Source organism: Gallinula chloropus (genome assembly GCF_964237585.1).
Source record: "Gallinula chloropus genome assembly, chromosome: 4".
Lineage (NCBI taxonomy): Eukaryota > Metazoa > Chordata > Aves > Gruiformes > Rallidae > Gallinula > Gallinula chloropus.
Genome location: NC_140088.1, coordinates 91,753,637 through 91,809,894, shown reverse-complemented (window position 1 = coordinate 91,809,894; position 56,258 = coordinate 91,753,637). Strand labels below are relative to the sequence as shown.

General features: G+C 53.1%; 2 protein-coding genes across 2 annotated transcripts; one reads left to right on the top strand and one right to left on the bottom strand.

Annotated features, from left to right (window-relative positions):
• Window positions 1–6,314: 6,314 nt before the first annotated feature.
• Window positions 6,315–7,031, top strand: NEUROG2 (neurogenin 2; the record flags this gene model as incomplete). The annotated part of the gene is made up of 1 exon (XM_084262802.1): window positions 6,315–7,031. The coding sequence occupies one exon, from the start codon at window positions 6,315–6,317 to the stop codon at window positions 7,029–7,031; it is 717 nt and encodes a 238-aa protein (XP_084118928.1).
• An 11,693-nt stretch (window positions 7,032–18,724) lies between these two features.
• On the bottom strand, window positions 18,725–47,896 carry ALPK1 (alpha kinase 1). Its single transcript, XM_084263074.1, has 13 exons — window positions 47,550–47,896; window positions 42,726–42,880; window positions 33,215–33,413; window positions 30,991–31,050; window positions 29,627–29,713; window positions 28,859–28,935; window positions 27,139–27,234; window positions 26,539–26,643; window positions 24,158–26,165; window positions 23,219–23,372; window positions 22,165–22,327; window positions 20,462–20,648; window positions 18,725–19,856 (listed from the first exon to the last, which is right to left on the bottom strand). Exons 1-13 carry the CDS (start codon window positions 47,668–47,670, stop codon window positions 19,660–19,662), a joined length of 3,609 nt encoding a protein of 1,202 aa, XP_084119200.1. The 5' UTR covers window positions 47,671–47,896; the 3' UTR covers window positions 18,725–19,659.
• Window positions 47,897–56,258: the final 8,362 nt, after the last annotated feature.

Here is a 56,258-nt window from a genome sequence, read left to right as displayed (position 1 = left end):
CCTTCCTGGGGAGGGGGGAGGCCCTGGCACAGGGTGCCCAGAGGAGCTGGGGCTGCCCCGGGACCCCTGGCAGGGCTCAAGGCCGGGTTGGATGGAGCTTGGGGCACCCTGGGCTGGGGCTGGGGGGCTGGGGGTGTCCCTGCCCGCGGCGGGTAACACACACAGCGGGAGCCGGCGGCGGGGCTGCTGACAGGGGACTCCGACCCGCCCGGGCTGCACGGCCCCTGCGCCCGCCGCCGCCAGGTGGCGCCCCAGGCCCGGCGGAGCCCGCGGGGTCCCCGGCGCCGGGAGAGACCGGGAGCCGGGATGGGACCGGGAGCCGGGATGGGACCGGGAGCCGGGAGAGACCGGGAACCGGGATGGGACCGGGAGCCGGGATGGGACCGGAAACCGGCAGGGACCGGGAGCCGGGAGAGACCGGGAGCCGGGATGGGACCGGGAGCCGGCAGGGACCGGGAGCCGGCAGGGACCGGGAGCCGGGAGGGACCGGGAACCGGGATGGGACCGGGAGCCGGGATGGGACCGGGAGCCGGGAGAGACCGGGAGCCGGGATGGGACCGGGAACCGGGAGGGACCGGGAACCGGGAGGGACCGGGAGCCGGGAGGGACCGGGAGCCGGGATGGGACCGGGAACCGGGAGGGACCGGGAGCCGGGAGGGACCGGGAGCCGGGATGGGACCGGGAACCGGCAGGGACCGGGAACCGGGAGGGACCGGGAGCCGGGATGGGACCGGGAGCCGGGAGGGGCCGGGAGCCGGGAGGGACCGGGAGCCGGGAGACTGGAGGGACCGGGCACCGACATGGAACCCGGCACGGGGATGGACCCCGAGCACCGGGAAGGACCAGGCGCAGGGATGGGCAGGGCACCGGGATGGGAACCGGGCAGCGGAAAGGAACGGGCACCGGGAGGGACCGGTCGCCGGGCGGGACCAGCCCCGGGCGGCAGCATCCCGCACCGCCCCTCGCCCCGCAGCGCGACGGTCGCTCGGGCGCGGAAAGTGGCGAGAGGCAGAAGCGAAGCGGGGAAAAAGAAGGAGCAGCGGAGGGTTGAATAGCGCCTTTAAATTACTGCTGACACCTCTGTTACAGCTCCCTAAAATCTCAATCAACAACCCATTAGAACTCAACGGGAGTAAAACTAAATCCTCGTTTAAGTGTATTTATCCGCTCTCTTTTCTCTCTTTCAAATGCTAAATCCATTTCAGCATATGCCCCTTCTTTCTCTCCCCTTTCTCTAAAGACTGGCAGCCCCTACTACTCTTGTAAATATGAAAGATGCTAATCATATGACATATCACGTCTCAGTCGGAGCCTGGAATAAAGCCTTGAGATTTGGGATCATTGCCTCCAGACAACAGCTTCATCAGCCGGAAAGTTGGTTTTTTTCTCCTTTCCTTCAACTCTCAATCCCTTCTTTGTCTGGGGGAAAATGCGGCCAACTCGAGCCACCCCGGCCATATGGTTCACTCTGTGTTTTCTTAGTTGAATCCTGAATTGTTTGTGACTTGCGAAGGGGTTTTTTGGGGTTTTTTTCTTCTTTCTTTCTCTTTTTCTTCTTTTTTTTTTTTTTATTTTTTTTATTTCGAGCTGCTATAAAGACATAGCCGAGGCTGCCCGCAGAGGCTGCCCGCAGAGGCTGCCCGCAGAGGCTGCCCGCCGAGGCTGCCCGCAGGGGCTGCCCGCAGGGGCTGCCCGCCGAGGCTGCCCGCCGAGGCTGCCCGCAGAGGCTGCCCGCAGGGGCTGCCCGCAGAGGCTGCCCGCAGAGGCTGCCCGCAGGGGCTGCCCGCCGAGGCTGCCCGCACCGGCGGCGCTGCAGGGGCACTGCACGTTCTTCACTCCTCCCGCAGCCACTTCACCGCTACCCCCCTGCCCCACGGCCGAAAGTTCCCGCAGCCCCTTTAACGATGACGCGACCCACTGATTGCAGGGACCTCGGGCTGGGTTGCGGGGTGGGTTTTTCTTTCCGTTCGGTGGACAAAAGCATCTTCCCAAAGGCCAGTTTGTCTGTCCATCCACACCGCGGTTCGAATTTGCGGCACGCGTGGTAACTGTACCTGCAGATGCGCTATGGCATCTGCCCCAGGAGTACCTGCAGTACCCTACGAGTATCTACGCCGCTAGCAAAATCTCTTGGAGAAATGCCTTGGCCAACGAGAAGCCCCGAAGCACTTTAGGTAAAGGAAGGGTGGCTTTTAAGCCCTGTCTAAATTAGGAGCTGAATGAGTTCGGTGCGCCCGAGTTTGGATAGCCCCCTGTTCGATAGCAGCCTGCCAAATTTCCTTTCTCTTTCCTTACACAAACGCCCCTCCCGGTCCAACTCCCCCCACCCCCACCCCCCCACCCCCCCCAAAAAAAAGGCCTTTTCACCAAATCATTAAATTCTACAGAGGTGGTCAAGCTAGTCCCGCTTTTCAGGCGATGGAGAAAGAAAAGGGTCCTTGAAGTTTAGAAGATGCCCAAGGAAAACTCATTGAATGACATCAAAAGAATGAGTTTCCATAGCTGTTGAAGCACGAGAGCCGTGTAGCCGCACAAAGGCGGGTTGGGGCAGTGGGACTGTCCCACTGCTCTATCCCAGCACAATTGGGTCACTGAAATAGGGAATTAATTACCATTGGAGAGTGGGCAGCCCATTCACCGCTGGCTGAGTTTTATTAAACGCCAATATAAATAACAAAACAACTCTTGTGGCTGCGCTATTCCTACACGCCAAAGGAAGGATTATGCCGGGGATTAACATCTTAAAGTCTATGAGACTTTCTGACTCAAGGCTCGGAGCTGGTAATCGTATTTGTCTCCTGGTTCAGCGATTAGTGCTCTCCCTCGCGCACCTTCGCCGGGCCGGCCCAGTGTCCCTTTTGCAGGCACCGGGGCTGCCACACAATCGGCTGTTCTTTTCCCCACGCCTATAGAAAAGAATAAGAAGACTGAAGCGTGTTCACGCCATCCTCAAGCTTCTTCTCTTCTTCATGGGAAAGGAAGGCACCGGCGGCCTTTTTTTTTCTCACATGGGGAGGGGGGAGGCAAACCCTCTTGGGGGGGCGGATGGGGGGGGCAGGATGGTAAAATCGCTCCGCAGGCCTGCACCTGCCATGCAAATCTGATGGGAACAATCAGCTCCCAATGAGGGGCTCGTCCACCCGGGATGGGGTGGGGGGGTGGGGAGTGGTGCTGGAGCGGGGCTCGGAGGGGAGGACCCCTCCCTGCCTCGATTCCAAACAGACCCCAAACTTGTCAGTGTGGCTTGGGAGTCGGGGGCAGAGGGGGCTACTCCTCATCCCGCGCCTCCCTGGGGCAAGCATGGGGAAGGGGGCTCGGGCAGGACCTGGCTGGGGAAGGGGGGGTGACACACTGCAGCAGCCTCTGATTCTTCCCGCACGGAGCATCCTGCTACCCTGCTGGGTGGGGACACATTCTGAGCCCCCAGTTTAAAGGCAGAACCGTACCAGTCGTGGGATTTGTGGGTGCTACCACAAACCTGGGCACCCCAAAACCACCGCTGAAGCCTCACCGTATCAACACCCTGGTCCCCCAAACCCTCAGAAGACCCATGGTGGCGAGGCCTTGGGGGCCAGCCGGCATGATGGAGGCAGAGGAGGGAGGGGTCAGGCCATCCTACCCTGCAGCTTTGTCCCCCCTTGCCCCGGGGCGGTGGCGGGGGGCAGGGAGGAGGGACCCCCCTTTCACCTGGAGCAGGCAAGCCATTAATGCTGGCTCACAACTTGTGAGGTCGAAGTGTGGATGGGCTGTATCCAAAGGTCTCTCAGCAACACAGACCCTAAACTTTTAGGGCTATCGGGTCGCCTCAGAGTTCAATCTTCTTACAGCAAACAAAGCCTCTCTGAAGGCCCCCCCTCCCGCACACCAGCTCAGCGGCCTTTCTTCCTGGGCTGTGTGATAAGCTTAAATCATTGTGCTCCCCCCTTTCTTGATCGTCGCCTACTTCGGGCTTTTGTTCCCGCAAAGTAGGATTGAGCCTGGCAAAGGGGCTGAAGTTGAACAGTTTGACCCTGGGAGGACAGTTCAGGCGGTGGGCAGCGCTCCCTCGCCACCCCCCAGAGCCGCCTCTCCCTGCGGCTCTCGGCGGAGCGGCCCAGCCCCTCTCTTCACCCCGGACACTGGCCGCAGACCACACAAGCGCCTCTGGGACCCGCCGTGCCGGGCGGGTGCTGAGGCGTCGGTACCCGACTCGTCCTCGGTCCCCTTGCCCTGGGGGAAACCTCTGCGAGGGGAGGAGGGGGGACTGGTGGCAGGGTATGAGCTGAACCCCGAAAAGCCACCCTGTTGGGTTACACACCCTTCTGGAGAAGGCTGGGCTTGTGCCCTCCTGCTGCCTCTCCCCACTGTTACACCGCCTCACCCCTCCATCGCCCTCGATGAGAGGACAGGAACCTCCATGGGGGCAGGAGGGACAGTCTGGACCTGTCACAGGTGACCCTGCTCTGCATTTTGAGGTCCCTTCGCATCACTCTCCTGGGATGCCAAGGGGAACCTACGGGTTTCCCATTTTTCAAATGGGAGAAGCATCAAAACCTCTTGGTAGGAGTCAAGAGATTTCCTAACGGGATCAGTGGAGTCACCATGAATGGGCTGTCATGGATCTTGGAGGCCACAACTGGACACAACGGCTGTTGGGCTGGCAACAGCAGCACAGGAGGACACGGAACAGGACCACAAGCCAGCTCAAGTACCACAAATGCCACTGGAGGCAGCTGCCCGGCTGCGTCTGTGCTCCCAAGGAGCGGAGCAGGCAGCAAGGCGAAGGGGCCCAAACACCACTGGCACAGCCGCGGTGTGCCCCACGAGCTGTCCACTGGAGGTTTTCACCCTTTTGATCTATCCCAGGCTTTTTTCCCCCGTTGGTTGCAAATAAAACTGTTCCAAAGCCCATTTCCCTCCCTACCCCCAGCATGAATCGACTCAGTGACAATGTTTCCAGGCAGGGAGGACGTCCAACGCCAGGCCGACAACACGGCGCTACGGGGCCTGGCGCTGGACGTCCTCCCGCGCCCTCCCTTCCTCCCCGGCCAGGCAGAGCGAGCCTGCTGACCCCGGGGGCATGTCGCCAGGCCCAGCTATTCACTGGGGCTCTCTGCCCCAGAGGGTGGTCTGGAAGGGAAGTGGGGAGGGGGGACTGACAAGCTGGGGGAGACGTGCGTGTGTCAAGGCTTCTTTGAGGCTGTGCTGCCTCCAGGAGCTGCGTGTGACAGCACCGAGCCAGGCTGCAACCTGTCTGTGGGGCCAGCAGTGTTCCTCAGGGCCCAAACCTGTGTGTCAGAGGCACAGAGGGCTTCTCCCTATGTGGGGGGCTTCTCCCTGCACAGGGGGCTTCCTCCACTCTCCGCAAAACCTCCGGAAAACAGACAGAAAAAGGCAAAGGCCTTGGGGGGCAGAGGTGTCTGGGGATGGGGGTGGGAACACGGGTGGGGGGGAAGACACAAGGCTGCCTCCAGGCAAGCCGGGTATGGCAAAAGCTGCCATTCCCCTCCGGAGCTGGGTGTTAAGTGGGGGGTGAGGGTGGGTGTGTGTTCTCTGGTGCAGGTGCGGGGATTGCCCCCTGTCCCGGGGATCCCCTCAGCACCCTCCTCGGCCTCCCCCCACAAGCCTGTTCCCAGCTGAACGCTGGGAATCTGTGTGTGTCCCCCCCCCCCCGGGGATGGGGCAGCGCAGGGGATGCCCCCCCGGTCCCTGGATATGGACGGAGGCGGGGGGGTGGGGTGAGGTGTGTGGGGCGCGCGTAGTGTCTGGGGGTGTCTGTGAGGGGGTGCGTGGGTGGGGGGTGGCGATGTGCGGGGGGGGGGTGCGCGCGGGGCTGCGGCGGCCGCCGGCGGCCGTTGGCGAAGGGCTGAGCGGGCACGGGCTGCGGCGCGCGTGGCGCCCCGATTGGCCAGCTGCGCCCAGCGACCCCCCTCCCCCCACTCATTAATAAATTAGCGGCACGCTCCAGCCGAGCGCGAGGCGCCAATGGCGGCGGCCCCGGGGGGGCGGCCGAGCCCTGAAAAGAAAAGCGGGAGGCGCGGGAGGGGCGGCGGGGGCCCCGGGGGTAGGTTTGATTGTTCCCCGCGGGGTATATAAGGGGTGTTAAGGAGGGTCGTGTGCCAGACACGCAGCCGCCGGGCCCCGGGCAGCTCCGCCGCCGCCGCCCCGGGGCGCGTGCCAGCGCCGCGCCCCCGCCCCCCCCCCGCGCTCGCCCCCGTCCCTCCCCTCCTCCCTCCCCCCCCCCCTTTCCTTTTCTCCAAACCCCCCTTCGCCCGCCCCGTCGAACCGTCGGACCGTTAAGCCGCCCGCGGTCCCTCCCGGTGCCGCCCCGCAGGATGCTGGTGAAGGCGGAGGGCCTGGCGCCGCCGGCCGAGGACGAGCTGCTGCTGCTGGGCTTGGTCTCGCCCGCCCCTTCGCCCTCGCTGCCGTCCAGCGCCGAGGAGGAGGAGGAAGAGGAGGAGGAAGAGGAGGAGGAGGAGGAGCTGCGCGCCGCCTCGCCGCAACGACCCGTCGAGGCGCCGGGCGCCCGGGGCTTGAGGCGTCCGGAGGGGAAGCGGAGGCCGGGACGGAGCCGCGGAGCCCCGCGGGCGGCTCGGACGGCGGAGACGGCGCAGAGAATCAAGCGGAGCCGGCGGCTGAAGGCCAACAACCGGGAGCGCAACCGCATGCACAACCTGAACGCGGCGCTGGACGCCCTCCGCGACGTGCTGCCCACCTTCCCCGAGGACGCCAAGCTCACCAAGATCGAGACGCTCCGCTTCGCCCACAACTACATCTGGGCTCTCACCGAGACCCTGCGCCTGGCCGGGGCGGCGCGGCTCGGCCCCGAGGCGGCCGTGGGGGCGGCTGCCGGGGGGAGCGCGGCCGCCGAGGGCAGCCCCTCGCCCGCCTCCTCCTGGAGCGGCGGCTCCGCCAGCCCCGCGCCCTCCGCCTCCCCCTACGCCTGCACTTTATCCCCCGCCAGCCCCGCCGGCTCCGCCTCGGACGCCGAGCACTGGCCGGCCCCGCCGGGCCGGTTCGTCCCGCCGCCGTTACCCCGCCGCTGCCTCTAACCCGCGCCGGGGGGGGTCCCCGGGGCTCTGTGCGTGCGTGTCCGTGTGTCCGTCCCATCCTCCATCCCTCCCCGGCATCTGCCCGCTTCCCAGGGGCGGGCTGTGGGAACGTCACCTGCCAAACCAAACTTCATCCGTGCCCCCCTCGCTGTCCCTCCCTCTCCCCCCGATGTGCACTTTGTCCGGGTTCCCAGATCTGTCACCGGGGCTTTTGTGTGTGTGCGTGTGTGTCCCCGCTCCCCCTTTTGCCATCTGTCCCTTATGATTTATTGGGGGGAGGGAGGGGGGGGGGGGGGGGGGAAGAGAAAGGGAGAAAAAAAGAAAAAAAGGAAAGAAAACAACAAAAAAAAAGGAGTAAATGGTATTGTTAGGGGTGCAGGTTAGAAGTCATTGTATAATTTGTAGGCTTTGTGAGGGCTGAATGCAAGCGTGGAAATTTAGGCTGAACTCTCTATCAAAAGGGAAAAATGTAGAGGGAAAAGGGGGGGATTGGGGGGGAGTGGGGAGGGAGGACCTCCTCATGCATTATTTATTTCGACCTTTAGGGGACGAGGAACTCCCCCCTTCTTTCAGGAGATTAAAAATAAATCAACAGACTGAAAACCTAAACAGACACGGGACATTACAGCGATCAGCCACACACGTGTTCACGGTTATTTATTATAAAGAAAGATTTCATGGCAAAGATGTATTTTTTTTGTATAATTTACAGAGTTTATTCTAGTATCTATTTACAGCTGGAGAGCAAAGGGATTGTTCTTGTGAGAAAAATATAAATAAACTAAATCTCTAATTTTGGTAACTCCGGGGTCGCTGCTGCTTCTGGTTTCCACAGCATCATGCCCAGGGGAACAGGGCTGGGGGGAGTGGGACGGTGCCTGTCCTCGCCTCCGGTGAAAGACACAGGCTCTTGGGGTGAAAAGACGTTTGGGGAGAGGTGGATCCAAAAGGAGACAAATCTTCCTCCCAGCCAAGCAAAGCTCGGGGTGGTGGGAGACACGCAGGGCTCAACCTCTGCTGCCCATCGTGGTGTGTCCTTTCTGTTCCTGGGCTCCTCATGCGGCTGGGAACGTCGCGGAGGAAAGTGGTGGGTGGGTGAGTGGGTGGATGGATGGATGGATGGATGGACAGGTAGCTGGGTGGATGGATGGATGGATGGATGGATGGATGGATGGATGGATGGATGGATGGATGGAGATATGAATAGATAGATTATCAGATAGATGGATGGATAGATGAACAGATGGTTAGATAGATGGATAGCTAGTTAACTTGCTAGTTAGCTAGCTAGATAACAGATAGAAGATACTAGAAAGTTTGGTGGGAGTTTAATAACCCTTTACACTTTCCTCTCGGTACAGAGGATGTGTGGCAAACGTGCTGGATGCTGCTTCAGGCTGTCAGCTCGCCTGGATTGCACAGGGAGGGAAAGCCATGGGGAATAAATGTTACTGAGAAAGAAACACCGAGTGTGGGGTTAAAAACGAAGAGTTTCCTTCCTCTGTCTGAGGGATGGATGAAACCCAAGTCACAGGCAAGGCCAGGGGGGAGTCGGGTCAATGGCTCGGAGCGCCCCTCGGCTGTCCCAGGGGACCGACAGCACACAGCCAGGGATGTCACCAGGGAGGGGGGATGCTGGAGGCCACCACGGCCCTTCAATCATCATCATCCACCCCCCCTCCCAGGAGCACTTTGTGACTTCTGGGTACAAACACCTGGAAACCACTAAAAAGCAGCGGAGGCGCCTGGATGTGTTAATTAAATAAACGGGCGGCACATGAATCTCCCCTGCTGCCCTCTCCACCCCCCCCAAATCCTGGGAGCGTGAAACCCGGCCCTTGGAGCCATATCCCAGAAAGGGCAGGTGGGGGAGGGGGAAGGAGAGATGAGAAAAAACCCAAACCCCACCAAAATGTGTGAAAAGAGAATTAGTGAAATTAGGTTAGGCCAATAAACCGTGCGGGGTTCACACCCCCGGCCGCAGCCTGGGGCGAGCAGCGCGCTCCAGCCTGAGCTATTGTTCCCCCCCCCGGCAGGGGGGTTATTGTGTGATAAATAATTCCTTAAAAAAAATAGCGGGCGCATTTGCATAATCACTGCTTTGATGTGGCCAGCGAGATGAAGCTGTGTCGTGTCCCTGTTCCCCGCCGTCCTCCCCCCACCCCTCCCCAAATCTGCCACGGGCCAGAGGGGACAAAACAAGAGGGAGCCTTTCAGTCGGCTGGCAGCGTGTGGGGCAGCCCGTCGGGAGCGGGTTTTCCACTCTCGCTCTCCTCTAACGACCCCTCTTTAATGATGCAAACTCCAGGAATGCCAGAGAAGGCGGCTGGCCGCTGGCTCGGCCCCTGCGCCTTTTCGAGGGGCTCTCATCGTCCCTCCGGGTTCCTCTCCCGCTCTCTAAGGAGCCCTGGGTGCAGTAGGTGGCTTTTGGCTCTTCAGAAGGCCGGGTCGATGGGCTGTGCTACCCTCAGCCACACAGCAGCGGCAGGGACGCGTCTCCCCGTTCCCTCTGCGCAGGTGCTGGCAGCAGGAGCGTCCCCGTCCCGCGACCCGAAACCAGGGCGGGGAAAGGCACACGTAGCGTAGGGAAGGGGGGAGGTTGGGAGAGGGGGTTTTCTGCAGGGTTCTGGAGAGGGAGCCACGCAAACCTCAACCTTCTCTGGGCCCTGGGAAGGGCTGCTGGGCTCGGCTGCAGGTGCCCTTGAGGGAGCGGGGGAAGGCGTGGAGAGGGAGGCAGAGGATGGGCCAGAGGGGCTGGTTCCTTACCTCTCCCACTCGCTGCGTCCTGATTTTTCCTTCAAATGCACCTGAAAGAGTTTATCTCCCTCTTTCTTCCCTCACTGCTTGGAAGGGTTCAGTTTCCTCTTCCATTCTTTCCTTTCCCCTCTCTCAGAAGACTGGTTTCTGAGAAGTGATGGGAGGTCCCAGCCCCAACCAGAGCCGTGGGAAACCAGCCTGCAGCCCCAGAACCAGTTACAGCGAACCGGCAAACGCGGGTCTGGGGGTGTGGGGTGGAAATCTGGGTTGGGGGCTGCGGGGTGGAAATGCACCTCTTTGGATGAAGAGGAAACCCTGGGGTGGGGGTGGTTTCCATGGCAGCACCTTCCCATTAAAAAGTGTGTTTATGATCCTTCTGTGTATTGTATTTTGGCATAAAAGCTTCTCCACGCCGTCAGAGCTGGAGGGGCAAGCTCTACGGCCCCCGAGGGGTTTTACAGCCCTCCTTGGCATAAGAATAGCTACAAGAAGCCAAACCAGTGCGGGTGTGACAGCAGCAGCAGCACCCCGAGGGCTTGTGTGCACTTGCTTTCATGTCCCACATAAATCTTTCAACGTGGGGCCATAATTAAAAGGAGCGTTCCCCACCCAGCCTTCATCTGGGGGTGGGTTTTAAGCGCAGCTTTCCCCTCCTTCCTAGGTGAACAGCTCCGAGCCAAGGCCAAGAGCTGGAGGTCTGGACTCCAGCACCTTGCTGCTGAGCCCTTGGATGCTCACCGAGATTCACAACGAAGGTGGAAGACCTGGGAGGACGGAAGATGCGACTTGGGTGGGTTCCCAGGTAAAGCTGAAGATGTTTAGGCTCAGCACAAAGGGTTTGGCTAAAAAGAGAAGAGGAGCAAATTCTCTAAAGCCTTCTCCAGGTGCCCGAGGTTTGGCTGCTCCCCTGGCTTCATGAAGGAAACCAGTTCACTGCCCCAGCGATGCTTGGGATTCGTGGTGATGAAATGAGCAACGCTCTTACGCTGGGAAACAAGCAGGGGTGAGGGGTTGTCTGGGGCTGGGGGTCCTGTGGTGCAGCCCAGTGGCTCTGGCAGTGGGATGGGTACAGCGTTAAGTCATTAAGCACGTGCTGGCTGCTTCTGCTAACACCGGCTTTGTTAGTCATCCCATGGTGTCATTTTAATTGGAAGGACCGGTCACCTGGGGTATGAAAACAGAACCGCAGGGTTGGAACAGACCTGGAGTCCAACCGTCCCTGTCCTGTGCTAATCCATATCCCTGAGCACCTCATCTCCCCATCTCACCAACAGCCACATGATGTCTGACTTGCCCAAGGACGCAGGTGTGAGCTGGAAGAGACGCCGTGAGAACCCACCCCAGAGTGCTGGGAAACACCACGGGTGCGTGGAAAGGGCGTCACTGCATCCTGCTCTGCAGCTGGGAACCAAGATCCCACGCAAGCTCAGGCTGCTTGGGACAGACTGGTCCCCTCTGGGTCCCTGAACTCCCTCCCACATCTCACATTTCCATCACCGGCAGGGCAAGTTTTGTCTTTTACCATTCTGGGCCCAGGACGGTCCGTGGGGGGGACACATTCCTCAACCAAGGCTCAGCATGCCCCACCAGCTGGGTTCTGGGGTTGGTTGGGCTTTTTTTGTGGCGTTTCACAACTTTCTCCTCAGGGACCCTGCCTTCCCCTGATTGTATCTCCTTGCTTTTCACTTCAGGCTCACCCTCCTCCCATCAGAACATCATAGTCTCTTCTCACTGAATTAATGCCATTAAGAGACATCAGAGCTTTTCACAGAGCGTTAGGGGTTGGAAGGGACCTGGAGAGATCATCTAGTCCAACCCTCTGCCAAAGGAGGATCACCCAGAGTGAATCCCGCAGGAGCACATCCAGGCAGAGTCTGCAGGTTTTTAAGCTGCTCTCACCAGAAAAAAAAACCATAAAATAAAATCACCTTCTTGATGTTCATGATGCTCGAGAAGTGTTTCAGAGCAGCTCCTGGAGAAAAGACCGTTACCACCTCAGCCTCCATCACCACCGAGCTCCTCTGGTCCCCAAGGGTCCTCTCACTTGTCCTCTCTGGTTTGTTGCAGGTCCCAGGTCTGCAGCGACCTCACAGAGCCCCGGCTGCTGGAGAGGAAACAAAAAGGAGAAGGGGATTTATCTGGGTGCCTGGGGGCTCGGGGAGTTGGCAGTGGGGCTACATGTCAGGGAGGGGGAACCAATGGCCCGGGGACACGAGCCACAGACAGCAGCTGCGGGTCTGGCCGTGGGGTGAGGGGGAGTCCTGGGGGTCTGGGAACCCTCCAGGGAGGGGGATGCCTGCTGTCCTGCCCGGGGTGGGGGGGAGAAGGGAGGCTGCAGGTGTCTGGGGGATGTCTGGTTTTGTGCCCAGCTTAATCCTGCTGGGATGGTCTCACAGGATGTGGCATGGCACATGGGTGTCAGGAGACTCCATGTGAGTGGGCGGGTGGCACAGAGGGGCACGGCCATAGTTGGTGTACACAGGGGGCCAGGAAGGACCCTGAGGAGTGGGAGCGAGCCTGGCTAGGAATGCTGATGCTCCTGGCATTGCTGGCAGGAACACATCAGTCCCAGTCTCAGCCCTGAGGAACTTGGGGGCCATGGGAGCCTAGCAACCAGTTGGATTTAGGGCAAGGACCAGGACCAGACCCCAGGTCCCGGCTCTCCTGGACAATACAAGTCCTTAGACCCACCCCCAGGTCCCTGGACCCCCAGCTTTACAGGAGAAATTGGGGCACTGCTTTGCCTGGCAGCAGTAAAGCCCCTGTGACTTGCTGCCCACCCCCCTGGCATCCCGCCCCGGGGCTTGTCCCGCAAGCTGCTCCCTGCCCGGGGAGGACACGCGGAGCATTCACGGGGATGTCGACAGGCCGGCTGTTTCCCTCGGCCAAATAATCAGCTAAACTCAGCGTGAAGGAATAAAAAGTGAGCCAGGAGCCAGGTTTAAGGGTGACACGGAGCTAAGCTGGTGTTCTCCCAGGCAGGCTGGAGAGCTGAGTGGGAAAACCCGCCTCCAGCAAGCAGCTCCGGCAGCTGCGCCCAGCGGCACATCCCGGCTGGGCCAGGGGAAAGGGGCTCATCGCATCCACCTCGGCAGGGAAACCAAAAAACCCACGAGGTGCCCAAGCTGTGAGCACAGGGTTTGGTCCTGGAGCCAGTGTTTGGGATAAGGCAGGCATCCCAGGGAATTTCAACTGGTGGTTTGTGGGTTTTGGGAGCCCCTGGGGTGCACCAAGGGTGAAGAGCCACCATAGAGCCCCTCTGCGGGGCTTGCAGAGGAGTCGGGGGGGACCATACACACCAAAATTGGGCTTCCCAATGCTTTGCCTCGATAATGAGTGGATTTGGCCCAGGCAGCTGTAATATTTGGGCAAAAGAATTCCCAAGCCCCCATCCCTCCCGTAGCCGTCGCGGTGCTGCAGCCTGGGTGCGGGAAGAGAAACCCTGGTGGGATTTTACTGTCTTTCTCGTGGCAGGTGTGAGCTGCTGCCTTTACTACAGGGCCAAATCCTGCATCCTGTCCTTCCTGTGGAAGAGACAGCCCTCTTCCACTCTGACAAGCTCACCGGTACCGGCAGCCTCAGGGTGCCTCCTGCCTCCAGCCTCGGCCGCGGCGACATGGGTGCGGGGCCAGCGAACTGCTGTCAGGCTGCTCCTCCCTGCGGGTTTTAGTACCAAGGGAGACTGCTGGTTAAAGAGAGGCAGCGCTCCCACTGCGCTAAGATTTAAAGTAAAACCTCGGAGAGATAATAGAGCACCCCAAAACCCCAAGGCTGGCAGCCTGCTGCCTGTGACACAGGGTGCCCCAGCACTTCGCAGCAGCCAGCAGTATGCACAGAGGGAATAGGGATGGTGCTGGGGTAGCTGTGACACGCAGCAGCCCCCCTTTCCTTTGCCTCCCTTCCCCCCTCCTTTGATTAAAAAGAAGAGAGACTGGACCAAAGCTGATGGCATATTTACCTTCATGAGTTTTAAAAAAAGTTAATTACCGCTCGGAGCAAGTTGGTATGGCTGTCCTGAGCTGTCTTTTATTAGGAGTCGCCTTCATTAATTTCCCTCGCTGGATTTGCTGCTAATAGCTGCTCGGGCCTGGGCAGCACAAAGCAGCATCTGTGCCATTGAGCAGAGAAGCGGGAGTCAGGCAAGGGGAGGGGGGGGGGAACTGGGGAGGGGGGCGACGCCGTTTGCAAATCAAGCCCTATTAACGTGATGGCTCGCAGGGGACGGCAGCCCCAGAGCTGAGACGGCAGTTTGGGCTTCGCTTGGCCGTTAGGGAGGAAAGGGAGGGAAGGCACCCACCCGCTGCGTGCCGGGGTTCTCCTGCCCCTCCTCAGCCCGGCACCCCCGGCTGCCGGCTGTGCCGTCCTTGCACCCCTTGGACGAGGCAGGGGGGTGGGATGCCGGCTCTTGGTGCTGCTGCCGGTGCTGCGGCACCCGCTGCTTCGGGCGGAGGGGGGATCTAGTGGTAACCAAATCACCAGTAACTCAGCCTCTTCCCATGAAAGAGTGACTCTGGCTTAAAAATGGCTTGGCAGACATGCGTTCTGGATAAAAAAGGGATTGGATTCCCTTTAGAGGGTCACTGTGGGCAGGCTGGCGGGGGTTGAAGGCACCCCGGGCTCAGGCGAGCCGGGGCAGCGAGTGGCTGCGGAGGCTCCATCTGCTCCCGCTCTGCTGAGGACACAGGAGAGGATGTCACCCAGGTGGGGGGTGGAATAAAGGGGGTGGCGTGTGCCATTCCCCGGAGAGGGATGAGAGCTGCCCCAGGGCTGTCCCCAGGCTGCTGGGAAGGGAAGCCAGCGTGGGGACTTTCCTCCACAGCAGTAGGTGACAGCAGCAGTTCCAGGTCTGTGCTTTGTTGCAAACATCCCGCTTTCCTGCTCTTTCCAGGACAACAGGACCACCTGTAAGCAGCGTGTGTTCCTCAACACACGTGTGATTCCTGGAGGTAACAGCTGGCTCTGCTTGGCTTCCCTTCCCCTGGAGACTCCCCCCCAGCATCGGCAGGAGCCCCCCACAGCTCTGATGACCGTGGGGGGTGGAATAGGTTGGGAAAACTCCTATGCTGGGTGTCAGCCCTGTTCCTGGAAGAGCAATCCCTGCTCTCGAGCAACACAGTGGGAATGAGACGGCTGAGGAGGCTGGTGCTGCTGAGTTGTACCAGGACAGGCTGCCTCTCCGAGCTCGATGGTGGGAAGCTTTCCCCTCTGCATCCACAAACAGCGCTTCCTGGTAGGAAAAGGATGCCTGAATCCAGCAGCTGGGCTCTGGGGGCAGCTGACGCTGAGTTTACAGCAGCAGGGACACGGTGCCTCACGTGCAGGGGCTGCCTCACAGCTGGAGGGGTCACCCTGGCCCGCTCTTCGTTGCCCTTAATGACTCAGGATGCTGCCAGCTCGGAGGGAGAGGGCCAGAGGGGCTGCCTTTCCTGCTGCATTTTGTGTGAGGGAAGCTCTCCAGGGCACTGTGCAGCGACGTCAGGAAATCACTCTGCCTGGGGTTAACAGACTTGGGCTCTACCAGCCTGTTCCCTCGATGTCAAATTTGATATCCCCTCGATACCAAGTTTACTAACTCTCATGCACAAGTATGTGATATGCAGCAAACAAGACCCCTGCCTTTCACCTGGATTCCTGCAGAAAGGTCAGTGGGAAAGACTTCTTTGACCAAATTCCTGGAAAGCACATCATCACCTTCTCAAGACTGGAATAGTTTTGTGCCCAGCTTACTGCTGTGCTTAACAGCGGGCATAGGCTCCCGTCCGTGAGCTGGCTGCCTGAGCTGAGAGGGGGATATGTTTCTTCAGCCCTTTGTGTCCCCACAGTCAGCGATGCTATTTCACTGTACTGGCAACACACAGTTTCACTCGTTTTGTAGAGGCCACAGGGTGACTGGTTCTTCGTGGTCATACCCAGCTCTTACGTGGTAATTAATCGGGCCAAAGAAACAGCCTTTGGTAGCAAGTTAATGAACACAAACCACTGAAATTCTGTAAGAAAGAGAAACAAAGCATTCCCTAAGTCATGGTTGGCTCAAGTAACTTTCTCCTGGAACCAGAGGGAGCTGCAGAACTGCAATTTCTGTGGTCTCAAAGATGAAACTTCCAGCCAAAACACTGAAATGCGCCATCATCAGAGTCAATTACTTATTTTCCCCAGTAATCACCTATTTATACCATAACTAGGAACCAATAACCCGAGTTCTGTGTGTTTCGGGCCACCTGTGGGCCCACGTTCTTCAGGCAGCGAGGTTACAGAGCGCATTAATCCCGGCTTTCCAAGCCCTGGACGACGACAAGAGCGGCTGCGTTTGTCGAGGCCCAACAAAAGAAATCAGCTGCTAAATCCAAATATTGGGAAGAAATCCAAATATTACCATTTCCCACAGCTCGGTGTATTCAGGAGGGCATCTCAATGCCTCCTTTGGCGCCACGCTGGAGAAGGCGATGCTTTCCAGGGGTCCCAGCGCCGTTCCGGCAGGCGTGGCGGGGCGGCTGCTGGCAGCGCATTAGGACACTTTGTTCTGCAGAGATTGTCTGGGAGGTTTTGTTTTGCTGTTAATTGTCTCTGTGGAGAATGGCGAGGCGCCGCTGCAGCCAGGCTTTAACACAGCACCTCGGCTGCCTATTAATTCCCCAGCTCTTGGTAACTAGCTTTGTTTCCTGCGCAGAGCCCCGCGCTCCCTCGTGCCGGCGCGCAGAGCGGTGCGTGCGCAGCGCTCGCCACTTGGTTAAAGCCGGCGTTCCCCCACCGCTGCACACAAGGGCGGCCTTTATTGGCTGTGGAACAAGATAAGGGGCTTAATCTTCCCAGTAACACGTGAGTTTTCATGTATCACTTTAATCTGGGAAACACTGGGGCCGAGTGTACCGTCACACGCCGATTTCACTGTTCTATGAGCGAGTGACTCCCAGGCTCAATGATGGATTGTTTGCTGGCTTTTAACAACAGTCAAGATGGTGAATGCCCCGGGGGGGACAGACACTGTGCAATGGGGAACGGCAGCAAATCTGAGGGCCCGGTTCAAGTTCACCTGACAAAGCTGAAGCAGTCTGCAAGCAGCATTTCAGAAAGGATTATTCACACCAGCATTATAGTTTTTGAATGCATTTCTCTCCCTGTGCAGCTGCCCAGCTCCCCAGCACTGAAGGTTTATGCACCATAATAAAGAGATTTAATTTTTTTTCTCTTCTCGTGCTTCTCCCTTTTTGCACCCAGTTCTAATGGGCCAGTGCAGCGACAGGGCATCTTTCCAAACAACTCTGCACAAACATCACCTAGAAAACAATGGCATTGCTAAAGCCAGTGGGAACAAAAGCCTAAAGCCTCCGCTGGCTGCGGAAACAGAAGCGGATGGTGTTGTTAAAGCTGACACTCTGTTGGGGACCCATCTTTTCTGTGGGACTTTGACACCACATTCCCTCTCTCATCAGGAAAATCTCCCCCAAAGAAACAAGCCCAGCGGCAGTGGGACGTCAGGGCTTTGGAGGAGAGGAGGAGGATTTGAAATGAAGGCAGCTTCTCCCTGCTAATGGAGCTGGAGTGCTGCCCCCCCACTTTTCAAGAAACCCATAAGATACAGAAGCACATGTCTGAAGGAGTTGGTGTGACCCCAGATCTTGGTCTCATCCTAATTTCTTTCAGCTGGAGAGGCAGCAGGAAATATTAGCTCAGGTCCTGGTTGCTGTACCAGTCGTACAAGCACTGTTAAGGGGAATACATATACCTGTTGCTTGAACTTCCCCAGAAGCAGCTTTCAGGCTCTCAGCACCAGGAAAGACAGTGCTGGAAGGAAATAAAGTCACTTTCCTTCTCCTGTGGAACAGAAAAATCGGCTGTGGCCTGTAGATGCAAAGCTACAGCCTCTGCTCTAAAGGAAAAGCTGTGATGCCTCCCCCACCAGAGGCTGGAACCAGCATCCTCCTGCAAGCCCAAGCGGGTTAATCACCCCCTGGAAATGAAGGCTGAAGCTCACACACCCTGGCTGGGCAGCTCACTAAAAGCCTGTCTGCAGGGGATGCAAGAGAGATGGTTGATTTTTTTAGGATGAACCTCATCCGTTGGGATATCCGATTGGAAAACACTTCTGTCACTGCAGTCTGGGTAACAGTGCCAGGGTTTTGGTTTGGTTTTTATTCTAACCAGGTGGACTAATTCAGCATTGAAGGGGTGATGCAGTTTGGGGGAGGAGCTCCCATCCTTTCTTTTTTAACCCTGTTTTTTCTCTGTAGGGTATAGATACAGTATCTGATCGTACCTGCAGGTTTGAGTCCCTTTAGGTAACAGGACTACATAGGAAAGGGAGTAACTGTTCAGCTGGAATTGCCAGCGTTGGGAAGGTGCCGCTTTCGTCTCCGTGCTCGTGAAACTCCCTGGGACAGAGCAGCTCCAGGCGCTGGGTCGGTGAGCGGGATGTGAACCGGCGTCAGCGTGGAAGGAGGTCACAGGGATGCTTCCAAGCTTTAGTTTAGGGAAAACAACAACCCCCAAACCCACAGAAGATTGCTTTGTGGTAAGTAAAAGGCTGCAGCTGCCTCTAACCCAGGCAGGCGCTGCCCAAGCACGAGGCCAGCAAACTTGCCCCAGGCTGTTCAGGCCTGGCATTAAAAATCAGCAGCAGAGGAGGGGTACGGGGTGGGTCCCTGCAGCAGAGGAGGGGTACAGGGTGAGCCCCTGCAGCAGAGGAGGGGTACGGGGTGAGTCCCTGCAGCAGAGGAGGGGTACAGGGTGAGCCCCTGCAGCAGAGGAGGGGTACGGGGTGAGTCCCTGCAGCAGAGGAGGGGTACAGGGTGGGTCCCTGCAGCAGAGGAGGGGTATGGGGTGGGTCTCTGGCTGCAGGAGCGGGGTGGGAGGATCATGGTCTTGGGACTGGCTGCAGTAGGGGCAGGGTATATCACAGATATTATTTGACATCCATTTTACTTTCATAAATGCATCTTCTGGAATGTGCTGGAGAAGCAGCTGGCTGGAAGCCTTACAGGCTCCCTTATTCTGCACTTAGAGGTGCTGGACCCCACAGAACCACTCCTTTGTACAAGCAGCTACACTCACACCCAGAGCTGTTATTTGTGGGAGTTAGATAGAGAATCAGTCATCAATTGTGTGGTGCTCTCAGCTTTGTTACAGCCAGAAGAGAGGTGCTGTCCTCGAGTGAGGAGTGTTCTTCTCTTGGGAAAGTCTGCTGAGAGTTGGTTAATCATAGCAGTCCTACATTAGCCATTTAAAGGAACTTTTGGTTGAAGAGTATATTTTTTTCCTTGTAGAGCAGCGGAGTTTTCTTGGCTGTTACAGGTCAGACCCTCTTTCCAGCTGGTTCAGTGCTGCGTGGCCACACATGCACACATACACACACATCTCAAAGAAGCTTAGCTCTTTTTCAGTGACCAAACCAGTCCTATTTCATTCCCCAGAGCATTTCTACAATCCTTTTTTTTTTTTTTTAATTTTACAGATGGCTGAAACACAACTCTGCTTCTGCCTCACTCCATCTCCTATCCTGTTTCCACAGAGCAGATGGTGCCCGTGCCCCTCACTGGGTCTGAGCAGATTGAAGTTTTACAGAGTCCTGCAGCACACCTACCTCTAAGCTGAAGTTGGGAGGCTGTTTTCTTACTCTCCTTATGTTCTTCTGTTAGTTCTTACAGGTGGCTCTAACAACAGGAGCTTCTGATGGTACACATGATAGTCACATCATATCACCTGGATGCAGAGACCTGATCTCGCCAAACTCGTTGCGTTAACAACTGACCCGACTCACACAGGTACCGTCTCGGTGTCTCTGGTCTCCCAACAAGATGCTCCCTCCCTAAAGTCGTGTAGGATGGAACACTGTTCAGCTTACAGGCCGTTCCTGGTGTGACTGCCTGGTGTGAGTCTACACCAGCAGCTCTGCCGAGGGCCTCGTGAGAGACAGGCGGCGACAGATGTCATTGCACTCCATGTGCTGGTTGTTAAAGAAGTAATAAATCCCCTTCTTCCCAAAGTTGGAGCGTGAAACATCTCTGCTGTTGAGAGAATGAATCTGGGGGTCTGTGAGGTAGATGAGGCCTTTCCCGTTACCTGTCACCCAACCTGTGGAGAAAGGATGGACCATGGTACCAAACGTCCCTACCGTGCCCTGGCCTGTCTGCTAGCACAGCCCACACTGCTCGTGTCCCTTGGCCAATTCCCAGTCTGCACCTGTGTCAGCAAAACCTGAGCCCAAAGATCTACATAATGAGTATCTAATGAAATTAATATCCCAAAGATACCTGTGGGCTAAAGGTTGAATCTGACAGGTTTTATCCTGGCTCTTAACCCAAGAGCTCGAATCTCTGTAGCTCAGTAGGAGACCTCTTTCCAGGCTTGTCAATTTTAGGAAGACACATGAAAAAAAACCTGCTGCCTCTTTTAGTGGGTCACCTTTAGAAGGCTCCACACAAAACACATCCTTGCAGAGTGGCTTTAGTCACATCGGATGCTCATCATTCGCAGCATGAAGCTCTGGCAGACTTGGGAGCACGTGGCTTACGCGCCGTTGCCGTGACACAGCGGAGAACAAGAGCACTGCTCAAGGCACAAACACCCCTGCACACACCACCCTTGCTTTACGCCATTCAGAGAGAGCACACCCTCTGTATAGCGTATTCAGCAGCAGGGGAGGACAGGGAAGGGGTGAGGGTCATGGTACTACAAACCTTGCAGGTCAACGACGACGTCTGTGCCTCTGGAGAACTCGTAGGAGAAATGGCCGTAGGCCAGACCGTACTCTGTGGCTTTGTACTCATTCTTTACTACCTTCGTGTTGTTGGACAGCTTCACAAACTCCCCAAGGATGTAGGGCTCCACACTCACACACCCTTTTATAGTTCTGTCCTCCAGTATCTGGAAAAGAGTGTTAGTGAGAGTCAGGGAAGCAGAGACATGAAAACAAGGATGCTCAAGCTCCTCTAAGTGAAGTCTTGTTTTGATCTCCTAGAAATTCAGGATTGTCCTGCCCCTGGGTTGGCACAACCCCCGTTATCCATACAGGTCAGGAGATGATGTGCTGGGAAGCAGCCCTGAGGAGAAGGACTTGGGGGGACTCGTGGATGAGAAGCTGGACAGGAGCCACCAATGTACATCTGGAGCCCAAAAGGCCAACCCCATCCTGGGCTGCATCCCCAGGGGTGTGGGCACCAGGTCGAGAGAGGAGATTCTGCTGCTCTGCTGAGGCTTCACATGTAATACCGTGTCCATCTTTGGAGCCCTGAGAACAAGAAGGTCATGGACCTGTTGGGACACGTCCAGAGGCAGCCACAAAAATGATCCGAGGGCTGGAGCAGCTCTCCTGTGAAGCCAGGCTGGGAGAGCTGGGCTGGTTCAGCCTGGAGAGGAGAAGCTCCAGGGGAACCTTACAGCCCCTTCCAGTCCCTGAAAGGTGCCTGTAGGAAGCTGGGGAAGAACTGTTCCCCAGGGCATGGAGCGACAGGATGAGGGGTGATGGTTTAAGCTGGAACAGGGGAGATTTAGGTTGGGTGTCAGGAAAATGTTCTTCACTCTGAGGGTGGTGGGTCACTGGCCCCGGGTGCCCAGAGAGGTGGTGGAGGCCCCATCCCTGGAGACATCCAAGGTCAGGCTTGCTGGGGCTCTGAGCGCCCTGCTCTAGTGAAGATGTCCCTGCTCACTGCAGGGTGTTAACCCACTGCTGACTCACATGACAGGCTGTTAGATGAGGAGGTCTCATCTAGCGCAAACAAAGGGCAGTAAAAGACCCAACACAAAGTCAGCCTGACAGGGCAAACTCTGTGAGCAATGAAGTCTAGAAATTTCTAGTTTGGCTAGCTGGTCAGCAGAATATGGTAAAGAATAAGCTAGAAAGCTGAAAAGATTTGGGTAAACCTGCACCTGGTCCCTCTTCAGCATGAAAATAACCAGTGGGAGGTTTTTGGGGATGTTTTTAGTCATTTCTACATTCAGAGACTTGGAAGTACTGATGCCAGAATCTCATTAGACCTTATTAGTGAGTGGCAGAGTGCCAGAGCAGCTCACAACCTACAGCAATACACAGTGTGCCATCACACACCTCTGCACAAGAGGACAGCACTGTGTGCTGCGTGGGGCAGCTCTCTGCACTCCAAACACAAGCTAAAGGGGCAGTTAACACACAGAAGATCCAACACTTTCCTGCTGGTGACTGAATTGTGAGGTTTAACCTCTGTGCCAGGTCACCCAGATGCGGATCCGGCCTCTAACAGCTGGGCTGGGTGCTGGCACAACAGGGCTTTGCACGGTGTCCTCACCACCATCGTGTAGAAGGGCAGAAGCCTCTGATCTAGGGGTGGCTTAACTGCCCTCTTGTTTAAATCCAAGCTGACTTTGAGACACTCTTCCCACCAACTCCTTGGAAGACAGCCCTTACCAAGAGCACTGCAGAGGGGATGTAGAAGATCTGCGTAGGAACCTTTTGCTCATACAGCCTCTTGTTGAACTCCGTCACGTAGTACTGGGCAGTCATCTGCCGCTCCACGTCACTGAAGTGGTCAAGGAGCCCTTTTTCTTCTTTATATTCTTTCCCAACGTACCTAGACAAGGAGAGAAGTGTGTGGCAGAGGGGGATTCACCAGACTGCACTTGGAAAGCCCCACTCGTGATACAGAGACCTCAGGACAAGGCAGGGCTTGGCTGCTCGGAGGCAAAGCCAGCTCTTGGTGCTGCATTTAAAGTGACCAACTACCAGTGTCTGTTCCTTTTCCTTTACAGCTCTACAGGCATGAAACACTGCACCTATCCATCAGATCCTGGGGGGGTTTGTAACACTGGGATGTTTCCAGTCAACTCTTTGTGACTCTGTGGGGAGCCTCCACTCAGAGGTACCTAAAATACTGTTCTTGACCATAATAATCACAGAATCACCAGGTTGGAAAAGCCCTTTAAGCCAATGGAGTCCAACCATCCCTGTCCTGTGCTGACCCAGATCCCTGAGCACCTCATCTCCCCTCTGTTAAACACCCCCAGGGCTGGGGACTCAGCCCCTCCCTGGGCAGCCTGTGCCACAGCCCCACAACTCCGCCAGGGAAGAGCTTTTCCCTCCCAGCTGAGCTGACCCTGCCCTGGGGCAGCTTGAGCCCATTGCCCCTTGTCCCATCTCCTGTCCCCTGGCTGCAGAGACCATCGCCCACCTCTCTGCACCCTCCTGGCAGGGCAGGGGAGGTGGGGAGAAGGTCTCCCCTCAGCCTCCTCTTCTCCAGGCTCAACACCCCCAGCTCCCTCAGCTGCTCCTCAGAGGATTTGCCCTCCAGCCCCTTCCCCAGCCTGGCTGCCCTTCTCTGGACATGCTCGAAGCTACTTCCAGTCACGACCATTAAAGCTACTGCCTAGCAAGGCACCAGACCAGCTGAATCACAGGTGTGAGACTAATCTTACTGTAGAAGCATCAATAAAAATTTAATTTCAGAAATCAGTTTGCTCCATACCTTCCCAGGCTTTCTTCTTGGTGCAGGAAGTGTATCCAAAAGGCACTTCTCTGTTTGCCTTCCTTTGCCACGTTCAGGTAGTCCCCAATGAATACAGCTGTTTCCTGGGCTGTCCAGAGCCCCGATTTCTTTGAGTATTTTAAAAGAAGAGCAGCTACAAAAACAAAACACCACAAGTAAGACAAGGCAGTTCCATAGGATTGCTGAGTCCGTGCTGAGGGATGAAATAACCAGCACTCAGGAGACAAAATACCCAGGCTCCTCTGAAAGCACAGTACCAGGCTCTAAAATGCACCCCAAGATGTACCTAGGTGCAGAGTTGGGTATTTTGTTATATTAAGGACAAAAAAAAGTGATCAAGAGGCTTGAGACGTGCAAGATGAGATAAGCACTAATTGGGTTTTACTTAATGAGCTCAACGAGGCAACCTACAGCAGTGCTGCTTCTGGCTTCCCTATTCCTTAGTATATTGATCCTCTATCTCTTGGCACAGTGATCAGTGACTGCATATTAAGGTACAGTTGTCATTTACTATTAACTTAATAATCATTATCTTAAATACACAGTTCACAGGGATGAAATGTGGAATCTGAAGAGATGACAAAAACCAGAGCCTCAAGTAATGGGGTAGAAAGGGCTGGATGAACTGGCACAGGGAGTTCAAAAAGCCCAAGTTGCCTCCTGAGTGAATGGATTGAAGCAGGAGGGACTGAGCAGGCCTGGAGATGGAACCTGCTTCCACAAAGCTGTGACTGATGTGCAAAATGGTTAAGAAGGAACAGGAGAAAATGGTTCAAGGGAGTCTTCTTACATTGTTAAAATTGACAAAAGCTCATAAACAAAATGTCCTAGTAAATGATGACCAAAGCCAGAGCCAAGCCTGCTCCCTGCAGGAGTACCTGTAGCTGCCTCAAGATGCCTGTCGCTACACAAACTTACAGTATGCTTTATGAAGCTGTTTAGACTTAAAAACTCCAGTAGGCATCAGTCTCTGGACAAGCCAATTATGTTCCACTCCTGCTAGAAGCTGTGTGTAGTCGTCATCACTCAGAAGCCGAGCCTCTAGGATTTCCTCCCTTGTTCTTCCAGGCACAAAGACAAAGCCACCTTCCCTTGGGTTCAGCAAGGAAACTTCAGGGGAGCTCCTGGGCGTCTGTGCTGGTTTGTACCACGAACTCAGCGATGAACTGGATTGTTTCTTGCTGCTCACCCCATCCTGAGATTTCTCTTCATCTTCTTCTGTAGTGGCACAGCTGAAGTGCTCCGTTGCGGTTAACTTCCCGCCCGAGGGCGAAGCTGTCGGCACACCAGGAGTCCACTGATGCTTTGGAACAGAAGCTGCAGGATGATTCTTTACTGAGTCTCCAATACTGATGAGCTCAAATTCAGTGTCGTCTACTGTTTCAGCTTGGGCATCGACTGCCGGCCCTTGGAGAGGCCCGTTCCCCACCGTGGCACAACTCCTCAGCCAGGCACGCACGGAGGAGTCGCTTCTCAGCTCCGCGCTCAGTGGCAGCACAGGAGCAGCCTCATTTGTGGGGGGACGTGTCTCCAAGAAGGGATCCTCGGTGCTCTCTGCAGCTTCTCTTTCTGCCCGGACCCACACAGACCGGCTCCGGGGCCAGGACCCGCCGCTGCCCGACCCGCCGCTGTCCTTGGTCCTGCAGCCCAGCTCCTCCCAGGAGGAGGACTTCTCCTCCTCTTCTGGCCTTTTAGGAACAGAGGAAGGAGTTGAGAGGGAAGAAACTGTGTTGTTCACCTCCCCTGCTTTCTTTTCTGAAGGGCTATTTCCTTCCTGTGGCTCTTCTCCACAAAGAGACGTGTTGTCCCCCAGCCTCCGAGCTCGGTGTGTATCTCCCTCTAAGGAGGGCTGAGGAGATGCCCAGCGGTTAGGCTGAGGCTCTTGAGGAGATGAAGAGTGAGCTCTGGGAGGCAATGAGCACAAGAATGCAGCTGGACTGTTTTCATCAGACTCTGTCGTGCAGCACTGCATCTCTGCTGAGTCCCTGTCCTGCTGCTGCCCTTCCCTGGGAGAGTCTTGGCTGCTATTGGGGTTTAGTTCCTCCCAGCTGGAAGAGTAACTTGACTTTGACAGCTTGCACCACGAGCTCTCTGAAGTGGTGGTTTGACTCCTGTTCCCCCACCTGCTGAAAGCACTGCTTGCACCGCTTACTTCTAATGGCTCAATCTCTTCATCAAGGGAGCTTTTCATCGCATCAGACCTGCTGTATTTATTTCTCTGGCCACGGAGTCTCTCTGAGCTACCTCCTGCTGTTGGGGGATTCAGCATTTTCCCAACGCCTTTCTTCTGGCAGGCTGTTTCTTCAGTGGTACACACAGTGTCTACAGCCTTGGTTTCTGTTCTTAAGGTTGTGATACAAGCTCCCACTTGGGTTTCTCCTGAGGTGGTCTGGTGAACCCGGCAAGTGTTTTCAAACACTTCACACACAGACAGGTGGTGCTGAGAATGCATGGCAAGAATCTCCTCAAAGCTGGCCTCCCCTCTCAGGACAGGGTGTTCCACCATGCCTTTGTAACTGTCTGGAACATAAGACCTGGCATCAGAATTAGGGAAGCTGCCCACTCGCAGGCGCCCCTTCACGAGGGCGATCAGAGACATGATCTCTCTGGCGAGCGTTCCTTTCTCCTCCTCTTCTGCAGAGGGAGTGCTGTACAAATGCAGCTTCCCCATGGCTTCTCTACACAGCCCGTTCACCTCACTGAGCTCCTCACTCTCCCCGTAGAGCCATCGATGCACGGTTGCGAGGCAGAAGGCAGCTTTAATAAAGCTGTGGAGCTCCTGCTTGCTGGTGATGGGGCTACTGTCGTCCTTGGTGAGGAGGCCGATCTCGAAGGATTCTTTGGCTTCAGACAAGTAGAAGTTTCTCTTTTCTGGTGGGCAGTCCTTGGAGTGGCTGTAGGACAGTAAACACACCCCGCGGATGTTCTGTGAGGGAAGCAAAGGGGGATGAAGGAGTTAAAAATCCAGACCTCTGTCAGAGTTAAATAAGGGGAGCGAAAAACCTTTCTTCCCCTTACCCAATTTAAAGCACCCATCAGTTCTAACAACTTGCTGCTGCATTTCCTGGAGGAAATAACCTTGCTCTTTTTCCTCTGAAACGCAGCTGTAGTTGCAGGAGAAGCAGCGTTCCCAGGTGGGCTTTGAAAGACCCCCCTCAACTGCTTTCCATCCATCACACCACAGCGCGCCCGCAGCAGGGCCACAGCGCCCTGTTTGAAAGCAGGATTAGTCAGAGATGTGGTAACCCAGACTCCTCTTTCACACAAACACCTCAGTGAGAACGAAGGCCACTACTTACCACAGCTGTGAGGACGAACAGTGGTGTGTACTGGCTGTAGGCTGCCGCCAGTTTGCAGGCCTCAGCGGCTGACAACAAGCGATGGCTGAACTCTCGGAGAAGGCTCTAGGGAAAGGAAAACACACACAACAAACCCAAGAGGGAAAACCTCAATTCAAAGGCTTTCTTCTCCAAGAGATGGGTCTACCTGTAAGTAACCCTGTTAGACTGGAGCAAGGCAGCTTGGGGTTTGTTCCTTGGTGTCCCTGAGCTCTCTGAGAACTTCAAGTCCTGACAGAGTGGGACATTGCACCTTAACCAACAAGCCAGGCTCTTTGCTCAGGTCTCCCATCAATGTGTCACTTTGTGAACCCCTAAGACTCTATAAACTGCAGAGAGTGCCACGCTCTGTAAAGAGTCTCAGTGTTTTCTTTCTCCAGAAGCAAGGCACGCTCCCAGCCAGGGGCAGATGAACTTCTTCACCAGGAGCAATGGAAGTTTCTCCAGGTCTCTCAGCACAGGGGAGGACAGGAGGCAGAACAAAGTGTGGGTGAGTTGGTGACAATGCCACACAGTCCATCTGGATATACACACACACACAAGTACCAAGCCAGGCCTTACCAAGTCAATCTGAGCACTGGCTTTAAAGCGCTCATAGTCCTTATCGTCCATGGAAGCAAAGATGTCTGCCAGAATGCCCAAGGAAGTAGCGATTCCCTGAAAGATGGGAAATGATCAGTGGTTTTGCCCTTTGTGCTTTGGATTTTACTGCTCCCAATAAAGTAGGCTCTGCATTGAACATACCAGAAAAAAACAAACCAACCAAACAAGGTCCAAAGAGAAGCACTGCTAAATAACTCAGAGAGCTCTTGGTAGACCTGTATTCATTTCCACTTGCAGAGAGTGTAGCCTGGGGGATATGTATGAGTTTCTATGAGTAGCAGTGACCTTATTACCACTAGCTCTAGGTTCCAACTTAAATAGCATTGCATTTTCCCCAGGCTCTGCTTTTTTGTGACAACAAAAGCAAAGCTTCCTGGTATCAGCAGAAGCTGCATGATTGCCCTCAGATAATCATATCACCAAAAAAAGGCTCAAGCTGCTTTACCACTGCTTTTCAGAAACAACCACAGAAAGCCAAAAATTATATTTAATAACTGAGCAGTTAATCCCAGTCTTCCTAAAAACCAAGGGTGAAGGTGTCCAGAGAGCTGATAGAAGGAATAAGCATTGATCACACACAGCCTAACAAAACAAGTATCTTTTGTAACACTCTTCCCTAGCTTATTGCACTGTTTAAAAAATGGAGTTGGACAAAAGAGAGGAGGTCTCAGTGCTGGTATCATTGGTGTTTGTTGGGTTTTTTTTTTAATTTGTAATTGTTTCTGTAGAACCAATTAAAGAATCAGACATGAACACGGAGCATACAAATCTATGACATTGCTTATTCTCTCTCTCTGGAAGAGTTGATCTACTAGCTAAGGGTCTGCCTAGCTAAACAGTTAAGAACTCCAGGAATGCCTGTATGCTTACCACAAAACTCACTACCCATCTTTGCTCCCATAGACACATTCTGCTATTGACATCAGGTGTTAAGGTACGGCAGAGGCTGGATTAGGGGGGATTTGCGGGACATCCTATGCCGGGGTACAATTACAAAACTTCTTACAGCATCACCCTAGGACTTGCAGCTCTCAGGTTCACATTCCTGTTTAGCTACGGACCCATGGCATGACTCCTGCTTCATCTACCGGGGGAGATTAGCAAGGCTGAGCCACAGTAACTGTTAAAGGCAGCCACAGTAACTGTCGCCAGGCGTTCCGGCTATCGCGGCACTGGGGAATACCCACAGATATCCAAGAGACAGCGTGGCACAGCCTGTGGGTGCCCCAGAACATAGACCTGCTTGGTTACTAGGGAAAAAAACAGTAATTCAGCCTTAGTCCTAAATAAACAGGTAAATAACTAACACAAGTGGCTGTGCCCTGCCACTCTCAGAGCCACTTGTGACACCCTCGGTGACGCTCCCCTCAGCCGACCCCACTTAATGAAAACAATTAGTTTCTCAGCCTTGGGGGAAAAGGTGTCCCTAAGTCTGGGCAGGCATGTGGAAGGGATGCCCAGCACAGGCCTGGGCCCCACACGTGTCCCCGTCCGTGTCCCCTGTTCCCCCGTTCCCCTGTCCCGTCCCCATCGTGTGTGTCCCCCCTCCCCCGTTAACCTCGTCCGAGGGGCGGGATCGAAGCGTTACTGCTGCAAGGCTTTTTCTGCAGCAAACAAAAGCTGATCTGGAGTGATTGCTACCCTGAAAAGGATGTCCAGAGCAAAAAGGAAACACTACCTTTTTATCTGGTTGGGGAAGCTGGAAGTAGCCCACAACTGAAGCCCAAATCAACTCTGCTGCCTCATACCACATCCCTGAAATAAATCAGAAGGAGTCACTAAGCAGATTACAGATGGTTTCAGAAGTTGGTTTTACACCTCCTCAAGTCAGGAGCCCTCAAAACATTATAAAAGCATATCATGGCATTTTGGTGACACTGAACGTTCCCTGTAGCTCTTGGAAGCACACAAACACATGCTTTATGCTCACAGAAGACTTCAGCTCAGCAGCCATGGAAGATGAAAGGTGACATCAAACACATAAAATTAAGGCTGCTGGCCTCAACTACTCAGCCCTGAACACAGGAGCCCATCACGCTGGAAATGAGGGATGTTCTTCTCTTGAGAGGGGAAATGGCTGTGGTGTGCCTGTGAGATGTACCTGTGAGATGTACCTGCCTTCAGGAGCAGCGAACCTGGGAAAAACATTAGCAAACAGGGAGCAGCACAGAAGGGCAGAACACTTCAGAATGCTGGTGGCAAGATGAAAAATAAAATGCTGATTTCTAAAATGCATTGGCTCAGCCCATGGCTCTAGGTCCCTGCTGCAACAAGATGGGTACACAGCTCCTCCTCTGTGGTTGCACTATGGGCAGGCGGCAGGTGCTCTACGCCAGCTAAAACTCTGACATGCACCAAACGTATAATTTTTAAGCTTGACTGCAAAGAAAGCCAAAAAATAATAGGGGAAAACCTTGAGGAGAGGTTTATAGAAGAGAAGCCTTACCAAGCTTTTGCAGAATCTGTCCCCTGATTTGCAGGCAGACTGACTGAACGAGAATCCTATCGCTTTCCTGCGCATATCGCCAGGTACCTGCAGAAGGGAGAGCAGAGAATGAAAGCTCCTGCTGTCCTTTTAACCCTCTGAGGGTAAGCTAAATCCCAGTAAACTGCCAGAATGCTCCTCACAGAATTCAGATGGTTTGAGTCAGATAGATGGCGAAGTGACAGGGTGTTAAGGAGCAGGCACAGGCACTTATAGGGGCATATGCGGCTCGAGCAGCAGCAACACAGAGCATAAAAACCACATGAAAAGTGGAAGGTGACAAGTCACTGTATATAAACACTGTACAGATTTCCAAGAAAAATCACTCCAAAAGGTTAATATGGGATATCCTGGTCGCCATCTGTACCTACAGCAGCACAAAACACTTGTTACAACTGGCAAAACGTGTTTTCTTTTCAGATATTGGCGTCTCACAAAGATCAAACCAAAGGTGTTCATGTTAACACAGTACAACTGGTTACACCAGTCTTTTGTAATCAAATTATACTGGATTTCAGAACAGAATATGAAGTAAGATCGTTAAGCCTTCCTAAGCCTTATGAACATTCTGCTGTAACCTCAGCGCGAAGTATCCGCTCAGCCACACGTGTCAGTGTTAAACAAACAAGTATTATCATTGAATATTATGAAAACAACATTCATAATATGATTTGCCCTCCAGCCCCCTCCCCAGCCTACAAGCATCGTTGTGCATTAAGGAATGGTCCCATTTTTACTGTTTTGCACCTTTCTCCCCAGCAAGTGAGGACAGTGCTGTAAGATCTGGGATTCTCTTTCTTCTTAGCCCCAAAAGGAGCTTAAAGAATTGCACAGCAATCTGCTACAGGTCTAGAATAAAGTATCCTTTTAAACCCTAGGATCAGCATGAATTGGGAGGGTAAGCATTCCCCTAACAAGCTGGATTTTGGGAGGGTGGGGGACTTGTCTTTGTTTTCTACAACAGCCAATTTCTTGAAGCTGGTCCACATTTTAAAATTCTCTGCGTGGAGGAGTTAGGAGGAAGGTTCTGTCAGTCCAGAACATTTCACACCCAGGTGAAATTAGTAGGAAGGTTCTGTCAGTCCAGAACATTTCACACCCAGGTGAAGACACATGATGACGAACGATGCGAGTTCCAAACCAAACTTGCAGTTTACAGGTTTCAGCAAGGAATGGTGAGAAGAAGAGAGAGATGAGATGTCAGGAGTCATTGCTGGGGTCAAACCGGCTGTATTTGGAACTTGTGCAACTTAAAATCAGTATTGAAAGTCCCACCAACAGAACAACTATGGAACTGGAAAAGGAATATATAAGCACATACGTACCGGTTGCTCCGTTGTCATTAATAAGGCTGCTTAGGATATATTCAGCTTTTAGAAGTTTACCTGATTAAATAAAAACATTAAATAAATATAAAAGGGTATGATGTGGCAGAATGGAAACATTCATCAGTGAAAGCCCCAGCAAATCACGTTCTTCCCAGTGCTGTTGGTGTGCCCAGACTTAGAATAAACTCTCTGATTAAGCCTGCACCACGGGTGCTACCTCCTGCTCAGAAATCACTCTGACATGGGCTATTTCACACCTACAGCAAATACTGCAAAAAAAAGCTGATGAGGGAACTGCTTCTAGACAGCCACTCGCTTCAGAATACGGAGGAAACAGCTGCTACCTCTCCTGTGCAGGGGAGGCGAAGGCTGCGCTGGTTTCACAGCACACCCAAGCCCCATGGTGTAGGCTCCAGGCACTTGTTTCTCCCTCCGCTCCTTCCCATGCCTTGGGCTGCTGCAAGGTTCAGAGCAGGAGAGGTGGCAATAAAATTGGGGCAGGCACTGAGCTTCTGGCCACCCCACCGGTTGGGATTCCCCACTCTTATTGCTCGTCTAGAAGAAAGTAGTCTAAGCCTGATTCCTTCAGCAGCTCTCTGTCCAAAGGAAACACGGGGTTTGTAAACACATTTTGGTCCCACCAGGGAGCTCACCAGGAGGGAAAGCTCCACGGATGCACCTCAAAGCCAAGTGACTTGACATCCCACCACAGAAAACATAACTATAGACTACTGTACCCAGTTCTGGGCTCCCCAGGACAAAACAGACAGGGATCTCCTGGAGAGAGCCCAGCAGAGGGTACGGAGGGGATGAAGGGCCTGGAGCATCTTCCCTGGGAGGAAAGGCTGAGTGAGCTGGGGCTGTTCAGCCTGAAGAGAAGCAGCCTGAGAGGGGATCTGATCAGTGGGGATCAATAGCTGAAGGCTGGGACACAGGGGCCATGGGCAGCCTCTGCTCAGTGTCTGTGGGGACAGGACAAGGGGCGATGGGCTCAAGTTGGAGCACAGGGAGTTCCCCCCCAATGTGGGGAAGAACTTCTTCCCAGTGAGGGTGAGGGAGCCCTGGGACAGGCTGCCCAGGGGGTGTGGAGTCTCCTTCTCTGGAGAGATTCCAGCCCCGTCTGGACACCGACCTGTGTGCCCTGTCCTAGGGACCCTGCTTGAGCAGGGGGTTGGACCCCATGGGCTCTGGAGGTCCCTTCCAACCCCTGTGACTCCGTGACTCTATGCTGCCTCCCTATTAGTCTCTACCTAAACATCTGATACCTACCCCAAAACCACACAGGAATGGATGCAGCGCGCACCGCAAGGTGGGGATTCTGCCTGTCAGCCCCTATCACATGGCTCGGAAGTTTTGTCGCACGGCCAGGGTCACTCGTGCTGGGGTTGATGGGCTGCAGGAGATGCCTGAAGGTCTAATTTGATCAGCCTGATTTGTGATGAACCTTGATTTTTGCCTCTATCCTCCAGCTGCAGTCAAGAACACCGCTCCAGCCGGCGAAGCAGAGTAACCCTTGGCTCAACCAGCCCATCAAGCACCCAGACCCCAGAGCAACTGCAGCATGAGTCCCCAGCCACAAATGAAAACAGCCACGCAGGGAACTCAACCTTCTCTTTTCTGCAAATAACAGTTCCCTCAGTTGGGTTTTTCGGAGCAGTTTGGCTTTGTTTTCTCCTCCCCCGTGGGAAGATCCATTACAAACCCTTCAGGTGTTGCCCACATTACAGGGACGACGGAATGTTTTATACTCTTGGTTTTAAATCAATTTACCCTGGAGGGGCTGCAAGCTGCATTGTTTGCATAGTCAAGTGGTCCCACTGGAAAAAAATAAAATAAGAAAAAAAAAAAGCAGCTGGGATGGTGCAGAGAATATGCTGGTTTCTAATTTACTTCTTAAAGGCCCTTGGTCAGAAGTACAGCGATTCAGATATCCCTGTTTGAAACCAGCAGGGAAGATTTGTTAAGGAACAAAGGCTCCAATTAGTATTTTCCACACCCTTTCACAATTTTCTCTCCTGCTTTTGGCTCTGAAACCCTTTATACCAGCCCCTTTGTGCTAGTGAGAGGAGCTGGGAGGGCTCAAGGGGGCTGGGAGTGGGCTGCACGCTTGAAAAGATGGCACCCGGGTCCGTAAGCATGTCATCCCCAGCAAGGGACAAAGTATCTTCTTCAGAGTCAAGTAGCTCCTAACTGGGCTGGAGTTTAGGTAGCAGAGCGGTACCTGAGTTGACAGAGAGGCGAGCCTGGCGGATGAGCACCTGGGGGCCGATGGGAGTGGTGGGCTGCAGCCTGTGCAGACCCTTGGCAATCTGAAGGAGTTTGCTGGAGGCATCGATCCAGTAGAGGAACCGGTCGATCAGGAACACGATGGCAGCTGCGGTGACGCAGTCCTTCATCATGATGGAGGCTTTCAAATATGCCTGGAAAGAACACCAGTGCCACGGGGCAGCCTTGGAGAAACTCACCTCACAAGGGCTCAGTGGACAGAAAACAGAGCAACCCTCAGCCTATGCACCACGTCAGAGCAGTGGGATGTCCTCAGGCAGTCACTGTCAGGTGGCAGAGCAGCTTTACAGCGAGGGAGGTCCCCAAACAATACAAGAAGCAAACATCCACAAGAAACTAAAAGGCCAGCTCAAAATTTCTCCAAACCATATAACCCATGTTTCTAGGCGTTTACGTAAGTCTGTGTGGCCATCATCAGACCAGATTCATTGGAAGCTCTCGTTGTGACTGTTCCTCATCCTAGGATGTGGTTTTTAAGTCAGGAAGGTTCCAGCTGTTTATTTGTTTGAGCTGTAGGTATCACTCTTGATTTTTTGTCTGTGTGCCTTTCTACCTGTTACTGATACTATTTGGAACTGTGTGATGTAGTGGTCTATTAATGAATTTAAATCACACCCAGCAGATTACTAGCACTAGTAATAGTTTAAGAGGGTGACATGAGTCCAAAGACTGGAAATGGTCACTAGAGCCATTGTCCCAGACAGCTCGAGCCATCCACCACAAACAAATAGGCCAGGAGACTTTAACCTGCCAGTCATCTTTACATCTGTATGAACTCTCTTGGATTCCCACAGTGGCAGAGCCACTGCACCAACACCAGGAATCAGCCAGAGCTCCTGAGACAGCAGGGTGTTAAGAGGACAGAGGCCAGCAGAGACAGCCATGAGGAAGCACACAGCCTCTTCGCAGCTGCAGAAGCTCACGAGGACTGAAGGGCATCTACTGAAAACCGACCCCTGCCCAGTAGAGCAAGGAGGTGCTCTGCACACTGACATCAAGGTGGTTCCCTTGTTACAGGTTTGTTGGGCAGGATGGGGAGGATGGCACCTAGCTGTCGTTTCACTGGAACACCTGCCTGAAATCCAGCCATTGGCTATATGGAAGGACCCATCTCTGCAGCTACGGAGCTTCATGGGTGCCCTGGCCTGTCTCAGTCTTCAAGGCCACGAGCTGCTCCACAGCCCCTCACTGCCTGTGGAGGGCCCGGCTTCTTGGTACCCAGCCTGGCTTGAACATCTCAGAGCTGGCAATGGGCAAGCATGGTCAATCACAAGAGGAAAGAAAACACCTTGAACCATGTAAAGCCTCCTCAGAAAAAGGATGCCTTTCATCTCATCCATGTCAGCAAGCAGCAGCTCTACTTGTGACAAAGGAACACAGGAGAGGGAGGATCAGGCCCCACAGCACTATCAGATGACGAGACTGCCAAGACAGCTTTGTCCAAAGCCACACCACAGCATCAACTTTGACAACCAGCTCCCATTCTTCTCTTCACATTGATCTCCTGCCCTTGTGTGAACACACCGGTGGAGCGAGAGAGACAGGAATGTCCACAAACAGCTTTAAGACACCACTTGGGCTTCTCGGATTCCTCCCCAGACCCATTTCTCTCTGCTTTCAGCCCAGAGCCCGCAACCGGGCAGTGAGCCCCACTCTTAATTTCTGGGGAGTACACCCACCCCGTCACACACAGAGCACACAGCCCGCAGGCAGGCCTGCAGCACCCCGCCGCTGCGAGGACCTGCTGGCGTGTGTGCACTTGAGCAAGGCGGATTTGCACAGATTTCCTCCTTTCCACCCCCCTCTCTCAGCTTGAGTTGGATTTTCTAAGAGGATGGCACTTGAAAAGGATTCCTGGAGCCCTGCACGCACAACCCCGCTTGTGCCAGCCAACAATGGAGGAATCCCCCTCTCCAAGCACCTGTAAACTGACACTGCAAACCAGCCATTCGAAATGCTCATCAACAGGCCATATATTTAAGCACAGAGCATCGCCTAATCTATTTTTTTTCCTCCCCTTCTTCCTTTAATAGATCGGAGCACAAAAGCCTGAGAGAGGGTGACCTACCGAACAAAAGGGCCTTTGAGTTCCTAGGAAAAGTAGACTTGGAGGAGGATGGAAGGAATCCAAGTGGCCCTATTATTTCCACTTGCACTAATTAGACATTTTTCTGTCAGCTATTGAGCACTGCTGAGAGGCCAAACTCACTGAATTCATTTCTAAAGTGTTTACAGAAGTTTGCATCTGTTTGTGTCTCTTCAGGAGGAAAATAAGCACTTCAATAGCATTGTGGAAAACCTAAACGAAGCATCCTATTCTGAAGGGCTTGGCAGTCTTGCAGCTGCATAATTTAACTCCCTGCTCAATGCCCAAGCCTCTTGTGTCCCTCTCCAAACCCAAATGGACACGAAACGTAGAAAAGTCAAGCCAGGGAAAGAAACTCAGCTCTTTTTTTAGGGTTTGGGGTTTTTTTCTCAAGGCAGGGCCGCATGCTGTGTGGCACACAGAAACACGGCCCCGTGTCAGTCTTGGCAATGACGCTGCCCCTGTCGCGAGCAGCGCGCCGAGAAACTCACACCCACGGGCCCCTTTCATCCCCTGCCAGCTCGTGCGGCTGGGAAATTCCTCAGCACCTACAGCAAGCGCACCAGCGTGCCGGGCACGCACCCAAACCCTGCCCAGAGACCCTCCCCGAAATGGAAGGGGGGAAGCGGCTCCCTGTCACCCAGCCCAGAGCCAGGGAAAAGCCCTATCGGCTTCCACCATGTCCCAGCCTACCCAAGCACAAGTGGGGCTGCTCACTGGAGGACCCTCTATTCCTCATTTCCCCAAACAGCTTTGCTCCCCTTCCTCTGTGGCTTTGGAGCTGGTGTGGGCGCAGAGCGGGCACGGTGGGCACGGGCTCTGCCTTCCCATCTGCGCCCGTGACGTGGAATGCGTATGTCTAATTGAGTTTAGGACACAAAAGGAACCTCGCGGGCTGGGAAGTGGAATCAGGTGGTGAGAGAATTAAATTTGCACCAGATTTCTACACACAGAGCATCGGGGGGAAATGCAAAGCAGCCTTCAGCGAAGGGCCGGGGCTGGGGGGTTGGTTTTGGCCTTAATGGGGATGAGTGGGAGGGTGTGCTGTTCGCATGGTTCCCTGCATTAGTGGGTTAGCTCCCCCTCACACCGGGCCCGAAGTTTGGGTCCCAGCTTTGGGTTCAAAGCCACGACGCCTCCTTTGCATTGACAATGGGGGCCACTCCCAAGAGAGGGGAGCAGCTCAGAACCGGGGCCATCTGGCACTAGGAATGGCAGGAAAGCGTCAAAGGGAAATTATTGGTGCATAGTAAATGAGGATGAGGAGGAGGGGAAGAAAACAGGGGAAAATCTTTATGTGGCAGCTGATGGAAGAGGAATTACAAGCCCAAATAAATGAAATATTGATTTAATCCACTCTCTCTGTGCTCTTTATAAAGAGGAGATCCTGGAGGCACCCCCTCCCCGCCCCAGCCCGTGGATCAGGACGGTCCTCCTTGGATAAACGCCTCTGCAAGCGGCAAGGTTAGAAAGCAGGGGCAGGATTCATTTCATTTCCAGAGCATCCCTGCAGTTTTTTGCAGACACTCTGGGTACCCTTATTTGCTTATACACATTCTTTTCAGAAGGTTTCAGTCTTTACTTCGTTTGGAACTGCAGCTGAGGTTTAAAATCTTAACAGCAAAACCCAAAGCAGTTAAAGGATTTCTAATTCACAAGGCAGGGGTTTCAGTGGCACATACTTCCAGGTGCTTTAGCTCTCTCCCAAGAGCTGCTCTCTAGTTAGCACTTCACTGAACCCTAACAAATTGCCCAGTTTTCTTTCCCCTGCGCCCATCCCCTGTCAGATTAAACACAGAGTCACAACACGGATGGATTTGGCTGGAGTCTTTCAGCCCTTACCCCACGCGCTGTTAGCAAAGCCTGTCTTTCCCAGAGACCAAAGCCCCTGTCACCGCACGGGACTTCTCTATCAATCTCCGCCTTTCAGCTGGCAGTCAGAGCCCACTCTGCAAACAACTCGGCATTAAGCCTCCTACCACCTCCGTGATGGACAGGAGAATGCGTGTCTGTGAGGTGAGGAAACACAACACAGTCCAGACACACAGTAAATAGCTGCAGACTGAGGGGTAGGGAGTTCCTGGACACCCTCCTCTCTTCTCAGAGCAGTGAGGAACCTCATTTAGCGGCTCGAGCTCCTGAAGCTGTTAATTAGCTCAGGTTATTCATCCCGAAGGCAAAGGGGAGTTGGGTGGTGATTCAATGGGAGCAGCGTTAGGTCCATTATTAACAGCTCAAAACACCACAGAACGGGTCAGGCTCTTTTTACCACCGAGCACATCTCGCTACGCCCACCGAGACACCATCCCTGCCCGAGCTGCTGCTGGCAGGTAGCTCCCTGAGACACCATCCCTGCCCGAGCTGCTGCTGGCAGGTAGCTCCCTGAGACACCATCCCTGCCCGAGCTGCTGCTGGCACGTAGCTCTCCACACTGGGTAGCAATGGGACTGCACCTACCCTGGGGAAGTGGGAAAACCATCCACATGATGAACTGGAGTACTCTCAGGAAGGAGTTAAACAGCAGACAGCTGCTGAACAGCAGCGTTTTGGGGAGAGGACAGGAGCAGAACCCTTTAATGTGCTGAGGAAGGTCCCTGAGGAGGAGCTCCTGGGGGCCTGCTGGGGTCTGGGGGACCACAGGAGTACCTGTTAATTATTACCAAGGCTGGGTGCCATGCTCATTTTCTGGCCCCAAATTGTCCTGTTGTGCTCAAGCTCGAGGTTATTTATAAACAACTGTGGCAATCCCCCGTGGGACATTACCATGTGGGAGGGTGTATTTGACTACTTTAAAATTCCTAAGTGCCAGTGACAGAGGGCACCACAGAGACCATAAATCCAAGAGTCATTTTTCCTAAACCTGAGTCCTCAAAACATCAATCCGTTTGAGCAGCTTCCTTTGGAGGGAAAACAACATCAGAATCTTGCTATTATGACATTTAAAGTCTTTTCCAGGGAGAAGATAGGCTGCAAAGCTGCATCAGAGAGGAGGAAATCCCTGCCATGAGTAAAGCGAACTGACAACCCAGCAGGTACCCAGGGTCAGACTTCCTATTTTTCACTTGGTGCTCCACATAAACTCTGCTGTAGTTTTCCCACATTGGCAGCAGGAGACCGAGTTGGACTCTGGCAGCATCAGGTCTGTCCCCCTGGCCATCTGAAGCTCTCCTGCCTGCACCGGGATCTCTGGTACTTCTCACTGACAAAGCATAAAAGGAGGCTGGGGTGCCACAGATTCCTCTCTGGCTGAATTCAGCCCGCAGCTCTCCCTTATGTCGCTCTCCGTTTCACTGGGATCACCCAAGAAGAGCTCTTATGAGGCAGGTAGCAAAAGGTCAGCCTGAACAACCAAGGTCCCAGGGCTACTCTTTAGGGCTCTAATTCTCCTGTTACCACACCAACAGTTAGAAGGAGGAGAAAACTAAATCCTCAGCCTTCTCTTTGGTTCTTTTTCAAAGGCTCCCAGCTCTGAAGTGCCACACACACACCTAAGGGTAGTTAGGGCACGTCCTTCAGAATGGTTCCCTAATGGCAATCCATCAGCACTAATTAGCCAAAGCCAGGCAAGGGCTGCAGGCCTGATTTTCTACTCTCTTCAATATTCCCATTAACTGCCATGAGGTGCTGCACCAGGATCCCCGCTCCCCCATCCACAGCTGGTGCAGAGGGACCTGCAGAACCCCCGCTTTTGGGGCTTCTCCCTTTGTGTCCCTACAGCACCGATCCCAGCAGATCGGTGCTTAAGCTGGATGCAGGAGTGCTTAAGCTGGATGCAGGACCTATCAATTGGTATGATAACAAAGCAAAGGCCCACATCAAAACAACGACGAACGTGGGGTGAAGGAGAACTACCTGTGTGCAGAGACTTGTCCTTCGGGAAAGCCATCAAAGCCCATGTATACATGGGCATGTTGCCCTCTATTGGCTGGCCAGCGAGCACAAGGCTCTTTCCATCCCTTGGGATGCTGAAGAGCTGCAGGAAGGGTAACCCCTGGCAGCCTCCTTTTTGGATCTGCAGCCCCAGGCTGAGCCCCACAGCGCATCCGGTGTACTGAGAGAGAAAGAGTCATCCTTCCTTATGTGTTCTTGTCAGCAAGGATGCTGTTCCAGACCTGATTTTGATTTAAGATACAGAAAAGGCCAGTACTTCCCATTTTTCACTTTGGATACAGATGTTGGTTATAACCCCTCTCAAGCCTTCAGGCAGATTCCTCAGGCTGAGCTGGGGGCTGCAGGAGGGTCTCGTTTTGCTGGCTGTCAGCAGCCCACAGGGAAGGTCCCTTCAAACCTGCTAGGAACACGTAGAACACAGCATGGAGCTTGACGGAGCGGGGGGGGGGGGGGGGGTGGGCTTTGCCTTGGAGGTCTTTTCCAACCTTAAGGATTCCATGGGTTGGGGAACCCCTAGCAGGGGAAAAAACCCCAATCAACCACACACAAAGCCACCCCCACCACCTTCTATAAACTGCGAAGGGTTTGTAACCCCAGAAGTGCTGGTTTGCCCCAGGGGTTACGGTAAATCCGGTGCCTTAGAAGCGCCAGGGATGTCGGTAATTCCACATGATGGGGACGGGGGGGCGGGGGAAGAAACAAGAAGTTTGTGTAGACTGACAAGACGTGCGCTGAGCCCTGCTCCAAGAGCAGCACGGCTCCCACAGAGCTGAGAGGCGCCGAGGAACGCCGGGCTCGCTGCTGCCCGTGTGCTCCCAGCTGGTTTTGCCACGCTACGCAGCGCCAGCCAGCGCCCCCCCAGCGCCGGGACAGGCGCAGGTGGCTCTGCCGGCTCCATCGCCCAGCCGCCACCGACGGGCATCCCGCGTCTCGGAGCGCAACGCCAGGGCAACCCCTTGAAGCCTCAGCCTAATCGGCTTACTCCCTGTGCCGGTCTCAGGGAGCTTTTCAGCCTCCCGGCAGCCTACAGCCTCCTCCCGGTGAGCCCTGGTAGCCACCCTGCCTCCTCCCAGCACCGCCAGTGTGTTATGGAAATGAAGCGCCTTCCATTCAGGGATCTCAAAGCACTTCTTAAATGTAATGAATTACGGTTTATGAGCTTATTCTAAGCATGGCAAATTAAAATAAACAGAGATGAAAAAAAATTAAAGGTTTTTCTGAACAATAAATGGACAAAGACATTTTTTCCCTTCAGGGAATTATATTATCCTTCTGTCCCTCATGCCAAAAAAAAAAGAGAGAAGAAAAAAGTTTCTTGGACTTTTATCTTTCCTCATCACACTGTAATCACTTCTCTTCAGCCTCATTTCCCCCCAGCTTTTTATTCAAAGAACTGAAGCAGCCTTTGCTCTGCCTTGAAATTTTATTTAAAAAAAAAAAAAAAAGGGAGTGGGGGGTGGGGAGGAATGGATGAAAAAAATCCCTTTTCCTGACTAATACTAATAATACAGGTCAAAATGTCAGTCTATCTACAATTAAATGGAAAACAAAAAAGGTTTTCCCTTTTTCCCATGGTACAATGGCACTGGAATATAAATTACCGATGAAGATGAAATAATACTTCAAAGCCCAGGGGAAAAGCAGCACAACGTTCACAAAGTATTTTCAACCGCAGGACGAAGCGCTGGAGACAACGGTAACCAATGGACTTCAGGGGGGTGGGTGAATAGCCTAAAACTAGCATGCGGCAGGATTTGAGGTCCCTATAGTCTCTGACCCCATGATATGCTTTGTTTAACAAGGGCAGCTGCAGTTATCAACAGATGTTTCAGCAATAAATAATTGGTATCATCTCAGAAGAGATCCATCTACCTGGGGAGAGAGCATAATGCTGCAAACACTGCTCCACTATTACAGCCACATTAATCTCGCATCTAGCCAGGTCTCTCAGGGAGTTTACTGCAGGTGTTTATCCTGGGAGCGGGCAGACAAACGCTGCAGAGTTAGAGAGCTGCGTGGGGATTGTAAAGGAGGTCAGCCTCTGCCATAAATTTCTGTCTGAGGCCACACACACCAAAGAGAAAAAGAAAATAAATACCCGAGAGGCTGCTGCTCCCTGCCACCCCCACCCTCCCCAGGGGGAATTCAGGGTCCCTGCAGCGCGGGGTGCTGGGGCTGGCATCTCCCAGCCCTGCAGTTGGCTCCCGTTGAGCTTCTCTTCGCTCAGTGCTGCTCAGAGCGGTCTTCACCCTCAAAATAAACTCCCTGGCAGCACCCAGGTAGGGCACGCTGCAGCACGTGGAACCTCCTGGCTGCCTCCTTAGAGCTAACAGCAGTTCTCAGGCTGGCATTTCAGCAGGGCCAGACCTCCCTGCCCCAAGCCCCAGATTTCCAGCCTAGGCTGCCCCTTCCCACAAGGAATGGGACTGTGTCGGCTTCAGATGTGCACCACAGCAAGCCACACTCCCCCAAAACAATCTCACAAACCTCATCTTTATGTCCACCCTGCCAAAGGGACGCTCATTACCCTAAATACTGCATTTCCATTGAAAAGGGAGCCGCCTGCTTGCTGGAAGCCATGCCTGACTTGCTTCTGAGACAATCAGAAGAGCAAGAAGCAATCCTGATCTGTAAGCACAGACTCACCACTGCACAGGATGGGATCACCAAGCACCATTCGAGTCCTGCCACCCCTGCCACAGCCACACATCCCTTACTCAAAGGAGAAGCCACGTTAAATTCTTGCCTTTCTAGCTTTGGACTTCAACGGGACCTCCTCAAGTAATTTTCCTCTAAAAAAGACAAAGCAGGCGATGAGCTGTGCCAGCCCTACTAAAGGGAGTAACCCTCACGCTGCCTCCTGGCAGCACTGACCTGAAGAACACAGAGCAGCTTCTCAAAATCATGATTTTTTTTTTAAAAAAGCTTTACATAAACAGTGTTATAGTCCTACTAGAACTCCAGTTCTTCAGGAAAGAGGTAAAGATTACCTTAGTCAAAACAGGACTGCCTGATGAAACCAGAGGAACAGACAAAAGTGCCCAGACTAGCAGGGACCAAGCATGAAACGGAGCACAAAAAGCATAATGCAGTCAAAGGCATGTTCCAGCGACTGAGGTGGTGGTTCTGCGGGGTGCTGAACGCACGGACAATCCCTACATACCTCTGGGATCACTTCTTGACAAGGCAGAGCCTGTGCCTTCTGTTCTGTGATGTCTTTGTCCCTCTCTTGTCTGAGGACAGAGACCAATAAACCCCACAGCTCTGGCCCCTCAGCCTTTGTGAGCAGCCCCATCCGAACCCAGTCACACTCTCCTCCCTTTGCCAAGCGGGTCCTCGCTTGGCTGCTACCACAGAGCAGAAAAAACAAGCCCCTGAACTCACAGTAGGTGATACTACCTACCAGGGCTCTATGTACCCTCAAGCACCTCAGGAAGACAATTCATGCAACAGGTGTTGAAGTTCATACCAGCAAATCACAGAGCCTCACGCTGATCATATCTTGCAGGTTTGTTTTGTCTTCCGGGCCCAGGTCTTGTTTGTATTGCCACTTCTCCGGCACAAAGGGCCACTTCATTTCCTTTGCCTCCTCCAGAAGGGTCTTCAGGTCCTCAGGAAGCAAAGCTGAAAAGGTCGAAGAGCAGGTGAGGATATTGGAGAGAGCTCAGGGGCACGGCCCGCAAAAAGCATACCCCCTCCTTCTGGACATTCCCCCGGGGGATACCAGCTCTTAGCCCTTGCCACCAGCCCCCTCAGGAGTCATCCGTTACCCCTGGCTGCTCTGCCCTCCAGGGAGATGGGAGCCATGGCCATTAGAAAGGCTTTTAGCTGGAAGATGCACTGGCTGGTGGCTGCCTGGGTGTGGAGAGCCAGTCTAGCAAGACAGGAGGAAGGAAACCTGTTCCCAGTGTCAGAGCAAGAGGGGCCAGCCACGCAGAAGACCTCTTCCCCTTGCGCAGGGCTTGCTGGTGACAGTGGCAGGGCAAGCTTGACAAGCCACATCCGAACTGGGGAATAAGCCCAGAGCATTTAAAGCAATCAGATACGGGTGAGAGGGATAGGATCAGTTACAAGCATATGCTCTTGAGAAGAATCATTTTCCTGATAATTTAGTACAAAAATCTGTTGGCCTGAGGGACTCGACCTCTTTTAAAGCAGCAGCCTGGACTGCAGGACACAGCTTCCCTCAGCATAGGAGGCCCCACTGCTACAGCAAGACAAAAGAGTTCCAGCCACGTGCCTGTGAGCAGCTATTAACAGGGCAGAGCCCCTGGATGCAGGGCAGGTACCAGCTGAAGCCTTGCCATGTCTGAAGCTGACACATCCTCTTTACAGGCAGCTGAAGTAGCTCACACTAGCCCAGGAGCTGGCCTGAGCAGCTGCGTTTCTCTTGCAGTTTGCAGCAGAAGCTATAGGAGAAGTTAAGAGAAGGTGCCCTTAGTGCAGGCATGCTCTGACCCGGGGCCAGCAGAGCTGCACAGAAACCCCTTTCACCCGAGGGCTTCCAAGCCCTACCCAAAGCACAGCTTCCCTTCTGACTGGAAAGGCCAAAAACAAGGACAAAGGAGTCAAAAGATGGGGGGCTATTTTTGCTTGGTTTTGGATGAGGGAAACGTACTCCCAACTCCCACTTCTGGTCCTCACTGATCCTCAAGCAATGTGCCAGAGCTCACAAGGAAAGAGCACAGTTCAGTCCATGTTTTGCTCCCTCCCCAAGTTGGCCCCTTCACCTCCCATATAACCAGCCATCGGCTTTGCTTGGATCTCCAACCTGATCTAAGGATGCACCTGCCAGTTGGAGCACAGAGCCAGAGATCTGTGCCTGGGTTTGTCCTTTCCCTTCTGCTGCAGCCCACGCATTAATTTTCCTTGAAGCAGAGGTGAAGCTGCCACCCAAGTGTGCTGTGCTAACCACTTGGCCAGGCAGGCTCTCTGGGCAATAAACACGGATTAACAAGGATTATTGACCAGATGGGGTTAATGGTGATCATCAGCTGCACCTTCTGGCCATTAATCCTTCAGAAAAAAAACCTGCTCACAGACCATCATTGCTGTAACAGGGCAATGCAATCAATGTATTGCTACATAGTGTTTCCATCCCTCCTTTGGATGACAAAAGGGCTGTTTCACAGCGCACTCACCCGTACATTTCCCTAGGAAAAGGTAGGAAGTCAGGCCCTGAGGGTGCCTCTTCCAACACCTCACCTTTAAGAAGATAACACTTTTTCCAACCCATGTTTCCTCAAGTGCTGCTGCAGCTCTGGACACGCTTCCCATGACACATCCCAGCTTCACTGTGCAGCCACGTTTCCCCTCCCAAACCAGCATCTTTGGGGGTTGGACTCAATGATCTCTTGAGGTCCCTTCCAACCCCTATAGAACTCTAAGGGCTCAGCCCTCCACACCGAGGGGCCAAGCAGCAGGGCTGGAAGGGAGTTGTGCTTCCATCCTCACACCTCCCACAGCAAAAGTCAGTGTGGGAGCAGGGATACCCATCTCCTTACCATCAGGAGATGTGGAGAGGTTTATCTCCCTGTGTAGAAGGGGGAAAACCAAACTTCCCAAAGGCTTTTTGAAAGGAAGATGGGAGCATGAAAAGGCAGTCCCTGCAAGCACACATCAGCCCACAGGATCCCACGGCACTGACATTTTGGGAAGGAATCTATAGAAACAGGGTGTTTAAACAGACAGCCTTTCTCTCTACCCTCTTTTATCTTTCACACACTCACACATACTTAAGTAATGCTAAACCAGGAAAAATAAGAGCAACTCTGGAAACAATCAGCAGGATAACATCTGAAGCATAAGACTATTCCCACTGTCCTCCTGCTCCTGTTTTCCATGCCATCCCTTAATTAAACTCTAATCCCCCTCCTACTTGATGCACCAAAGAACAAGAAACTATGGCCAAATTCCTTAACACTGAACTTGGATTTTCCAGGAGGCATCCTCAGCAGCCACTCCTGAAGAGCTGGTTAGCAGAGGAAACCAGGGTACCAGCAGAGGAAAGATCTGGTGATCTAGGAGCCCCCAGTCATCTCCGGGGCTGGCCACCCGTGCAAGCCCAGCAGGACACTGCTTCAAGCCTTGCTATCACAGCTAGTCGTCACCACATGGAAAGAGACACAGTCAGCATGCTGGTGACAACAAAATGATGTCATATTGCAAGAACCTCTGCTAGAACCACACCAACCAGCTGGGGAGCTGGTGCAGCTCTCAGCTAAAATCCAACTCCTGGGACAAGAGTTTACTTTCATAAACAGCTGTTCTCACCACAGGCAGTTCAAATTCATTAATTAACACGGGTTACACCGGCACAGAAGTTATCTGGAATGATTTCTAGGCTAGAAAGAAATAAAAAGGCAATCTGAACGCATCTAACACCCACTCTACCACCTCAACTAGCGGGAGGTACGTTCGCACTCCTCCTCTCCCCCGTTTACATGTGTTTGGCTCTCAGTCCCTCCTGCACGGGTCTGAGAGCCGGGGTGAGCAAAGGCAACCCCAGGAAGGGAGGGTGGAGAAGAAAACCCCTCTGCCTCTGTGCTAGGAGGGTCCCCCCAGCGCAGAGAGCCCCTGACCTGCACGGTTCTGCCCTCCCCAGGGTGCAGAGCCCCAGCAGTTGTTAATGCTGTCACCGGCCGCTGCTGGGTATTTTTCTTTCAGCTGATGGGAACGCAGCCTCCGAGAAGCCCAAGCATCACTTCAGGCTCTGATCGCCCATTTCCTGAAGCAGTTTACCTGAAGGACCATGTCTAATCGAGTGATTATAAGGGCACTGATTTACCTTATCTGGAACTAAACTGATTATTTCTCATACTCTGTGGTATTTAATAGGAGAAAAGGAGGGAGGAGGATGAGGGGGGTGGGGAAAGCGCTACCTGATTAGGAGTTCAAGAGCCTATTCTAAGCAGCCATAATAAAGCTTAAAAGAATTTGTGATGAGGAAACAAAGTACCCTTTGTGGCAAACAAAAAAAGAAGAGAAAAAATCTTCCAGTATCCATAACAGAAACCTATACGCCACTCTCCACCGCAAACAGACTTAGGTGCTTCTGAAAGAGGCAGCTGACCTCCCAGCAAGAACAAGGATGGTCAGAAAAACATCTTCTCAACGGCTCCGAGCCAAACAAAGGATTTTAAAGATCAAATTAACGTTGCGGCCGAGCCATTCATGCAAAGCAAAACTAAACACTATTAACACTAAACTGGAGCAGGGACAGCACTGCAGATGTGTCACACAACGGAAAACCTGCGGCTAAATAAGGGGGGTGGAGGGTGCTGTGGGGTTTTGCTAGTGGCTTTATTCCCTCCACCCCCTAAATTTCACCTTCCTACTTTGCTACGTTCTTCAGCACCTGCTTAAGCTATTTTCCTGTGTGGCACAAAGGAGTAAATAACCTCTCTAGTCTGTACCAAGAAGGTGTAAGTCAAACAAGTTCAGCAATTCTAATGTGCCCTTTATTTAACTGATAATAATAAAAAAGCTCTGCTAACGAAGTGACACAGCCCTCAAAGTTCTGAGCCCAGAGAAAACTGAACGGAGTGTATCACATCCTTTCCTGTTTCACATGAACCAGTTTGTCACTGGAATGGAGAATTAATACGTGTATTTCATTGATTTATTTTTACAAACCACTCCAAAAGGACCATGACAATACCAAAATAAACGCTGTTTTCCAGCACGGAATGGCAGCATGAAGACAAAGACAGAACCCTCCTCTTACAGCTCTGGGTAACGCTGCTTCCTTCCCCGGTTATTTATTCCGGCCATTAGCTGGCATGGATTTTCCTTTCAAGAAGGATATTGCAGGTTTTTTTTTCCCTTTGGACACCACTTCTGGAGGTCACACACGTTTTACAAGATAAAGATTCAGGCAATGAGCTCTTTAATATATTAGGAGAAGCTGACAAACAGAAAAGGCCCTCCCCCAGCTCCTGTGAAAGGAGAGGAAATTTGTGCCCTTATTCAGAAGTTGCATCCTTTTTTTTTTCCCCCCTTTTCTTCTTCTTTTTTTTTTAATAACTGAAATTTATGTGCATCAGCAAACTTTCGGGCATTGTTCTTCCCAAACTAAACTGTTCCTTACAGCCTCATGTTTACTGAAGCCTAAAATTAGAACTGACAGCAATTCACTGCAACAAAGTGGGCTGCTTTCCCTGCCTGCCTGCAGCCCGCATCCCATTCATGGCCTCGAAATCCAGGCATCTCTTGACACTCATCTGCTAGGAGAAGAAAAATAGGGCAGGGCTGCGGAGCGGCGGGTGCTGCGGCGGCCCCGGCCGCCCCTCACCTCGGCAGCGCCAGTACTCCCGCTCGTCGCCCTGGCCCGCGCCGGCCCGTGCGGAGAGCAGCGTGTCCAGGGCTCGCTTGCACTCCTGCAGCAGCGCGGCCACGGCGTGCTGGTTAGTCATGAAGCCTGATCCCACTCGGCTGTGAACTGGGTGTCCCCGGGTGCACGGTGATCAATTACTTGAGAGAAGACACGGGTTCTCAATGAAAAGGATCCCTTCAAGGCTGAGGTACCTGGCAAACAAAGGGGGGGAAGATGATTAACTAAAGTATCATCAATTATCTGAAAGGCTCAAGCAGGGAGAAAGAATAGGGGAAACACATGAAAATACATGACAGCCTCGGAGGACTTTATTAGGGGAGGGTGTGAAATTACTGCAGGGTGACAGGGCGCGGGGCGAAGCTCTCCAGAGACAGGACAGACCCCTCGGCGAGCGGGGAGGCGCCGGGCAGGGAAGGGACTCGCCAGCCCGTGCCGAAGGTGCTCGGGCTGCCGCACACCCTTAGCTGGGGTTGAGCGGCAGCACCATGAGCGCTCTGAATTTAGGAAGGACGCTGCCTGCAACAACAGAGCACGGGGCCGCCTCGGGACCCAGGAGCAGGCTCTGGACACGCTGCAGAACGACTCACGCGCGATGCGCGGGGTGCCAAGGCCAACCCCTTCCCACGTACTGCTGTGATTTTGGGGGAAGTCCCCGGTAGCAGAGGCCTGCCAGCATCTGCTGGGACTGCTTCTGCCCGAAGCCAGCTCTCTCTACATTCCCCAGGTGGCCTGGCCTGGCCCAGCTTTTCCATGGCAAGCCCTTCAGGTGCTTCTCACGTTGCCCTGCAGAAGGACGCCCCGGCATTGCCAGCCCAGGCATCTGGCTGGGCACCTGCCAAAACAGCTAAGCAGCCTTCAAAAAAGCCGCACAAAATAGATATTTCAGGGTTGGGTTTTTTGGTTTCCCCCTCCCCATTCTCACTTCAAAAACTATTCCCACAGCTCAGAGCAACGCACAGCCAGAATGAAAGCATTTCTAAGTGGGGAAGCACCACGGAGGAGGAAGAGGAGCGCTGAGGAACCACGCACAGTCACAGCTTGCTCTGCTGACGTGAAACCATACGCATCTCAGCAGCTGAATTTCCAGAACGATTTGGTTTGGTTTGGTTTGGTTTTGGGTTGGGTTTTTTCCCCCCCTTTCTGCTGTAGTGCTGGGATCACTGGATCCCGGAGCTGGTGGCAGACAGGCTGTGTTCTCAACGGCACCGCGTAAGAGCAAGCTGCCAGACTGAAAAGCAGAGGGCGAAAGAGATGCACTCATGCGAAAGCAGAGAGGATCAGAGAGCCTGCCGTGGAAGGGCAGGTGGAGCAGGGCGAAAGACGGGGATTCATCAGCAAAGAGCCTGGAGCCAAGAGCCAGTCAGCAAGGCTGTGACTGATTCTGCAGACAAACGGCAGGGAAAGAAGAAATTTAAAAAGGAGACCTAGGGCAGGAGCACATGCACCTGGACAAGCAAAAACTCAGCTAGATGATGAGTTTATCTACATCTCAGATGTAGATAAAAACTTAGGCAAGAGAAACACTGTGAAACACACAAGGTTTCCTAGCATCCCAGGCTTGGCTTTGCCATAGCAGTGCTGTTTTGCTGGTGTCTATTCTTTCTGTATAACCCACACCACGGAGCACCTTGGCAGGGCTTCCTTCTACTGCAGCCACGCTCCGGAGCGTGGCATGAGAAGATCCTGGCATGCTACTCAACAGGCTGCAGTCTTCAATTTTGGAGGGTACAAAATACCCTCTAGTAAGAACAGGAATTGCAGAACAGAATGGTAAAACACCCCAGGCTGGAAGGGATCCCTGAGGATCGAGTCCAACTCTATGTACCCAGGGAGCCTCAAAAGTACAGTGTTGGCCTGAGCTAAGAGGAGCTACCTGCAGTTCTCTGTCCTGCTGCTGTCCTGCTGCCATCAAGACACACACGCTGGGCCTTGTTTCTCCACGTCACAAATGACAAGGAAACAGAGGTGTCATGCAAGATGTTTGCTCTCAAGGGACACCTACAAGCCTGGGGTGCCATGAAGTCAGGTTTGCCAAGGTCTGCAGGATGCCCACCACATGAAGGAATGAAAAGCCTGTTCAGTGGAAGAGTGCTCCAGGGAACAGCACAGGGATCGTTGCTGTGGTTGTGACTCTCAGCCAGCCAACTCTGTGCTCGTTATTCCATTAAAAATAATAACAAATCAACCCACCAGGAAATGCAATCAAATAAAATACACAATACAGGTCGGAGCTCTTACAGTGAGCACAGCCAGGTTGAGTCCCCATCCCTCCAACAAAACACCCAGGCAGGGTTTCTGCTGTTTTCCCTTCATAGTTCTGCCTAAGTTATTTCTATTCTCCTTTTCCCCCATACTTCCTGTGAGAGAATTCAGAGGCGTTTTCAGAGAGCGGGTACAGCTGCAGCTATTGCCACAGTCCAGGAACACAACTCCTGCACATGGTAAAGTGAAAAGAAAGCCACAGATGCAGAATTTGTAGCTGGAGGCCTCTCTTAGTGCTTCTCTCCCCATCCTGGCACAGGACATAAAGAAACAAAGCAAAAGGAAAATCCAGAAAGGGCTCATCCATCTTTTTAAGCTCTGCTCCACATTGGCCACTGTCCTACAGGATCTGAGCCAGGTGAGCATAGCTGGGTGCTGGTAATGGGGTTCTGGGATCACCCCTCGCATGGCCAAAGGACAGACCAGGCACAGGACCTATTTAGGGCCCCCTGTCAGGACCAAAAGGAGATGGGGCTGGAGACACAGCTATAGTGTGGCCCAAAGTCCACCCATGAGACTGGCTGACCTATCTGTCACCGAGCAAAGACCGCTCTAAAAAGAGGCCACTGCACTTGTGGGATCTGCTCACAGCACCAGGTCCTAGCCCACATCCCAGTCCAAAGCTGATCCAGTCGCTGGTTATCCACGGGGCGGAAGGAAAGCAGCCCCCTTCACTATAATCCCCCGGTGACACACCTATGCTGGCGCCGCTTGCTCTGCTGCCTGCGCTGACATCTGCTAATTGATTTATCTGCTTGCCCTGCCCTGCGGGAGCCAGCACGCGGCTGTCCCGCCAGTGCCTCCCAGGTCGGGATGAAGCATCCCTGCCATCTGGCCCTCACTCCCGTCCTTTGTGTAATTGATTTCTCAAAAACCTGGTTTTCTAGGGAGTCCCCTCTAGCAACAGCCCAGCACACACACACACACACACACACACACACACACACGCTCAGAGTGCTGGGAACACCAGTCCGAGCGGGAGAGAAGCACACAGAAGCACGCTGGAGACTGCCACCTCACAGCCCATAAACACCATTTTCCATGGAGATGCACCGAAGCAGACAAGGGCTGGGGTACCTGCATTTAAACCCCGAATAACACAGCACTAAGCACATCCAAGGGAGCTTACAGACATGCTCCAGCTCCTCTACGTTGCAACCCAGAGCCCAAAATAAAGTCTTTCGGAGCCAGCTCGTGGAGGGCTGCAGCCTGAGATTGGGTCTTTACTGTAAGCAGGAGGGCCCCGTGGCTTTGTGAGCCACACAGACTACAAGCCTCACAAAGAGCTGACAGGGCTTAGCGGGGAAGTTTAAATCAGAGTACAGCACTCTGCTTCCTAGGGTGGCAAAGGTTTAACTCCCCAGGACACCAGCGGGTCTGTAACGGTGATGCAGCAAAGTCACAACCTGAGAAATTCTTCTCCAATTACATGTTTCCAAAGAGCTGAATAAACGGCAAGGAGGCTTCTGAGTAAATAAACCATGATTTACACCAGCAGCAACAACAAAGTGCTGGAACCCCAGCGAAACGTGCAATAAACTGTACCTCAGCACTCAGAGGGGAGACAGCCTTTAGAGACCCATCACTAGGGGCAATGACTCGCATCGTAAAATCAGCTTAAAACGCACCAAAGAGCTTTCAACTCCAGCAGCATCCTTTACACAGATGCCACTTTGTAAGTGGTGGCTTGTGACAGCTGTGGCATTGAGTGACAGCTGGGACATGAAAATAACCAAGCACGCAGCTTATGGACCTGGTGCTAATGCAGGATCCGAGACTAAAGCCAAACAGAGAACCAGCACAAACTTCTACAGGCCTTTAGAATTCTTTCAGTGCTTCCTAATTATCTTAATTAACTTTCTTAAAGTGCTGCTAAATCCTAACTAGCAGTGCTTTAAGGAGACTACAGCTCTTAAGTGACAAAAATTGCAGCTTGATATGCCGCAGAACTGTCTAGAAAAAAGTGCTATCTGAGGACAGGTTAATAAATGCTGGAGCTCCCACTTTCAAGGCACGTAATAAACCAATTTTGCATCAGCTTGAGGACTTCAGCATTTTCCAGTGACAGCTTTGGGCACAGAGTGTTTTTAAATGCTTGATGTAATTGTTACACTTAGAAACAGTGAAAAAAAGAATTTTAGAAACAGTGAAAAAAATCTGTGCTGTTTCTGGTTAGAGCCTGGATTAAAATAACTCCCTGCACCAAATGTGATTTTAACAAGTGTTAGAAGTCTCAGGGGATGAGAAAAATATATTTCTGCAGTTGCTTTCTAATGGGACCTGGGGCTCAGAACAAGAGGGAGGAAGGGAGGAACTGGGTGGGCAATGAACTCTTTAGGAAGCAGGCCACACTGCAGCATCGCGGAGCCCTTCGGCTAGAAGGCCGAAGGATCTTGTCAAGAGAAAGGAATCTGAAGTTCTGCTGTGGACAGAAGCCAGCCTGGGAGTCAACCTACCTAGTCTGAGAGCACAATTAGCTTTGGAGGCTTTAAGAACAGAGATGTAATTGCCACATTCAAACACGGCAGGCATAACAAGCCTTGGTTTCTCAGGCAACATCATCTGGGAATTTTTCCACAGCATCACTGTCCTGAAACACAAATTAGAGATTGCCAGACCTTTTCACTCTGGAAATATATTATCCTAATTTTCAGCTTATTCAGGCTACCCTCCAGTTCCAGGGAGGCTAATGAAGAGGAAGCAAAGACCTGATGAGTTCCATGTGGAGCCTACATTTATGGATTAATCCCAACAGGGAGCACATAAACCTTATTCCCAGGGCTCTCAGTCAGGACTCGACGCAATCAATAGAGGAATGGATAGTTATTTATGACTGAGGCTTTTTTGACTTTCAAATAAACATTTTAATTATTTTAAGTGCTACAGCAGAACTTAGATTCTGAGCCCTGTTTCCATTGTGATGCCTCACCCCCCTCCCTCCTAACCCCAAATCACTCCAGCATTATGATACCATACAAACGATACTGATTTTCATGCCTGAAACATCTGAAAGTGTTTGCCAAAGCAAAAATACACTGGCCAACAAACTAGGGAAAGAGGAGGAGGAAAAGGGAGGAGGATCCCTCTGAGTGAAGCTGGTATGAATGAGAGGAGCCCCCCTCTAACTACACTGGGCCTACAGAAGCCGAGCTGCCCCAGACCCCCCTCACCACCCTGCTGACACACCCTGACCCATCTTTTTGCGTGGCTTTTCTCTGCCGACTCTTACAAGCAGTTTTAATGACTGTAGGACTCACGAGTGGCTCTTTAACAGCTATTTTTCAATTCAAGCACCTGCATCTCTTGCAATTGCAGCTTCCCCCTCAGGCCAGGGCCTCCTCGCCCAGCGCCAGCCGCGCCAACACCCCCCGGCGTTCTTTGGGCGCTGGGGTAGGCACCCTTGCCTCCCACTCTGTGAAATACAGTTTCCTTGTTTTAATCAAGCAATTAACTACCCAAAGACTGCACACAGCAGCTCGTGGTGGCCTGTGGCCTATCCATACGCGGCTTTGCTAAGCTTCCAGTGGCCTGTGGCCTATCCACACATGGCTTCGCTAAGGTCAGGGGGATGATGCTGATTTTTGAGGGAGCTTTCTAAGGCCAGTACAGTCTCTTGCTAAGGCAGGCAGGGGCAAAACCATGGCATGGAGGCAGCACTGAATCTATTCCAGCTGCACCTGCAGCTGATGGAGTTACGGCCTCACCTTCACTCCATGTGATGCATTTTACCTCCCCTGGCTCTCCCAGGGAGACCGAGGGGGAAGAGTTGCAGCAGATCGTCCCTAGAAAAGCCACTGAACATTGGGGCCGATGTTGTTGCCCTTCAGGAGGTAACAGAGAGCACACACACCACACAGCACCACGAGCTGCACACAAGCCTTCTTCTGGAGTCCTTCCCCATGACATGTGTCAAAACCAGCAGGCTCAACTTGATTTTTTGATTTGGCAGCTTGAGGAGAAGGAAAAAAAAATCACAAAAAAAAGCCAAAAGAAAAAGAAAACAAGCTTACAATAACTTAGCAAAGGTTTCAGTGATTAACATCGCCTTCCACAGAAAGCAAATTCAGTTTCCTGACTATTTCCACACACACACTTGAGTATTCCTAGAGAATTTCCCTTTCTTTTCAGCACATGGAAGCTTTAGCACATGAAAGAGAAAAGTTGGGTTAAAAAAATTAAAATAATCGATTTGCTAAGGACTTTATTTATTTTGTTTACTTCTCCGGCTTAAAGATTAGATGTTTTCTTTTGGTAAAGCTGGATATACCAAATGGCATTGGCTGTATTAAAATAAGGAAGAACCTCAATCAAAAAGCCTCTCCTAAGGCAAGCTTTCTTGTTAATATGCACCAACATGAAAGGCTTTCTTTTCATCCTATACAACTACAGTGTGTGTAAATTGCAGGGGGCTCATTGGCATAAATCTTGGCTGTGACCTCTGAGGTAAACTGGATTTACATTACTTTCTGACAAGAATTAAATGAAGGCCTTGTGGATATATGAACAGCCTTCTAGACTGCAACAGATGGGCATGAATGTGCTCCCTAGGCAAACTATCAGTGACATCTGTGTCCTCCAAATTCTGGTGGTCTCAGCCAATTAGCAGGCAAAAAAAGGAGGAGGGGGGAGCAGCCTCTGCACAGCTACCCCAGGCAGAGCTGAAGCAGAAGTGCTTCTGTTTAGAAATGGGATCAAGAACAGCCTCCAGCAGCAAGGAGGTGGCTAGCCGGCTGGGTATGACACAGAGGTAACACTACAGAGAGAGATGAAGTAATTAGATAGAGCAGATATTAATATTAATTCAGGACTAACTCCCTAAGCCTGTAATGGGCCACCACGGTGGATTTATAGTGCTATAGCAAAGAACGGTTTTGTGTCAGTCCTGAAAGCAGGGGAGGGCACAGAGCGAAGCCCCAGGACTGACACAGGGAAGGCAGGCGCTTCAAAAGCCCGGCTCTTCGTCTGGATCCCTCCCTTGTCCCTGCAGGGGTGCAAACCAAGTACCAAAGGAACACTCTCCCCAGGCAGACCTGCCCTTCAGCAGCACAGAATACCCTGAGTTGGGAGGGACCCATAAGGATCACCCAGCTCCACTCCAGCAGGCTTTCCTGGCTGGATGGGGTCGGGGAAGCAACACACTCCCCAGCCACTGCACTGCCTGCTCCAAAGCTCAGCTTGGTGCTTTGTGGAAGAGCATTTCAGTTGCAGAAAGAGCTTTTCTGGTTTTGGTTGTTGGAATGGGGTTTGGGATTACTTACTGCAGCACAGACACAGAACAGAGCTTCAGTAAGTGTGATATTAAAATAAAAATAAAGGGAGCTCCAGAGCTTGACTTCAAAGCCACCTTTAACCAGAGAAGATTGTTTGCCAGCCCTCCGTACGAGCAGCCAGGGTGCAGGGCCTGGGGGAACCAGCAATCACCCACAGAACGCTGTGCAAGCCAGAACCACACGGCCACAGCCCAGCACACAGAGCTGGCAGAAGGGGATGCCGGGGGGGAGTCCAAACGCGTCCCCAAACTACAGGCTCCCAGCTCACTGCCCCAGCTCCAGACTTTTAAGCCTGTCAGTTAAACCAGACACAAACCGTGCAGTGAGCCATCCCATAGGAAGCATATTCCCCATCTCCAGTTCGGATCAGAGCCCCATACCCAGCCACACGTCCCTCCCAGGGCAGCAGCGGGCAGGACCCCTGGCCAAACCCAGATCCGCAGCAGAGCTGGGTGCCAAACAAAAGCACCTGTTGTTTTCCCCTGGTCGTGACTTTTCAGAGAGGCCATTGGGGTGCCTCCTCCTCACCACTGCTATCCCACTTACTCCTAGTGGAGACAAAAAAAGGGAATAATTGAGGGGCAAGATCAATAAATTAAAAACTTCTAAAAAAAAAAAAGAGAAGAAAAAAGACATAATGAATTTGGTACAGCACATATTTTTAGATCAAAGATGCCTTTGAAGTGACAAACCCTTAATCCATAAACTACTGAAGCACTTCCTTTCTCCCCCAAACTACTTGTTGTCAAATAAAATGGAAGTTAAGGAAATTATCTTTATCTGAAAATGGCCAAAAGAAGCCATCACCTAATGACAGCCTTGTCAAAATGACAATTGGGGAAATTGTTAGGAGAGGGAGGCCTGATGACTGGAGGAATAAGCTTGCTGTTTGCTCTAATCTGGTCGGGCAGGCCCCACACAATTCCAGTCAGCTTGCTGTGTGAAACAGCTAAGTCTTTGTCAATGCGAGCAGGGCCTGGAAAGACTTCTCTTTCATGAATATGTATCACCACCCTCCACGTCTAAGAAAAAAAACCCCTCCAAACAGTAAAATTAAAAAAACCCAACCCCACAACAAAAACCCCAACCCACTAACCTATCCATCACCCTAAAAAATAAATCCCAGAACAACAAA

Bases quoted from the DNA above. Each gene is read 5' to 3' on its own strand.
- ALPK1 (XM_084263074.1), bottom strand. From the start codon at position 47,670: ATGACTAACCAGCACGCCGTGGCCGCGCTGCTGCAGGAGTGCAAGCGA. The intron at 29,714-30,990 runs GTACGTATGTGC...TCCCTTCTGCAG, and splicing joins TAATGACAACGGAGCAACCG to GTACCTGGCGATATGCGCAG. The intron at 28,936-29,626 runs GTAAGGCTTCTC...GATTTATTTCAG, and splicing joins ACAGATTCTGCAAAAGCTTG to GGATGTGGTATGAGGCAGCA.